General features: G+C 44.4%; 4 protein-coding genes across 4 annotated transcripts; 3 read left to right on the forward strand and 1 right to left on the reverse strand.

Annotated features, from left to right (window-relative positions):
• Positions 1–8,152: 8,152 nt before the first annotated feature.
• Positions 8,153–9,898, forward strand: LOC123107406 (uncharacterized). The gene is made up of 2 exons (XM_044529391.1): positions 8,153–8,275; positions 8,460–9,898. Exon 2 carries the CDS (start codon positions 8,815–8,817, stop codon positions 9,664–9,666), a length of 852 nt encoding a protein of 283 aa, XP_044385326.1. The 5' UTR covers positions 8,153–8,275; positions 8,460–8,814; the 3' UTR covers positions 9,667–9,898.
• A 10,619-nt stretch (positions 9,899–20,517) lies between these two features.
• LOC123104382 (PTI1-like tyrosine-protein kinase 3) lies at positions 20,518–25,703 on the forward strand. The gene is made up of 8 exons (XM_044526218.1): positions 20,518–20,713; positions 21,997–22,132; positions 22,808–23,043; positions 23,153–23,279; positions 23,412–23,685; positions 24,080–24,212; positions 24,986–25,072; positions 25,193–25,703. The coding sequence occupies exons 2-8, from the start codon at positions 22,045–22,047 to the stop codon at positions 25,340–25,342; spliced, it is 1,095 nt and encodes a 364-aa protein (XP_044382153.1). The 5' UTR covers positions 20,518–20,713; positions 21,997–22,044; the 3' UTR covers positions 25,343–25,703.
• Positions 25,704–26,046: 343 nt separating this feature from the next.
• Positions 26,047–29,359, forward strand: LOC123104384 (U11/U12 small nuclear ribonucleoprotein 35 kDa protein). Its single transcript, XM_044526219.1, has 8 exons — positions 26,047–26,348; positions 26,476–26,573; positions 26,682–26,733; positions 27,104–27,174; positions 27,270–27,360; positions 27,443–27,518; positions 27,646–27,724; positions 28,348–29,359. The coding sequence occupies exons 1-8, from the start codon at positions 26,201–26,203 to the stop codon at positions 29,068–29,070; spliced, it is 1,338 nt and encodes a 445-aa protein (XP_044382154.1). The 5' UTR covers positions 26,047–26,200; the 3' UTR covers positions 29,071–29,359.
• A 23,273-nt stretch (positions 29,360–52,632) lies between these two features.
• On the reverse strand, positions 52,633–54,497 carry LOC123107407 (uncharacterized). The gene is made up of 4 exons (XM_044529392.1): positions 54,280–54,497; positions 53,975–54,042; positions 53,245–53,859; positions 52,633–53,156 (listed from the first exon to the last, which is right to left on the reverse strand). Exons 1-4 carry the CDS (start codon positions 54,380–54,382, stop codon positions 52,875–52,877), a joined length of 1,068 nt encoding a protein of 355 aa, XP_044385327.1. The 5' UTR covers positions 54,383–54,497; the 3' UTR covers positions 52,633–52,874.
• Positions 54,498–71,642: the final 17,145 nt, after the last annotated feature.

A 71,642-nucleotide genomic window follows, 5' to 3' on the forward strand; every position in this document is an offset into this window, starting at 1 on the left:
CACCTTAGTTGGAGCGGAATCGATGAACAGGGCCCTTATGAAGGGTAAATAGAAGTTGACAAAATCACGTTGTGGTGATTCGTAGGTAAGAAAACGTTCTTGCTAGAACCCAATTGCAGCCACGTAAAAGATGCAACAACAATTAGAGGACGTCTAACTTGTTTTTGCAGCGATTGATCATGTGATGTGATATGGCCAGAAGTTGTGATGAATGATGAATTGTGATGTATGAGATCATGTTCTTTGTAATAGGATTCACGACTTGCATGTCGATGAGTATGACAACCGGCAGGAGCCATAGGAGTTGTCATTATTTTTTGTATGACCTGCGTGTCATTGAATAATGTCATGTAAACTACTTTACTTTATTGCTAAACGTTAGTCATAGAAGTAGAAGTAGTCGTTGGCGTGACAACTTCATGAAGACACGATGATGGAGATCATGATGATGGAGATCATGGTGTCAAGCCGGTGACAAGATGATCATGGAGCCCCGAAGATGAAGATCAATGGAGCTATATGATATTGGCCATATCATGTCACAACTATATAATTGCATGTGATGTTTATTATGTATTATGCATCTTGTTTACTTAGGACGACGGTAGTAAATAAGATGATCCCTTATAAAATTTCAAGAAGTGTTCTCCCCTAACTGTGCACCGTTGCTACAGTTCGTCGTTTCTAAGCACCACATGATGATCGAGTGTGATGGATTCTTACGTTCACATACAACGGGTGTAAGACAGATTTACACAGCGAAAACACTTAGGGTTAACTTGACGAGCCTAGCATGTGCAGACATGGCCTCGGAACACGGAGACCGAAAGGTCGAACACGAGTCGTATGGAAGATACGATCAACATGAAAATGTTCACCGACGATGACTAGTCCGTCTCACGTGATGATCGGACACGGACTAGTCGACTCGGATCGTGTAACACTTAGATGACTAAAGGGATGTCTAATCTAAGTGGGAGTTCATAATTTGATTAGAACTTTATTATCATGAACTTAGTCTAAAACCTTTGCAAATATGTCTTGTAGATCAATGGCCAACGCTAATGTCAACATGAACTTCAACGCGTTCCTAGAGAAAACCAAGCTGAAAGATGATGGCAGCAACTATACGGACTGGGTCCAGAACCTGAGGATCATCCTCATAGCTGCCAGGAAACAATATGTCCTAGAAGGACCGCTAGGTGACGCTCCCGTCCCAGAGAACCAAGACATTATGAATGCTTGGCAGTCTCGCGCTGATGATTACTCCCTCGTTCAGTGCGGCATGCTTTATAGCTTAGAACCGGGGCTCCAAAAGCGTTTTGAGCATCACGGAGCATATGAGATGTTCGAAGAGCTGAAACTAGTTTTTCAAGCTCATGCCCGGGTCGAGAGATATGATGTCTCCGACAAGTTCTACAGTTGTAAGATGGAGGAAAACAGTTCTGTCAGTGAGCACATCCTGAAGATGTCTGGGTTGCACAACCGTATGACCCAGCTGAACATTAACCTCCCAGATGAGGCGGTCATTGACAGAATCCTCCAGTCTCTCCCACCAAGCTACAAGAGCTTTGTGATGAACTACAACATGCAGGGAATGGAAAAGACCATTCCTGAAGTGTTCTCGATGCTGAAGTCAGCAGAGGCTGAAATCAAGAAAGAACATCAAGTGTTGATGGTCAATAAGACCACTAAGTTCAAGAAGGGCAAGGGTAAGAAGAACTTCAAGAAGGACGGCAAAGATGTTGCCGCGCCTGGTAAGCCAGTTACCGGGAAGAAGTCAAAGAATGGACCCAAGCCTGAGACTGAGTGCTTTTATTGCAAGGGGAAGGGTCACTGGAAGCGGAACTGCCCCAAATACTTAGCGGATAAGAAGGCTGGCAACACCAAAGGTATATTTGATATACATGTGATTGATGTGTACCTTACCAGTACTCGTAGTAACTCCTGGGTATTTGATACCGGTGCCGTTGCTCATATTTGTAACTCACAGCAGGAGCTGCGGAATAAACGGAGACTGGCGAAGGACGAGGTGACGATGCGCGTCGGGAATGGTTCCAGAGTCGATGTGATCGCCGTCGGCATGCTGCCTCTACATTTACCTACGGGATTAGTTTTGAACCTTAATAATTGTTATTTAGTGCCAAGTTTGAGCATGAACATTGTATCTGGATCTCGTTTAATACGAGATGGCTACTCATTTAAGTCTGAGAATAATGGTTGTTCGATTTATATGAGAGATATGTTTTATGGTCATGCTCCGATGGTCAATGGTTTATTCTTAATGAATCTTGAGCGTAATATTACACATGTTCATAGTGTAGATGCCAAAAGATTTAAAGTTGATAACGATAGTCCCACATACTTGTGGCACTGCCGCCTTGGTCACATTGGTGTCAAGCGCATGAAGAAGCTCCATGCTGATGGACTTTTAGAGTCTCTTGATTATGAATCGTTTGACACGTGCGAACCATGCCTCTTAGGCAAAATGACCAAGACTCCGTTCTCCGGAACAATGGAGCGAGCAACCAACTTGTTGGAAATCATACATACCGATGTGTGCGGTCCAATGAGCGTTGAGGCTCGCGGAGGATATCGTTATGTTCTCACTCTCACAGATGACTTGAGTAGATATGGGTATGTCTACTTAATGAAACACAAGTCTGAGACCTTTGAAAAGTTCAAGGAATTTCAGAATGAGGTGGAGAATCAACGTGACCGAAAGATAAAATTCTTACGATCAGATCGTGGAGGAGAATACTTAAGTCACGAATTTGGTACACACTTAAAGAAATGTGGAATCGTTTCACAGCTCACGCCGCCTGGAACACCTCAGCGAAACGGTGTGTCCGAACGTCGTAATCGCACTCTATTGGATATGGTGCGGTCTATGATGTCTCTTACCGATTTACCGCTATCATTTTGGGGATACGCTCTAGAGACAGCTACATTCACTTTAAATAGGGCACCGTCTAAATCCGTTGAGACGACACCGTATGAATTATGGTTTGGAAAGAAACCTAAGCTGTCGTTTCTAAAAGTTTGGGGATGCGAAGCTTATGTCAAGAAACTTCAACCTGAAAAGCTCGAACCCAAGTCGGAAAAATGCGTATTCATAGGATACCCTAAGGAAACTATAGGGTATACCTTCTACTTAAGATCCGAAGGCAAGATCTTTGTTGCCAAGAACGGATGCTTTCTGGAAAAAGAGTTTCTCTCGAAAGAAGTAAGTGGGAGGAAAGTAGAACTCGATGAAGTACTACCTCTTGAGCGGGATAGTGACGCAGCACAGGAAACCGTTCCTGTGATGCCCACACCAACTGAAGAGGAAAACCATGATAATGATCAAAGTACTTCGGATCAAGTTACTGCTGAACTTCGTAGGTCCACAAGGACACGTTCCGCACCAGAGTGGTACGGCAACCCTGTCCTGGAAATCATGTTGTTAGACAACAATGAACCTTCGAACTATGAAGAAGCAATGGCGGGCCCGGATTCCAACAAATGGCTTGAAGCCATGAAATCCGAGATAGAATCCATGTATGAAAACAAAGTATGGACTTTGACAGACTTGCCCGATGATCGGCGAGCGATAGAAAACAAATGGATCTTTAAGAAGAAGACGGACGCGGATGGTAATGTTACCATCTATAAAGCTCGACTTGTCGCTAAGGGTTATCGACAGGTTCAAGGGATTGACTACGACGAGACATTCTCTCCCGTAGCGAAGCTAAAGTCCGTCCGAATCATGTTAGCAATTGCCGCATACTATGATTATGAGATATGGCAGATGGACGTCAAAACAGCATTCCTTAACGGGCATCTTAAGGAAGAACTGTATATGATGCAGCCGGAAGGTTTTGTCGATCCTCGGAACGCTAACAAAGTATGCAAGCTCCAGCGATCCATTTATGGACTGGTGCAAGCATCTCGGAGTTGGAACATTCGCTTTGATGAGATGATCAAAGCGTTTGGGTTTATGCAGACTTATGGAGAAGCCTGCGTTTACAAGAAAGTGAGTGGGAGCTCTGTAGCATTTCTCATATTATATGTAGATGACATACTCCTGATGGGAAATAATATAGAATTTCTGGACAGCATTAAGGCCTACTTGAATAAGTGTTTTTCAATGAAGGACCTTGGAGAAGCTGCTTATATATTAGGCATCAAGATCTATAGAGATAGATCGAGACGCCTCATAGGTCTTTCACAAAGCACATACCTTGATAAGATTTTGAAGAGATTCAGAATGGATCAGTCCAAGAAGGGGTTCTTGCCTATGTTACAAGGTATGAGACTGAGCTCAGCTCAGTCACCGACCACGGCAAAAGATAAAGAAGAGATGAGTGTCATCCCCTATGCTTCAGCCATAGGATCTATTATGTATGCCATGCTGTGTACCAGACCCGATGTAAACCTTGCCGTAAGTTTGGTAGCAAGATACCAAAGTAATCCCGGCAAGGAACACTGGACAGCGGTCAAGAATATCCTGAAGTACCTGAAAAGGACAAAGGACATGTTTCTCGTTTATGGAGGAGACGAAGAGCTCGTCGTAAAGGGTTACGTCGACGCTAGCTTCGACTCAGATCTGGATGACTCTAAGTCACAAACCGGATACGTGTATATGTTGAATGGTGGAGCAGTAAGCTGGTGCAGCTGCAAGCAGAGCGTCGTGGCGGGATCTACGTGTGAAGCGGAGTACATGGCAGCCTCGGAGGCAGCACATGAAGCGATTTGGGTGAAGGAGTTCATCACCGACCTAGGAGTCATACCCAATGCGTCGGGGCCGATCAAACTCTTCTGTGACAACATTGGAGCTATTGCCCTCGCAAAGGAGCCCAGGTTTCACAAGAAGACCAGGCACATCAAGCGTCGTTTCAACTCCATCCGTGAAAATGTTCAAGATGGAGACATAGAGATTTGCAAAGTGCACACGGATCTGAATGTCGCAGATCCGCTGACTAAACCTCTCTCGCGTGCAAAACATGATCAACACCAGAACTCTATGGGTGTTCGATTCATCACAATGTAACTAGATTAGTGACTCTAGTGCAAGTGGGAGACTGTTGGAAATATGCCCTAGAGGCAATAATAAAAGTATTATTATATTTCATTGTTCATGATAATTGTCTTTTATTCATGCTATAACTGTATTATCCGGAAATCGTAATACACGTGTGAATACTTAGACCACACTATGTCCCTGGTAAGCCTCTAGTTGACCAGCTCGTTGTGATCAACAGATAGTCATGGTTTCCTGACTATGGACATTGGATGTCGTTGATAACGGGATCACATCATTAGGAGAATGATGTGATGGACAAGACCCAATCCTAAGCATAGCATAAAAGATCGTGTAGTTCGTTTTGCTAGAGCTTTGCAAGTGTCAAGTATCTCTTCCTTCGACCATGAGATCGTGTAACTCCCGGATACCGTAAGAGTGCCTTGGGTGTATCAAACGTCACAACGTAACTGGGTGACTATAAAGGTGCATTACAGGTATCTCCGAAAGTAGCTGTTGGGTTGACACGGATCGAGACTGGGATTTGTCACTCCGTATGACGGAGAGGTATCTCTGGGCCCACTCGGTAATGCATCATCATATTGAGCTCAATGTGACCAAGGTGTTGGACACGGGATCATGCATTACGGTACGAGTAAAGTGACTTGCCGGTAACGAGACTGAACAAGGTATTGGGATACCGACGATCGAGTCTCGGGCAAGTAACGTACCGATTGACAAAGGGAATTGCATACAGGGTTTGATCGAATCCTCGACATAGTGGTTCATCCGATGACAACATCGAGGAGCATGTGGGATCCATCATGGGTATCCAGATCCCGCTGATGGTTATTGACTGAGAGCGTCTCGGTCATGTCTGCATGTCTCCCGAACCCGTAGGGTCTACACACTTAAGGTTCGGTGACGCTAGGGTTATGAAGATATGTATATGCAGAAATCTGAATGTTGTTCGGAGTCCCGGATGAGATCCCGGACGTCACGAGGAGTTCCGGAATGGTCCGGAGGTAAAGAATTATATATAGGAAGTGCTATTTCGGGCATCGGGACAAGTTTCGGGGTTATCGGTATTGTACCGGGACCACCGGAAGGGTCCCGGGGGTCCACCGGGTGGGGCCACCTGTCCCGGGGGGCCACATGGGCTGTAGGGGGTGTGCCTTGGCCATCATGGGCCAAGGGCACCTGCCCCTATAGGCCCATGCGCCTAGGGTTTCCCCCTAGGAGGAGTCCTAGTGGTGGAAGGCACCCCTAGGTGCCTTGGGGGGGAGGGAAACCTCCCCTAGGCCGCCGCCCCCCCTAGTAGATCTCATCTACTAGGGCCGGTGCCCCCCCCCTGGCACCCCTATATATAGTGGGGGAGAGGAGGGACTTCACACACCAGCCCCTGGCGCCTCCACCTCCCCCCGTTACGTCTCTCCCTCGTAGTCTCGGCGAAGCCCTGCTGCTGTGACGCCCTGCATCCACCACCACGCCGTCGTGCTGCTGGATCTTCATCAACCTCTCCTTCCCCCTTGCTGGATCAAGAAGGAGGAGACGTCTCCCGTCCCGTACGTGTGTTGAACGCGGAGGTGCCGTCCGTTCGGCGCTGGTCATCGGTGATTTGGATCACGTCGAGTACGACTACATCATCACCTTGCAAGCTTCCGCACGCGATCTACAAGTGGTATGTAGATGCAAACTCTCTCCCTAGACTCGTTGCTTAGATGAACTCATAGATGGATCTTGGTGAAACCGTAGGAAAAATTTTAATTTTCTGCAACGTTCCCCAACACAAGTGTAGATACAAACTATGGCTGAACTATTTTAAGACGACTAAGCTTCAGGAACTATAGATATCTGGCCGTACACCAGTTTCTAATAAGTACAACAGAGTAAAGTGCGGAAAAAGGTTTTTTTTTACGTGTCTAGATGTAGGTCTTTAGTGTAGAATCAGGAAATAAAAGATTATTGGGGTAGTAGATCTAGTAATAACTTCCTGGCAAAAAAATTACAAGCATAAACTGCTACACTTTCCTTTATTTAAGTTGGCAATAAAAGATCAAAACTACATGAGGTAAAAAAATGCAACAATTGAAGTTTCGAAAACTAAACACTAAATAGCACTTGCTCACAAGATGCTTCTGGATACTCTGAAGTGGAACCACATGAACAAGCAATATAGAAACTTTGCATATTTTGGATCTGTAATAGATATCAAGAACCTTACAAGACCAGTGCCTGAAATATCAAATTCCAGATGAATACAAGAGCTATTCGAAGCCGGTTCCTGGAGTTCCTTCCGAACAACAACATTAGCCCTTAAAAATAAACAGCAAGACATTTGATCCTATATATACCTAAGAGAGTGATCACCACTACTTAGAATTATCCAACATGTGTGCTTTCACATCATCAAAATTTGTGTAGCGTTAGATTCACTAGCTTGATCCACTAGGATCCATCTAATCTATGCATGAGAATCCTCTACGATGCAACATGCCAACATGCATCAGTGCACTCTAAGTGAGTTTTAAATCACCTTGCATTTAGTTGTACCATGCCTAACTTTCATGTAAGATTTTTTTTTTTTTGCTTATGTAGAAATTTCTTACATAGTTTAAGTGGTGAAGACTGAATTAGTATTCTACACAATATTTAGAAACTATATATCCAGTTCTGCGGCAACAAACGAGGTATGGTCCGGTTTAGACAAACAACAACCTAAAGCATGGCATGACTTCAAATCAACAAAAGACGCATGCAACATGGATGAGGTGAAAATATTACACAGATTTAAGATATCTTCATGGTAAACAGGCTAAAATAATCAACAGGTATTCCATAGTAAATCAAATAAAGCTTAAAATAATTGTCCATAAATCTATGAATTGTATGGTACAAAGGCATATCATAGTACAGCATACTGCCCAAAAATAAATATCAACACGAAACCACATGTAAAAGAAATTTTAATAATTTAAACAATCCTTTTAAACATATACTGTATAAATGGAGTATTATGCTAGACTATGTTTGTCGCAAATATGTTTCATATTTTCTTTAATGTTTTACTCTCTCTCTTTTTTTTTTTTTTTTGCTTAATCAGGTGCGCCTAGATCCGTATCCAAAAATCCACACCGCCTTATTCACGCTCTAAAATATGACGATACCCAAACCCTTCCCCCGCCGCCCCCCTCAATTCCCATCTCTTCCTCGCCGGAACACCGCGAGTTGGTCCCCGGAGCACAGATCCGCCGCCCGAATCGGCCGTGCGAGGTGAGCCTCGGAGCACTTTGACCTCCTCTCTCTTCTTGTCCAAAGACGCCGGAACACGGTACCGCCGCCGCGGGGGGGTCGCAAAACCACCATAGCTCACTATCCTCCTCTGTCCGCCCCAGGGTAAGCCCTCTCGCCGGAATCCGTCAGGCTCCATCCTTACATTTCCTCGTTCCCTTTTCAGAGATCGAAATCGGATCTGACGGAGCCCCGGCAGCCAGTCGCCATGCCGGACAGCGGAGGCACAACCGTGCTCGACGACCTCCCGGAGTGGATCCTTGTGGAAGAGATTTTCGTCCGTTTGCCGCCCAGGGACATCGTCCGCTGCCGAGCCGTCCGCAGGTGGTGGCGAAGTGCCACCTCCACCGACAAGTTCATGCTGGACCACCACCGCCGCCAGCCCTTCCTCCCGATCCTCAGCCACGTCGTTGAACCGCAGAAAACCAGCCTCATGTTATCCTTTGACGCCGAAGCAGTCCAGCAACGGCTCTGCCCGGTCATCCGGACCTTATACTCCGGTATACTCGAGGCTACGTGTGATGGCCTCCTCATCGTCTCCCACGGAGCCACGGTGCATGAGTTCTTCAATCTGCAACCCGGTCACCTGCAAGTGTGCTCCCCTACGGACGCCTCGGAATCAACTGAACTATTACTACCAGATTGTCGGCTTCTATCGGCACCAACCATCCGGAGAGTACCGAGTCCTTTGGGTCTCTTGTCCGACATACAACACAAATCACAGAACTTTTTACTGTGTCATGTCGGTGGGATCCAATTATATAAGACAAATCGGACAAGGATGCATCCCGCCGTTACGTGAGCGGCTTCCCGGTTCGTCTGGCTATCCGCCAATCGACCACCATGGCAGCTTGCACTGGACAATTGTAAGATACGACCGCTGTGATGCCGGCTACATAATGGTATTCAAGACAGCAGATGAAACATTTCGGTTGATGTGTTGTCCTCCCCAGTTGCCCTCACAACAATTGCTGTTGGAGATAGATGGCACTCTTGCTTTGTGTGGCATCAGCAGTGATAGAGTCACCATAGATATTTGGGTGGTACAAGCCTATGATGATGAAGCCTGGTCCTTCAAGCATCGGATTAATTTATCAGGGATGGATGAATCACCATTTGTTGACTTGAAGGTTCCTAGAATGGCTGTGCTCAGTGATGGTGAGCTGCTGATCCAGTTTGCTCCTACGCATGTGGTTCGCTATGACATCGATGGCAGATTTGTAGAATATGTGAAAAGCGAAGAGGACCAAGACAAGAACTTGTGGCTTACCAGGCATCGCCTCCAGGAGAGCCTTATTCCCCTTCCATTATCCAACGAGATGCAAGAAGGAGGTGCTGCAAGTGTGGAGCCTCCATTCTTCATAGGGCTATAGCCTTGCTTCATCTGATGGTTTGCAGCCCGGTGTGAGAATTATTCTAGATAACTATTGTCATTGTTCTTAGTTCTTCCTTTTAAAAGTACTAGTACTAGTAGTAGAATGAAACACTTCGGATGATTCTGTATTCTCAAACTGCTTCTGTCCACATATTGTCACACCACATTTTTTCCTAGCAATTACACTGGCTGGTTGATCAACTGCCCTGAAATTGTACTAGTGTTGTGCAAATCGGAACACATACGGATTTTATCGATCCCTTCCCTTGTTTCCTTTTCCCGTTTCCAGAATAATTGGACAAACATGTGCTATGCTTACAGAGTTACAGTAAAAGAGCAAACGAAATTAGCAAATGATTCCCCACACTTCATTCTGTATCTTTGCATTAAAATTTTACTGTTGGAAAGGTCCTTACAAGATCTTCAAAATGTGTTTTTTGAGAAGCAGGTTCAGTGTGGGAAGAGCTTTAAGATATTTCCAAGGTATTTAGGGAACATGGTTTACATATAACAGAAGACAAAGACCAGAGTTTACTCAGCTGATAAATTATTTTTAGATTTTGTAGTGCTAGATCTTTAAGTAAATTTCATATTTTACCCTCTTTGGACTTCACGCGACTTCATTGCACAATGATAAGAACACCCACAGTTAAGAAAATATGAAAAGCTGGGTGCTGGGCCAAGCATATTTCACCCCTTACTTTGACCACCCTTGCAAATATTTCGTGTATAATAATACCGGGATCTACTTGCAGACACCATACGATGGATGCCATGTGCAAACTTCCTAAAATCTCAGGTGAACTATTAAACTTTTGAGGCATGACATTTATGCCCCGCGGCGACTGTTCTCTCGACGCTGGATGGTCTGTTATTTTCATGTTCTTCATCCATCATATTCTGTAAATTTGTAGTCACATTTACTGTTTGGATCAGCAGCTGCAACTCTTCTTTTATGAAGCTATGAGAAACCTTGGAAATATATGTGGCATGTCAAAGTTACTCACCGAATCATGGTTTTGCTTCTTCTCCTTTTTTCAAAGGATCATTGTTTTTCTTTGGTTGCTACATGTGGATAGGGATGCAGGGCGGTGCCCGAACCCGTACGGCACCGTATACAAATTAGAAAATGTTAGTTCTAGCTAGGCTGTGATGCTATTAGACTAAATTGTACTAATTCAGCACTTTGGTGGGTCTACGCGGAACGCCGCTCTGCACCCCTACCTGTGGATGATGTAATGGATCAACAAAACATCTTTTTTCTTTTTTACTTCAGCAGTAGCCAGATTTGTTAATTTGGAATAGTTAACGGAAAGTTGGGGCGAATGGTGATCAACTGAATAGACAATCTAATTATGATCAACTGTTAATTATGAGCAACTGAATAGACAATCTAATTCATATAGTGTTCGTCCTTTCTCTCTTTGGCCTACAGGTGTTGTATGCCGCCTATAATAAGTACAGGGAAAGATGGGGCGAATGGTGATTTCCTGAAACAGGAGGGAAGGAGACCTGAAACTAGAGCAACCTGTCTAATACAAACAGTGCCGTACTCGCATGGAATAACAAATTGGATCATAAAAATCAAAATAAACACACTCCAAATTTGTTAAACATAAAGTTGCTCACACCTCTCTAGGAAAAACAAATTTTCAAGTTTTGTTTTAAGGTGAACTTTTAAAGTTCGATGACCAAATATATTTAAAAAATACAAAATATTGTTTGAGGAAAAAATATCAATATCTATAATACAATATAAAAAATAATAAATTGAGAAAAAGCTCGATAGGCCAAACATGAGGCAAAGCACCGTTTTGATGAAGAGACCACCATCAGGGCCCTCTTCCTGGTCTTCCTCTCAGAGGAGGAGACTTGAGGGGCGGATCCTATTCCGCGTGGAATAGTGATCAAATGCAGATCCCATTTAGGTTTTTCATGAGATTTCTAAAAAAAAGGTTTTCTCAGAAGGTATTGTTCCCTAGACCGGGTTTTTTCTGATGGTTTTTCATTTGGTTTTCCTTGGGCTTTTTTTCTTTTCCTTTTTCGTGTTTATTTTCCTTTTTCTACTTTTAAAATTTATGAACATTTTTTAAATTTTGGGAACGTTTTTAAACATTTGAGAATAGTTTTTCGATTTAATGAACATTTTTAAATTTGTCATAATTTTAAAATTTTAAGAACATTCTTCATATTAATGAATACTTGTTTAAAATTTAGAACACTTTTTTATGTCCTAGAACATTTTTAAAATTCATGAATATTTTTGGAATCTAGGAACATTTTTAAATTCATATTTTTGAAACTTATTCATGCACTTGCGGTTATGTTATATCCCAAGAGCGATGCCCAAACGTTTTCCTTTCATTTGTTTGGTATTCTTTGTGTTGTTGCCAGTTTTTTCAAGTTCCTTTTTTTCATTTTTTGGTTATTCGTTTATCTGGTTCCCGTTTTTTTGTTTTTATATAAAAAAACTTTGTCCAAATATATTTCTTTATCTTTACCTCTTTACCTATTAATATTAATATTAATATTAATATTAATCTATATCTATATCTATACCTTATTTTTTACTAATAAAGCAGATATTGCTTCTGCCCGTACGTCACAAAAATCGCCCCCCGAAGTTGCTAGAAATTACCCGCTATGCCACCCGTAAGTGAAGAAAACGATTCGATTTTTCTGCCGTCGTTTCCAGAGTTTGTGTACAGTTAATATCCAATAACTAGCAGTGACGCAGTAGCAGCGCGGTGGCTCGATGCATTGTCTTCTGCCCTGTAGACCAGGGTTCGAAACCCAGCTTCTACCAATATTTTCCTCCACTTTTTTCTCATGACTTATTCCCACCTACTTTAGGCCTACATGGGCCAGCCAGCGGACTTAATACCCTGTTTTTTTTTCTTTTTTCTGGTCTTCTCTTTTCTCACTTCTGTTTTTGTTTTCTCCTTCTTTAAATCAATTTGAGATTTTCAAGTATTAAAAAGTTGCGAGTTTGAAAAAGCTGTTTGAGAAATTATAAAATGTGTGTGAATTCAAAAAAGTTCAGGAAATCATAAAATTTTCGTGGTTTCAAAAAATGTTACTGATTTTACAAAAATATTTGCAAATTATAAAAATAATTTGGAAAGAAATGTCGTTAAATAAAATCAAGTTCATGATCTTGATAAAATGATCGTGTATTCAAAACATATTTGTGAATCTGAGTCATCATGAAATCAAAAACTATTCATGCATTTCAATAAATGTTCGTCTAAAAAACAAATGTTTGTGAATTTAAAAAAATGTCTAAATTTAAAAAGAATGTTTGTCGATTCAAAAAACTCTTCCTATTCAGATGTATTTTATATCTAGGATTTGATTAATTTTGGAAATTCTTTATATGTCTTGGGGTTGGCGAGTAGTCCATGGTCGATGAGATTTGTTTTCAAAGTTCAAAACATTCCCTTGCGCGAGACAATGACAAGTGTGTCGTACAGTGAGAAGCCCATTTTTTACCACGTTGAATGCATTGCGATCACGTGGATATTGCATCCATCATCAACGAGAGTGAGAAGAAAGATAATTGGCAACATGGTGAGCCATCGTGTTAAAATAGAGGACATTCATATGTCGGATATTGATCAACGTGTAATTTTTTCTTCCGTTGCAACGCACGGGCATATTTGCTAGTATTAATAAACTACCGATCGCTTCTGGTCGTCCGTCAAAAAAATTGCCCCCGAAGGTCGCATTAATTACCCACTACGTCACCGGTAAGTTAGAAAAAACGATTTGCTGTGGCTGCATCCGCGTCGTGTCTGGTTAATATAAAGCAACACTCATGAATATATTAAATGTACGTGACTAGCTGGGTGGTTCGAGCTTGCGTCTTGCCTTGGGTAGACCAGGGTTCGAACCCTGCTCCCTTTTGTTTTTTCTTTCTTTTCTTTTGGCTGCACCACGTAATATTCAGTTAATAAGAAGAAATCCCCTCGCATAAAAACATATCATACATATGTGCTTCACTTAAATGTAGCAACTTGATGATGTTCTGAATTAACTTAAGGTAGTGTGCTTGCCTTTTTATGATATATGGTGTAATAAATTTGTCTCCTTTAGTATTTTTTGTACTAAATGAATATAGTTCTAGGTGTTCCCTAAGGGTTGTTTTTTTATTTCTGCTTCTTATATTGTGATAGGATAGGTGCGGCATATTCGTATTAAATCTGAAACATATGTGATCTTAAATTATTCAAATGGTGTAGGAATCCACAAAATACCATTCCCTGGTTTCGTAATTTTGATATTCCTAAAACCTATTAGGATTTATGATATTTTAGAAAAAGAGAGGATTTAGGATGCATATCCGAAGGAGATGTGCATCTACTGTGTTCTTCAGCGGTTCTGATAGAGTAATTTTTCTAAATTGATTTGAGATGTCGAATCTGCGTAATATTCAGTTAATAAGAAGAAATCCCCTCGCATAAAAACATATCATACATATGTGCTTCACTTAAATGTAGCAACTTGATGATGTTCTGAATTAACTTAAGGTAGTGTGCTTGCCTTTTTATGATATATGGTGTAATAAATTTGTCTCCTTTAGTATTTTTTGTACTAAATGAATATAGTTCTAGGTGTTCCCTAAGGGTTGTTTTTTTATTTCTGCTTCTTATATTGTGATAGGATAGGTGCGGCATATTCGTATTAAATCTGAAACATATGTGATCTTAAATTATTCAAATGGTGTAGGAATCCACAAAATACCATTCCCTGGTTTCGTAATTTTGATATTCCTAAAACCTATTAGGATTTATGATATTTTAGAAAAAGAGAGGATTTAGGATGCATATCCGAAGGAGATGTGCATCTACTGTGTTCTTCAGCGGTTCTGATAGAGTAATTTTTCTAAATTGATTTGAGATGTCGAATCTGCGTATACTTGTGGTTCGCTTCATGGTTCCCTGTAGAACTGAATGGAGAAAAAAAATATAATCAAACAGATTTAAGTTGCTAAATTATAATTAGTTGAAAAAAGGTATTATTTTGTCTATCCATGCTTATGCTTCTTTTTTTACCAGCAAAAGAAGTTGTGTTACAGGAAACTCCTTCCTCACATTGAGTGTGATAAAAGTAGCATGGATCTTATTTTGTAATGTAAAATTTCAGTTTTAGTAGGTTTGCATCTGTTCCAAAGGTATTGCTTTTCAGAGATAATTAATGATACAATTAAGAAAAATGCAAAAAAATCTCCCGTTGCAACGCACGGGCATTTTTTCTAGTAACATGTGATCTAATTTCAAAGACCTCAACATAAGAAATCCAACGGTGAATATGGTCCGAGATTTGGACGCACGGTTAAAGAGATAAAATATTTAAAATAAACAAACCTATGAAAAAAGAAAAAAGCCTCCAAGGTTGCAAACACATGTCGTGCGCTACTTGTCGGTCCTGAGAAGGCAGTGAACTTTGCAAAGGGGTAATCCTTAGTTGGTGATTTTGTCTTCCTTCGGATGCTAACAACGTACTAAAAGCAAAATATTGTAAGCTATTCATTCTTTAAAGCTTGATGGCTAGGGCTAACTCTTTCCTCCAGGCTTCGTTGGTGAGCCCGTGGATTTGTCTCCTCTTTGTCTGCCACTCCGGCAGCTGGTGACGGGGAGGGAAATGTCGGTGCCTTCTCTCAATTTAGTAGTTTGTGGTTTTAGTCATTGCAAGTGCGGCGCTCCAGCGGATGATGCCGCTTCTTCGTCGAGTTTATCTTTCTGACTTCGACCCCCCTCGGGTTCGTCCATCTAGATGTAGTCGACGGGGTTTTGGTGTAGACTCCTGATGTCTCCTTAGGACGGTGAGGTTAGGATTTCTCGTCGTGTGGCGAGATTTAGTGTCAGATGCTTCAGATCTATTCAAGGGTCCAACGACGACTATTGTGGTTCCAGGTGCTGGTCCTTAGAGGCACGTGTACGAAAACTTCCCGCCTGTCATCGACAAGGTCAAACGCGACTCTGATAAAGGAGCGGCTACGTCGGCTCGTTCTGATGGCGGCGGCAGTGGTTGTTCAGCGGTCTTGGAATCTCACTCTAATTTTTATTATGTTTGAAGTGATTTGTATTTTATACTTTCGTGAACTTCGATACTCCCTCCGATCCATATTAATTGACACACACTTAGTAAAAAGTTATACTAAATATGCGTCAATTAATATGAGGGGGGTAATAGATTTTTTTTTCTTTTGAAAAGAAAAACAGCGTGCAAACACACTTCCTAGCCATCCCAACTCCTCGAAAAGCACACCGCTGACCCAAAAAGCACAATCTTATCAGATGGAGGCACTATCTGCCCCGAGAGCTTTGCTAGAGTTACGGGGTGATACTTACTGATTATACTTACGGGCTGGTGGCGGCCTTATCTTATTGGATCACGTTGGGGCCCCAACCAGAAATCAGGGAGGAAGAGTTTAGCGTGGGCAGGACAGGTATGTCCGTACAGACGAGTCCGTAGCTGATAGTCCGTAAGTGTAGGATTTTTGCTGCCCCGAAATCAGTGGCCAAACCAAAGCCCCGCCAACTCCAACGCGTCCAAATCAGCCAGCATAGTATATCTGGCCAAACGGGCCGATTTTATCGGGCCGGCCCGGCAGCACGGCGGCACGGCACGCCCGGCAGCACGGCCCGGCACGGGCTAACCGTGTCGTGCCAGGCACGAGGCACGCACTGGGCCGTGCCTGGGCCGCGACCCTCAGCCCGCGTGCCAGCACGGCACGGCACGAATTCTAGCGGGCCGGCCTGTGGCACGGCACGGCACGCAGCCCGGCGGCACGGCACGATTGGCCCGCCTCGATCGTTGGGGGAGCGGGGCTGTGATCCTGGGCTCCTGGCGGCCTGGGACGGGGACAGCGGGGGGGCCGGCCGGCATCAGACGCGCAGCGCAGTCCTCGACTCCTCGTCTCCTCGATCGATGGGGGAGCGGGGGGGTTCGCTCGGCCGTTGGGAGGGGTTTAGAGGGAGGTTAGGATTGGTTTAGAGTGGTTTAGGATATGGTTTGGATATTTGTGTAAGAAAATTCATATATTTGAAAATTTGATCGTTAGAGGGTCAAATTTGTCCGAAAAATGACCATTTTTTTGCTATAAATAGGGCTGCCCAGCCCACATATTTCTCACACTCAAACATGGATGACCATGACAATACTAGCTTCCCACTCTCCGATTTCGGTCTTGGGGATATGGAGTATAGTCTCTACCCTAGTAGCACCGATCACACTACCATGCCCCCACCCGAGCAACATGCCTATACCATGCCCCCACCCGAGCAACCTGCCTATACCGATCATCACACTCTTGAACCCCATACCGATCCGAGTGCCGAAGCCGATGGTCACACCAATTCGAGTAGTGGGACGGGTTCGTCCACCACCGTTGGTGTAAAGCAAAGAGGTCGTCGTAGAACCTCCGCGGTGTGGGAATCATTCGATGAAGAAATCTCCGTGGTGGACGGTGTCCGGAGGGTGGTTGCAAGGTGCAAAAGGTGCAAGAAGGAGTATACCGGAGAAGCCAAGGGAGGAACCGGCCACCTGAAGAGGCATGTGGAAAGCCACGCCAAGGCGGATGGAAAGAGCGCGTCGGGCTCGGCAGCTGTGCAAACGCAGCTCTCCTTCAACCCTGACGGTACGGTACGCAATTTCACCTACGATGCTAATGTTCAGCGAGAAGGTCTATGCCGTCTTATTGCTTCTAATGATTTACCACTAGGTTTTGGTGAATCTGATGGTTTCATAGAATATATTCAAACTTGTCATAATCCTAATTATAGACCAGTTTCTAGACAAACTACAAGTAGGGATATTAAAAAGCTATACAAAACTGATAAAGAGAAAATAAAAGAAGAATTTTCTACGTGCACTTTTTCAGTGTCGTTAACATCTGATATCTGGACTGGTCGGGCAAAGCAAGACTACATTAGTGTGGTAACTCATTATGTTAACGAACATTGGCATCTACAAAAAAGAGTCATAGGATTTGAATTAATTGATGTAGCACATAGTGGTCCGAACATTGCTGAAGCTATACTAAAAGTTGTGAACGATTTTAATCTTGCCGACAAGGTTTTCTCAATAACTTTGGATAATGCTTCAGCAAACACGAGTGCAATGAATACTCTGACTCCTATATTCTCCATATATGCTGCATCCTTTTTAATGCATCAACGTTTGTGCTTGCCATATCATTAATCTTATTGCTAAAAGTGCGTTACATTTATGTGAACCACATGTTGAAGTCATACGCATTGCAATATCTTATTTTTCGCATTCAACTCAACGAATTACAAACTATAAGAGATATTGTCTTGCTATAGGGTGCGTTCCTCATAAGTATAATTCAGACATGCCTGTTAGATGGAACTCTACATATTTGATGCTTAAGGCAGTTATCCGAGACAGAGTTCAGTTGAATGGCTTTATTAATGCAAATTATGGGGTTGAACCTCTAATTAGCGAAGAAACTTGGCACGTTATTACAGCATTGACTGCATTTCTTGAGTTGTTCTATGATGCAACAGTTACTTTGTCTGGGGTTTATTACCCGACATCTCCTTTGATGGTGCATACCCTATTAGACATTGCTAGTCATCTAAAAGCATATGAAGGGGCAAGATCTTTGGTTCTTCATCCTCCTCAACCGCCGGAAGCTCTTCCACGTCAACATCTGTGCTTCAAGGTGGCGGGGAGTTAGCGAAGTACCTCAACAGTGACAAAGTCATGTACGATTTAGATAGTGAGGAAGACTTCAACTTACTACAGTGGTGGCAAGAACACAAGCTTACATTTCCGGTGCTCTCCATATTAGCACGTGATGTGTTATCGGTGCCTGTTTCTACGGTGTCATCGGAGTCAGCTTTCAGCCTTGCTGGAAGAATAATTGAGGAGAGAAGAACTAGTCTCGCCCCAGATATGGTGAGAACACTGATGTCCGTCAAAGATGGGGAGTTATCAAGAAGGAGAGCGCAACACACTGCAGAAAACACAGAACTACTTGCCATGTTTGAAGAAATGAACTTTGAAGAAGACCCGGAAGATTAGTCGAAGACTTGTAGTGTAGTCATTTTCTTATCATTTTGTAATTTTCTTTCCCTTTTGTAATTCTAGAGCATGGCTTTGTACTCTTTTACTTCCCAGGGATGGAAGGTTTTAATGAGGCAGCCACTAATAAAGCTCAACATTTATCCCAAATGATACATTATTACATTGTCTCAAACTGCATCTCATTTTACACACACAATACAAACATGGATGGGAGAGGCTCCAGAATCTGGGACTACTACGATGCTGAAGTAGTTACGGACGGTAGAAAATCTGAGCTAAAAGCACGGTGCAAAAGATGTGGTAAGTTGATGCGCATTGCCTGCCACGGTCCAGTAAACATCCTTACTAGGCACAGAGCAGTACACATCAAGAGAGACGAGTTGGCCGCGGCTGCCGGGCAAGGATGAACGATCCAAATTAGTTTAGTTCCAGTCTTGTAATTTTTTTAGTTCAATTCTAGTCTTGTAATCTTTTTATTTCTACTTCTTTTAATCTTTTAGTACTTCTAGAGCATAGCTTGTACTCTTTTACTTCTTTGGGATGGAAGGTTTTAATGAGGCAAGCGTTAATAAAACTCTAGATTTATCCCACATAATACTCTACATTTTTTTGCAATTTTCTATATTTTTTTGGGTATTTTTTCGACATTTTTTCGCATCTCGCTTAGACTAGTATTTGATAGTATAGTGCAGCGTGCAGTGTGTAATTGCAGCGATACAGCATTGTAGCAGCGTGCCAGGCGAGAGGCGACCACCAGCGACCAGGGTGCCAGGCGCATTGGTGGCCATGCAAATGTATGCCAGCGACCAGCAGCGATGCAGCCTTGCAGGTTGCAGCGTGCCAGGCTGCCAGCGCGCAGCCCGCAGGCCACTGCGATGAGAGCGCCAGGCCAGGCGGGCCAGCTAGCGCCAAGCGGGCCGGCGTGCCTGGGCGGGCCGCGTGCCGGCCCAGCTATGCCGCGTGCCGTGCCTGGGCTGCGCCCCCCCGCCCGTGGGCCGGCACGGCACAGCCCGGCTAGCATTCGTGCCGTCACGGGCCGGGCCGTGCCAGGCACGTTTAGCGCGGGCCGGGCCGGGCCGTGCCGGGCCGGCCCGTTTGGCCAGCTATACAGCATAGTAAGCGCCGGGTCGGTCAGTCCGGGCGTATAGAGCCAGTTGGAGGAGCCTGACCGAATCACGATTTTGTGACCGGTCAGGCCCGTCCACCTCCACCTGGACGATGCTCTAGCCATCCCAACTCCTCGAAAAGTACACCGCTGACCCAACGACACAGTCCTATCAACACGGAGCCGCTATCCTGCCCCGAAGTCAGTCGCCAAACCAAAGCCCCCGCCAACTCCCACGTACGCTCCGTCCAAATCAGCCAGCACGGCGGGCGAACGCGTAGCACACCACGCCCGGGGCCGGGTCTAGGCCGCTAAAAGGACACGCACGGATGCTTGCGGCTGCAGCAACGAGCAAGCAACGCATCATCTTCATCTGCACTAGCCGCCTAGCCGGCTAGCAGAAGCCAACCAAACCGAACCGAAAGTGCAGCAGGAAAGGGGCGCGGCGGCGCGGCACACGGTGCGGATATCACACGATCATGGCGGTGACGGGTGCGCGGGTTGGTGGAGGCAGTTATGCGTCGGGTAAACGCGGGCGCGCACGGCACGGCACGGCACGGCTGGACCAGCCAGAAACAGCGGCCCCGCGTCCCCGCTGTCGCGCGACGACGGCTGTCGCCTCGTCGTCTCCTCCTGCCTGCTACGCCACGCCAACGACGCTCGGAATCGGAATTAAACCCCTCCCCCACCCCCACCCCCACCACCACGAACAGTTCGTAGTTCGTCTCTCTTCCTCCGCCCCCCCAGCTGCCGCCAGCCCGCCGTCCGCCCCTCCTCTCCCCCCCGCCTCGCCGCCGGAGCGCCGGAGGCCGACCCCGATCGCGGATCGCGGGCCCGCCGCACGTCACCAGCCCAGCCGCCCTCCCGGGTTGACCCCTCGCAGGTGACGCTCCTGCTCCTCCCCTCTTCCTCCCTTCCTTCCGCGCGGCGAGTTTGTGTAGTGGGAGAGACCTGCCGCTGTATGTGTGCATATGCTTCGCTAGATTTTTCTTTAACGGTACGGCGGAGTTGTGCTGTGTTAGAATTGAGATGGTCGGTCGGGCCGCGTCCCGAGTAGAAGCGAGGTGGCGGGGTTCTGGGGATTCGAGGGGCAGGAGGAGGCAGCGGATGGCGCTCGATTTTGGCCTGAATTTGGTGTGTGGGCGCACCAAGGGGATTTTAGCCGTGCGGCGCGCATTGGGGGACCGGACGACCGGCGGCGGGGTCAGCGGGGGAAGGGGGCTTCGCGCGCGACTGAGCCTACCGCCTTCACCTGCTGCTGCTTGTCATGGTTGATTGGGGGGCGTCGTCATTTCACTCTCGTCGCTTTGGTGCCCAACTTGGTCTGGTTCAGGGAGGTCTCGTCGTCTCCAATTTCCGCTTTCAGTTCAGACTTCCACTCTTGGATTGTAGTAATTGAGGTTCTGCACCACTGGTTCATCATCAGCTTATGTTAGAAACCGAAATGACAACGCAGACAATGTGCACTTGTAGTTTGGCCATCAGCATAAGGTTGCGCATAAACTGAAACAAACAGTCCAACAGAAATACCACGAGATTGCCTTGCCTGCGCCGGTCTGTCTAAGCTTGGCTTGCTCTGCTTTGTTCTAGCATGTCCAACTTGGTGCCATCAAGCTACCCTGTTTCTCTTCGCCTCCATTTTCTGCTTTCAGTTCAGACGTCCAGAGCTGGATACTAACTGAGGTTTCTGCAGCAAGCACTGTTTCACCATCAGCTTATGGTAGAAACTGAAACTGAAAATGACAACGCATGAACGTGCACTCGTGGTTTGGCAATCGGCATGAGATTGCACATAGAGTCAACAGTGAAACAAAAAAGAGCATGGCCCATGTCATTAGTGAGTTTAGGACATGGATATATAAAAGCTTGCAGCTCATCACGTGTTCGTATCGAAAACCGTGGAAAGAACCAAAGGCACAACACGGCGCTGAGTGTTTACTTGTGGGACTGATTGTCAAAACTTGGTGCCAGCCTCTTCTCCATTTCCCAGTCAGTGCATATGTAAAACTTTGACCTATCATGAATTGCCTACAATTTATGTAGGAGTAATAGTTTTTGTCACTCGGATACTTTCATGCTGGCTATGAGTGTCCTGATTGAGATTGCTACTCTTGTAAGCATTTGTATTGATGCCAGAATGTTCTTGTATTTCCCCATTTTTCTTAGGAACCAGAGGCAGATAGATAGGAAGAAGTAAAATAGAAGGAGGTCATTATGCGTCGGTGGTTTTGTTGCAGCCAGTTTCATGCTTCATATCGTGAACATGAACATGAATTTCCTTCCAGCCCGGATGAGAAAGAAGGTACCCCTCCTCCTTTTTGCCTTCTGCTGTCTCGTAATTAATCAGCTTATATTCAAGTTTATTGATTTGAGGCCTATGTTCGATACTCATAATACCACCTGGAAATGGGTTTGAAACTCTTGTGCAAACTCAAGTTTTAGTTGCTGGATTTGAATGTAGTTGTTTTGGGTTCTCCAGAATCATCTTGTTCGCTTTCAGTTTATTTAATGTATCCATGATATCAGGATGTGCTTTGGAACATCACATAGTGTTTCCTCAACAATAAATTCTTCTAGTAACTTAACATCCATGTTGAAAAAAAATTGCAGTATCTCCACCCAGCATGTATTGATAATCTTTTGCTATTGAGTAGCAGAACAAGTTAGCATGAGCACCAAAATGGATATAGGATTTTAACGTTACAAGTGAGGGAAACATGGATAAGAAGGTGAAACCATGCTCTTTCACTTCAAGTTAGTGCATTGTCAGCATAGTCATCTGTCAACACCGTTTCAGATTATCTTACCTATCAGCTGAACCCTGTAATGTACGGACTAGGTATTTATTTCATTATAAATGAATGTTTATCAGAAGGGATTGTGTTGTGCATCTGATTGCTTTCTAGTTATCCTCTGTTTTCCTGTTGTGCTTTTGTTATTGGGGCCTAATGTTGTTTGTAAAACACATGGTTAACAGGAAATGGTTTTGATTCCAAAAGTGATCCAACAAAGGCACCTCCTCCCATTGAAATACCTGAATTGTCACTTGATGAACTGAAAGAAAAGACCGACAACTTTGGGTCAAAAGCTTTGATTGGTGAAGGATCGTACGGGAGAGTGTATTATGCTATTCTAGACAGCGGAAAACATCTTGCTGTTAAAAAGCTTGATACCTCAGCAGACCCTGAGCCTGATAACGAATTTCTGACACAGGTACTGAGTAATAACCATCTTTTGCTAGTTATGATAGCTTTATCTGCTAGTACTTTTTGTATGACTACAATCCTCAATTCTTGAACTTATTTTCCTCTTTTGGTTGTAGCTCTCGATTGTGTCGAGATTAAAGCATGAAAATTTTGTGGAAATGCTTGGCTACTGTGTGGAAGGAAATCAACGTCTGGTGGCCTATGAATTTGCTACGATGGGTTCTCTACATGATATTTTGCATGGTATGCTTGCTATGTTATGCAATCTGTTAGCCTGTGTCTTCATGAGGTCCTCATGATCAAAACAGTTCATGTGGCATGGTGGTCTGATCTACTCTGACGTCTTTTCTGCTTTTTTATTTTTACATACAAAAGGAAGAAAAGGTGTCCCTGGTGCACAGCCTGGCCCAGCACTTGACTGGATGCAGCGAGTCAAAATTGCTATAGATGCTGCTAAAGGGCTAGCATATCTTCATGAGAAGGTTCAACCTTCGATAGTCCATCGAGACATACGGTCTAGCAATGTACTTCTATTTGAGGACTACAGAGCGAAAGTTGCAGATTTCAATCTTTCAAACCAGTCTCCTGATATGGCTGCTCGTTTGCATTCCACCCGTGTCCTTGGAACCTTCGGTTATCATGCTCCTGAGTAATTACTAAACTTGAATACTTGCACATTAAATATATTTGCACTTTTTTTGTTTCAAGATTTTGAGATATCCCCACATAATTATTATTATAAGATACTCCCTCTGTCCCAGAATATAAGAACGTTTTTGACACTATGCTAATGTTAAAAATGTTCTTATATTTTGGGATGGAGGGAGTACCTGTTTATTCCATTTTATGTTAGGCACCAATGATAGGATTGTAGCATTAGTCAGACGACCTTCATTATAGCTAAACAAGTTGAATGAATAGCTGTAGTTCCACCAGTTCTTTAGTTTTTTATATGCAGATCTGCCACTGCACTACCTTTTGTTAATTATTACTGTATATTCTTTCTTGCTTTGTTTAAGAAGTGCCCTTCCTTGACAATGCAGGTATGCCATGACTGGCCAGCTAACTCAGAAAAGTGATGTATATAGCTTTGGAGTTGTTCTTTTAGAGCTTCTAACAGGAAGGAAACCAGTAGATCATACAATGCCTAGAGGCCAGCAGAGTCTGGTTACATGGGTACGTATTTGGTTCCTAACAATCTGACAGTACTATATTTTGCCAACTAAAACTTAATGGTACAGAGAACTGCTTAATTTATAATATTGTTCTACATAATACAATGAGAGCATGCGTTAGCAACAAGAGTAGGGCATTAACAACGACGTAGTCAACGGTTTGAACTTCAGAGATGCTCATACTATAGTGCAATATCATGTAAACAAGCATAGAAAATGGGAGGAATTTGAATCAAAAATTACTGTTCTTGATCTATGTCCTCCGGTTCAGAGTGCTTACTATATTTAGTGCTGCTTTGTGTTCCTGTACTATCGATTTACATAACGAAACTATTCTAAGTTGTCTGATTGGAGTAGGGCGTTTTGGAGCTCGGCCTCCATGGAGGCCGGATTTTTTGAAAATTTCAAAATTCGCATTTTTCAATTTCAAAAAAATCTGAAAAAAATCATACAAGTAAACAAGGATGCTATGTGTAAGTATGTAAAATTTGAGGATGAAATACCCTAAAATGCGATCTGTGCAAAAAAGACAAATTCATGGACTTTGAGGATGAATAGTGCTCCTACTAAAAAGCCTCAGATTTGTTCTTTTTGTGTAGCACTCATTTTAAGGTGTTTCGTCCTGAAAATTTACACACACATGCTTTATGTCTCTAAGTATGTGTGTATTTTTTTTCAAAAAAATTTGAAACGTGAAAATTTGAATTTTGATCAAGTCAAACTGGTCTGATTTGGACATTTCTGATTGGTTCCTGCTACTTTCTGTGGACACAGGCAACACCTCGTTTGACTGAGGATACAGTGAAGCAATGTATCGACCCAAGGTTGAAGGGCGAGTGTCCCCCAAAAGGCGTTGCCAAGGTCTGCCTCTCTTCTTCCCTCCCTTAAATGTTGCATGCTCCCTCTCTTACATGGTCATTAGCTAAGAAACAGCTCGAGACAAATTTGAACACTGAATGTTTCATCTGCTGTGGAATGCAGCTTGCGGCGGTGGCAGCCCTCTGCGTGCAGTACGAATCGGAGTTCAGACCCAGCATGAGCATCGTCGTCAAGGCGCTGTCCCCCCTTCTTCAGCAGAAACCTCAAGCTCCACCAGCCGCCGCTCCTAACACAACGACTTCAAACGCCTGACCTGTCCAGCTCAACAAGGATGTATGTAAAAAAAATGAGTGCTAAGACGCATGTCCTGGCGTGTGCGTTGTTTTGCTTTTACCGAGAGTACCGTTGCTAAGTTCAAGAACGGGGCTGTGTGGTTCTGCCGAGTGATGTGCTCTTGCTGCATTGGTTGGCGATCACCATAATAAGCTCTGTTCTGGGTCGTATATATATGCTGTGACTTGGGAACTTGGGAAGGTTGTAGTTGGTCCGCGGCTTGATGTTTCTGGGTTTGCCATTGTGATTTTGAGCTGACACCCATTGATTTGTATAATCTGCTGAACTCGAAGTTGGTGTGAGAAGTGAGAAATGGTAACATTATTGTCCATTTTTGTTACCTGCTTGCCTGATCAAAATTATGTGAGACTTGGTACTACTACTGCTTGTTGGCCTCTTGGGTAGGCAATTTTCCGCAGAAGTTGCGGAGAATTTTATGCTTTTGTATCGATCTCGTGTAGATGGATTGAATTTATCCGTGCACCTGTGATGCCTTGTAATGCCGGTGTCTGGTGAGATGATAGTGCAATACATGCGTAAATTGAATTTGGCAGCTTGTACTGTTGGACTCGCCAAAATAAGAAGTTCGTTCTTCGCAGAAAAAAAAATCGTTTGGAGTTCGAACTGCTGGCCTACTGCCTACTTTGGTCTGGTTGCCACGCTGTGAACACCACACCGCTGCACCGACCGAGCCAACCTGCCGATCCGGTCCAGTCCGGCCCATCTCTTCCCCTGGCCCTCCTGCGCAGCCGCGGCCCCCAGCTCGCCCTCTCTCTCTCTCTCCCACTGGCGGCGCAGGTTGGTCGGCAGGTAGCGGTCGGCGGCGTCAGCGGCGAGATGAGAGTCAGCGTCGGCGGGAGCGCAGGCGCGGTGTTCTACGCGGACAAGTACCACCCGATCCAGGCGGGCAGCATCGACGGCACGGACGTCGCCCCCCACGACAACGCCGTCCTCCGCGCCCTCCTCTGCTCCACCGCCGGCCTCTGTGCGTCCTCTCCGCCCCGCTCCCCCTCCTCTCCCCCCGTTCCGCTCTTCACCCATTCGCGCATCAACGCTGCGCGGCTCACTCACTCTGTATCTGTTGTTTCCCCCCTGCCCCCCTCTTTCTCTAGATGATCCATTCGGGGACCCCAAGGCCGCCGGCGACCCCTACTGCACGGTCTTCGTCGGCCACCTCTCCCGCCTCACCGACGACGACACGGTCCGGAAGGTGCGCGTCTCTCTCGTCTCTTTTGCTGCTGGTGTGTTGGGTTTGATGCTGTGACCTCCCTGTCTGACGGTCGGAGCTGCTGTTTCGTCTGTTCCCTGTGTGGAGCAGGCCATGGGCAGGTACGGGAAAGTGAAGAGCATGCGGCTGGTGCGGGATATTGGTGAGTTGAGCATTTTGTTCCTCGATTTTTTTCAGTGTTAGTCGAGAGCGAACCTTGCTTTTGCAGAGCATGTTACCGTTCCAGTGAAAATAGCATCAGTAACTTCATCTCGATTGCAATTGCAGTGAGCACAGCGTTGAACAATGCGCTAAGAATGGGGAGTTTTCTATTCTTAATAATCTTAGAAATATAGCATGAGTTTTCAGTTTTTCAGATCAACTACTAGCTATGTCGCAGCATTGCTTCAGTTGTTCTTGCCAGTAGACAATAAACATCATTGCTTCATTTTGTGGCTTTAGTTTGTACTGATCATGCTATGTATTTGCCTTCTGCAACTCTAGTTTGTATTGATCATACTATTTATTTGCAGTTACTGGTGCTTCCCGTGGTTATGCGTTTGTAGAGTATGAAACAGACAAAGAGATGCGCCGTGCCTATGAGGTATTGGCTGCACAATGTTTTCAGGTTCCTTTGCCTGTTTGTTTGCTACTACTGTCTTCTAGGTATATGTGAAATCTAAAGGAAAACTATTCCAGGATGCACACCATTCCATTATTGATGGCAGTGAAGTGATCGTAGACTACTATAGGCAGCAACTTATGCCTGGATGGATACCAAGGAGGCTAGGTATGTGACCCTGCTGAAGTGTAATATAGAAGGCAGAATACTTGAGATCATCTTCATGCTACTTTGAATTGTCATTTTATAGGAGGAGGACTTGGAGGGAAGAAAGAGTCTGGCCAGCTTCGGTTTGGAGGTCGAGAGAGGCCATTTCGTGCTCCCTTGTATGAACCCAAGCATATCTATTAATACATTTCAATATTTCTTACTAGAAGAGCCTTGACACTTGGGCGAATTGCATTTTGGAGTTTTTGGGCATGCAGTAACAATGTGCACTTCTATAAAACACAGGCGGCCGATTCCTTATGATGAACTCAAAAAGCTCGGGATCCCACCACCACCTGAGGGACGGTATATGACACGTTTTGAGGTATTTTTTTTACTTTGCCACTCTTACCTTGTACTCCCTCCGTTCCGAATTACTCGTCGCAGAAATGGATGTATCTAGATGTATTTTAGTTCTAGATACATCCATTTCTGCGACGAGTAATTTGGAACGGAGGGAGTACTTCTGAAGGGGGATGTTGTTTAATTTTACGAGGTATTACCACTAAAATGTTCTAAGATTAACCCTGTTAGAAATGTGAACATGTCAATTTAATCTTTAAATGGTAAAAGATGCAAAGAGCAAATTCATGATATTTCCAGAGAAAACATTTATGCATAAAAATTACAAAGAGAGAGTAAAACTGTTATTATCTTGAAATATTAAGAAGAAAGGGGTAATACTTCTTGTATGTACTTTTAGCCCACATATTCACCCATTGTTGTCATTATTGAACCTACATGAGGACATAAGGAGAACTGGAAAGTTAACCATTGCATTTGTTTGTTCTCACAAAGCAGACTGGATTTTTATTCACTCTGCTGTGCTATGATATGCCTTACATTTACATTCATGTGTGCTGTAATTGGGGTATGGTTTAGTTATTCCATGCCTGCTTACTGCCATGGAGTGGAGTGGAATAACGCTGTCAACTCCCACCATCACAGGTTCCCCCACCACCTAGACGAAAAGGAGGCAATGTTGACAGGGAAGAGTCGCCACCTCCTAGGAGAATATCCAAGGACAGGGCTGATAGCACCTACAGAAGGCAGAGAAGTCCAACTGAAGACGAAAGCAGCCCACGCAGGCGCAAAAGCAGCCATGACCACAGGGAAGAATCGCAAAGGAGGATGAGGTCATCTAGGGAGGCAAGCACCTACAGCAGGCAGAGAAGCCCAACTGGAGACGGCGGTGACCATCACAAGCAAAAAGGCCACCGAGAGCAGGGCGATATCAGCAGCTATGATAGGCATGTAAGCCCAGCCGAAGACGACGGCGGTCATCACCGCAAGCGAAGAAGAAGCCGAGAGCCTGGAGATATCAGGAGGAGCCACAGTAGGCGGAGAAGCCCAACTGAAGACGATGCCGGTCGCCGCAAGCGAAGAAAAAGCCGAGAGCTTGGAGATACCAGCAGCCACAGCAGGCATAGAAGCCGAGCCGAATACGACGGCCGCGGTCATCACAAGCGGAGGAAGAGCCGAGAGCCAGGAGAGGTGTCGCCTGGCACGGAGGATGGCAGTGCCAGAAGAGGTGGAACCTCTGCTGAAGCAGACCACAGCCCTCGTCATCGATCTCATCGGGAGCAGAGGCATCATGGCGGCAGCAGCCGTTCCCGCCACGGCGACCGTGCTCGCTCCAGGAGATCCGAGAGCCGAGATTATAGTCAGTAGATGTCTGTCATTTCCGCGGTGTGAGAAACAAATGGATCCCTCGCCTATGTGCTGCTCGCTTGATTTGATGAGGTTCGTCGCCGCCATGTGTAGGCTCTGTTCCGTTGCCGGGTGTTTGTCTTGCCAGGCGACACCGCCCGCCGTATGTGTTGGATCCACGGTTCCTGAGCAGCTGGGATAGTTCTAATTCTAGCTCTGGTAATTCAGATTGGATCCCTGGCTGTAAGTATAGCTTGCAATTTTATGAAACGATCTTGGTATAGACGTTGCTTGAATAATTTTGATTTGATGACCCTGACTACAGTGTGGTACTAGCATTTGTTCCGATTAAGGCTCCGCTTGGAATGGGTGTAAACTTTTACACCTGTATTTATTTTACACATGTAAAATACCGGTCACAGCTAATTTTCTGCTTGGAAACAAAACGACCAGTCCAGGTCTGTATTCTAAACCAGCCGGATACAAGCGAAAACGCTAATCCAAGCGGGCCCTAACAGATCTTGGTATCGATACATAGGCATCGTCTGAATAAAATTTATATCTCCGGACGATGCTGTCCAAGCGCCAAGCTAAATCAGCACTTCAGTCCGGTCTCTAGCAGCAAACTTTCAGGTTGCTTACTCTCGGAAGGCAAAACTGAAGTGTGTCTAAACCGATCAAGGGATATGTGAAATTGGATGTTGAAGCCGCTTTTGACTCTGATTCTCTTCAAGGTGTAATTGGTGCAATACTGAGAGATGATAGAGGTACCCTCATAGCAACAATGAATGAGAAACTTGATGTTTGTGTGGATGCTTTTATGGCAGAACCTATGGCGCTGGGATTTGGTTTGAATCTAGCTCAATCTGTCAGCCGTAACCGAATGATAATCAACTCTGATAACGCGGATGTAATCACAACTATGCATGAAGGAGGTTCGTTTGCTGGTCTTGCGGGTTGCGGCAGCTGTCTTTGAAGACTGTTATCACATGTCCACGGATTTTTCTCATGTAATCTATGAACATTGTCCTGGAGAAGCTAATGTAATAGCCCATGAATTAACCTTCATGGCAACAGTGATGTAACTATTGTGACCAATGAATAATGAGGGATTTGAATGTAAGAAAAAGAGAACAATGTTGTGTGTGCCACAATTTTTTTGCCACACAATTGACTCATTCTCTCTCCATCCCTAAAAAAGGTCACTCAGACGTCAGGAGCTATCCTTTTTTTAGCTTGGAACACTACAGTTCCACTCATTACTCAGGCACAGCGAGATCACTGGCCACCAAGAAGCTTACATCCGCTGGCACTCAACAAAGAGAAACAAGTAACAAGGTAGGGTTCTTACCAAATCCCAAAGAGAGGTGATGGCTTGATGATCTATGATGAGATCCTTCTCCCAAGATGCAGGTCTTGTGATATAGAGAGATCCTTCTCCCAAGATGGAGGTCTTGTTCCTCTAGAAAGAGGTACAAGGAGCAAAGATCTCTCAATTTAGTCTAGTATAATTTGCTGACCCTATTTCTGAGCTAGGAGAGGAGAACTTATAGTCTAGGGGCGAGAGAGGAATACAAGGGTCATGGCCCTACACTCCGCGCACAGGCATGCCGTTAGTACCGGGGTGGTGCAAGTAGTACCGGGGTGGTGCAGGTAGTACCGCGGTGAGGGCCAATAGTAACGGCCACATGGTGGTTGTTTGGGTTGGAGCACTCGACCAGTAGTTCCAGTGTCAGGGCCGTAAGTATTGCTAATTCGAGGATAGGTGGTAGTTCCGTGCTAGCGCTAGTGAAGTGCCGCTTGCAAGTCAGAGGGTTCCGGGGTCGGCCAGTAGTGAAGTGGTAGAAGGCGCGAAAGTTTCGATGGCACCGAGGCAAGTAGTACGGGCCAGGGGAGCGACCGTACTACTTTGCGGCAGGTGTGGTAGTACCGCTCGGAGGGTTGATAGTACCACCTGCTTCAGGACTTGGCTCCTTCTCTTCTTCTTCTCGGTATTCCTCTTCCTCCATGGCTTGGCCTTGCTCCCTAGCTTCTCCATGGTCGCTCCCGTGTACTTGAGTATTCACAACGTCTTCGCTTTAGGTAAGTAGTATGTCTCAAGTGAAGTGAAAGCTAGTTCAAAGAGGAGCGAGTTAACCTCTTCTTGTATGGCGCTTGCACGTGCTCTAATCATTGGTCCATATGGAGATTGGGGTGTTGGTGTAGAATCCATGGGGATGACCATTGGTTCCAAAATCGAGTTTTGCGCCCCGACCTTCGATCTAGAACTTTTTTCATGATGAATAGTACTCCCCCTCCCCGACTGGCACTACTGCCCCCACCCACCCAGTACTTCCGACCCCCACAAATGGTACTTCCATTTCACACCAGGACCAGTACTATCGCCCCTGATAATTTCATCCTCGGTTGATTCACCGTTTTGGCCATAACTTCTTCATTTGCACTCCGATTTTAGCGCTCTTGGGCTCGTTTTGAAGCTACCGATGTGCCCGAGGCTCTCGCATAGGTATCCACATCATTTGAGAAAACAATTTTTCATCGACACCGGAACCCCCCCACCCACCATCAGGCTTGTGCCACCAATTCATCACCAACGCTTTCCGGAGTGACCATTGGGTACCATCTACATAAAAACCACCAAGGGAAGATTGTAGCTCTCCATCGACTACATAAAATAACTACGCTCAACATCGATGACGACTATCCATCCTTTGACACCAAAAACCAGAAGCAAGGTTGGTTACCTCCGACTACGTGAAAGGTTAAGTGTGACGAAGGTATCCATTCCATCACAATCTTTTTCCTTCCTTGCCATTAACTTTGATAGCCCCACCATTCTTTGTGTACACCTTCATACCTATTGAGACTAGCTATCCAAGTATTGTTGGGCTTCGTGAAAATTTGAGCACCTTAGTGATAGCGATAACATCATTGGTGTGACATATCTTATGATACATGCCTTGCATATTTGGTTGAGGCTCAATAAGAATAGTGGAAAGGAAGAGAAAGTGCAAAAAAAAACAAGAAAAAGAAAGATCAAAGCTTATAAGCAAAGAGTTGAGCATCAAAAGATATACTTATACATAGGATATTTGGAAAGGAAACGTTATGCTTGCATGTATAGGTTGGTGCCAAGCACTACAAGAAATATGTCAACTTGTGACCACCACTATTGGTCACTGAATGGTCACAAATTTCCATTTGTGACCTTTTTGTGACAAAAAACATAAGGTCAAAAGCTGGCCGTCATAAACTGACTATAGCGACCTTTCTTCTGGAATGGTCGAAGACGTTTACGACCAAAATAAGCCTATTGTTCTGTTTTGGTCACTAGCAACCTCCCCAGGCCACGTAGGCATCCAGCGTGGCAAGCTGATGTGGCACAAGATTCAGCCCGGTCCGATTCGGCGTTTTACATGGGTCGAGCCCATTAATTCAGCCCATTTATTATTTGGCCAAACCCAATAAATCAGCCTATTTTTTATTTGCTTTCCTGGTAATTTTGGTCAGCCACATGGGCCAAGCCCAACAATTCAGTCTTTTATTTTGCTATGACGTGGGCTTTTGGGCTCTAGAGTTTTAGATTTTATCTTTTTCAAGAGAAGGTCCACTAGTCTAATGGGTCACAATTGTCAGGTTCTAATAAGTAGGTCCCGGTTGTCAGGATTATATTCCTCATATTTCAGCGCTCCGATAAATAAATAACCAATGTTTACACAATGCTTCAAATAGAGCACAACAAAATATCATGAAAACATAGTTCACGTCATGAATATAATCAAACAGAGCCAAACTTGGCACATTACAGTCAAACATGGTTCACATCAGAACTAGTTCACATCAGGTAACACAACTAAAAAATCAGAAAAAAAAACTAGCTATCTAAGTATAACTAGCTCCAATAAGCTAGAACTCTATGTTTCTCCCAACTTCTTCGTCCTGGAGCTCACGAAACATGAATGAAGGACAGCATCTGCAAGTTATCAAACAAAATTGTTAGGAACAAAATAAAGGCAAATCTAACAGCACATTAACTTGTAGGCAGTCTGTGTGCATAAATAAGAGTAAAACAAGAAAAATGAGGCAAAATCAGTGAATACTAGTAACTAACAGCAGCGAGTAAAAACTACTCCAATCACATCAGGTTTACAATCCTATTAAATGCGACATTTTTATCATTTAAGCATGGAATGAGATTCAGAAGTACAGACTTGCTACACTATACAGGGGTAATTCAAGACAAATTAACATAAGAAGTTGACAAAATAAACATAAACAGGTGCAAATCAGTTAATTGAACATTCTGAACATCCAGTAAAAGAAGTAATTCAAGACAAGTTAATTTGTTGTCACAATAGAATTCTCCTACACGCTCTGCATCCGCAAGGAAAGTTCAATATCCTTCCCTTGGTAGTACTCAAATCAGCCCAAGACCAAGATAATTTTTAACAAAACTATAGAAGTTACTCCATGCTTTAACAAAAATACATAAGCTGCACATTCAGGTTGTGATACTCCCAACTTATGCAATTTGACTCACAGAACAAGAAACCACAACATAACTGATATTGAACATTCCATGCAAGCATAGTTGCACATGCAAATTCAACTGTCTAGTTAAATGCTCTACATTTCTTCTAAATGCAATTTACAGACATCATCCATTATCTTGAATTACTATTCCATTACCAACATATTTTTCATGATAAGGTGGCAACGACAACCACAGGTGGCATCACAAAGCATGTGTAACAAGAAATTTCCAGTTAATAGGTGGTATTAACGCTCACAAGTAGCTTGTTTCAACTATATGCATTGGATCTAGATAGCGACGGAACTATCCATGTCAAATATAACAAGTTTATGAATCAATAGTCTAACTAGAGACAGATGCGATAAAAATGTCATATATATTGCAGAAATATCATTTGGCATGCTCAATCAGCTGACTTTAAGTAACTTGATCAACTACAACAGCTAGTTCTGAGCAATCGATAGTAACCAGGTGCAAGGGACAAATGAATATGAGCTTGGTTAGGACTGAACAAATAACACAGGGGCATAATACCAATCCTACACACTTCACTTCTATGCTGGTAGGAATAGGATAGCAGTACAAGGTAACCCTGCAAACTTTGCTTCAGAGAAGCAGCTACTCACTTTGGACTGACAGAAACAATGCGTCAAACCCACTAAACAAATGCTGAGATGCAATGTCCCAAGCAGCAGCTCCATTCACCTGCAGCAAAACATAACAAAAAGAAGTTCAGAATATCATCTACCAGAACCGTACATCATGCAAGGACGGGCGATCTCCTATGAGCAACCGTTTATTTTCTGAGATCGTAACTAGAAGCTTCAACTTACAGCAAAACAGAGACATGGGATGGATACACGCTCATAAAGCTACTATACTCTTGGATTCATGGGGCATCATGAAATTACATAGAATACAGTGAGTCCTAGGCATTCAGGTTGCACTAACAAAATCTGATGGGCTATCAACACCCAGATACATCTACCAGTGGCAGTTGATCCCCAGGCATACATCTACATGTGAACATCTTGCACAAACTATCATCATTCTACCAGTGGCAGTTGATCCCCAGGCATACATCTACATGGAGTATTTGATGGTCAATCACTATACCAGAGTGAAGTAAACAGTAACAGAAATCAACTTTGCCGCCTGGTGCAAGAGGTGAGGAGTACAAATGGAAGTGGGGAGTGAATCTGAGCGTATGCATGCAGACTCAAAAGTCTGGATCTGAAAATAGATATGCAGATTAACCAAGCCTGGATTTTAACGTATGCATACTCATCAAATTCCTAACCAAAGTAGCATAGCACAACATGGACATGGACATGGCCATGGCAATAAGGCCGGCACCCGGAGCAAAGGGGAGGAAGAAGAGAAGATGGGGATCTCACCTCACCTGTGTTGGTTGCCGACGAGTCCGAAGCACACCGTCGCCGCCACCGGTGAGGGAAGACCAGCAGTCAAGGCCGGGAGCGCCGGTGGTCGAGCCGCGTGCGGCCGCGACGATGTCGGCCGATGAGAGCCGCGGAGAGGCTCTTCTCCTGGCGCATGACGATGGGGAAGGAGTGGACCTCGAGCGCCTCCATCGTGGCCCAGATCGAAGCCCTTGACGACGGCGGATCTGGCAGCACTGCGGCCGTGGCGGATCTGGGAGCACCATGGCCGTCGCTCGGTCCGGGACCTAGGTTAGGAGGAGAAGGTGAGGGGATGGGGTGGTGTGGGTGGAGGGGGCGGCGCCAGTGCAGGAGAGGGTGGAGCACGTCAGGGAGGTGGAAGGGGAACAAGGTCGCGGGTGGGTGGGTGGGTGCGGGCGGTGGCGATGGGAGAATGAATCGAGAGAGAGAGAGAGAGGGCGGAAGGGGGCAGGTTGAGCGCTAGGGTTACACAACCCCAACCCACAGGTTTGGGCAAGAAAGCCGACCGCGATGCCATGGCCGTGCCTGGACTGGATCGGGATCGATTTGGTGGGTGGGATCGGGAGGGAAGGGGAGGGGATGGGAGAGGGGATCGCGCGCCGCAGGAGGAGGCTGGGGATGGGGAGGAAAGGAGGCCAGGGACAGGGAGGAGGTGGCGGCAGCGACGAGACGAGGACGAGGACGAGGGAGGAGGAGTACGATGGGAGGAGACAGGCGGCGGCGGGGGAAAAGGGAGCGGGAGCAGCAGCGGCGACGGGGATAAGTGAGCTAGGGTTTTCGTGGGTGGATGAGGATGAGAGGGAGGGGGAGAGCGACGAGGGGGGTGGGCTGCCGTTGGATCCGGGCGCATCCGACGGTGCTAATCCATGATCCGCGTGAGATGATTTTGGACCAATCAAAACGCAGTACCCCTTTGATGATTTTAAGACCATTTAAATTGGTCATAATCGATTGAAAATAAGATGTTAAAACATGTCTGCTATTTGACGGCCTAGAAAATTTATAAAAACAAATAGAAATCAAAAAACTTTGCATTGTGTCACGAAGTATGACCTACTTTTCAGTAAAAATAACAAACTTTGAATAATGCAAATATCATAAAAAAGTGTTCTCAGAAATAAGTTTTCTGTAAGAGAATTATTTTTCGAGTGCCCAAAATAATTTTTTTATGAAGAACCTAGCAAATATTTGTTGCAAATTTGGGCCACATCAATTTTATAAAATCTTAGGTCATATTTAATGCCCAGTTGACCAAATGTTGCCTAAAGAAGTTTTTATTTTCTTTGGACGAAAAATTTATTTTCCATTTTTCGAGTGCCCAAAATGAGTTTTTTTGTGAACGACCTACCATATATTTGTTACAAAATTGTACCTAATCAATTTTCTAAAATACTAGGACATATTTAATGCACAATTGACCAAATGGTTGGGTGTAAAAAGTTTTGATCCACCTCTCATGAAAAAGACAAATTTCCACCAATTCAGCTGGAAGCGGGTCAAATTTGAACTGTAACTACCTCGTAGTTTGCTCTTTATTTTTTCCATAAATCATTTCTAGGTACATAAGTATCTATTTAATCATAGAAACACCAAAAAAATTCCAGGATTCAACCACTAGCTAAGAACGGTCAAGCCCGCCGTTTTGACCACATTTTGAAACGGGCATAGAAAATTCAAAAAAAATCAAAAAATTGGAAAGCATTCGCATTGCGTCATCATATGTGACCAAGTTACTAGGAAAAATAATAAACTTGTAATACAACAATTATTTTAAAAAAGTATTCTCGGAAACGAGCTATCAAGTGTGAAGATTCATGGTTTTCAAGCCAAATGATCAATCTTATGGCGACATTCATGACATAGTTTGTTCAAATGATCTCATATTTTGCACAAGGGTGCATATTGGAATGGCAAACAATGTTGCCTAAAGAAGTTTTCATTTTCTTTGGACGAAAAAACCATTTTCCATTTTTCGAGTGCCCAAAAGGAGGGTTTTTTGTGAAGGACCTCCCAAATAATTATTGCAAAATTGGACCAAATCATTTTTCTAAAATACTAGGCCATATTTAATGCACAATTGAAAGAATGGTTGGGGTGTAAAAAGTTTTGATCCACCTCTCGTGAAAAAGACAAATTTTCGCCAATTGAGTTGGAAGGGGATCAAATTTGAACTGCAGCTGCCTCATAGTTTGCTATTTATTTTTTACAAAAATCATTTCTAGGTACATAAGTATCTATTTAATCAGAGAAACACCAAAAAAAATCCAAGATTCAACCACTAGCTAGGAACGGTCATTCCCGCCATTTTGACCGCATTTTGAAACGGGCATAAAAAATTCAAAAAAAAATCAAAAAATTGGGAAACCTTCGCATTGTGTCATCATATGTGGCCAAGTTCCTAGGAAAAATAACAAACTTGTAATACGGCAATTATTATAAAAAAGTGTTCTCAGAAACGAGCTATCATGTGTGGAGATCAATGGCTTTCAAGCCAAATGATCAATCTTATGGCCACATTCATGGCATAGTTTGTTCAAATGATCTCATATTGTGCACAAGAGTGCATATTGGAATGGCAAACAATGTTGTCTAAGGAAGTTTTCATTTTCGTTGGACGAAAAAACCATTTTCCATTTTTCGAGTGCCCGAAAGGAGGTTTTTTGTGAAGGAACTACCAAATAATTGTTGCAAAATTGGACCAAATCATTTTTATAAAATACTAGGCCATATTTAATGCACAATTGACAAAATGGTTGGGTGTAAAAAAATTTGATCCACCTCTCGTGAAAAAGACAAATTTCCGCCGATTCAGTTGGAAGCGGGTCAAATTTGAACTGCAGCTGCCTCATAGTTTGCTATTTATTTTTTCCAAAAATCATTTCTAGTTACATAAGGACCTATTTAATCATAAATACATGGTTTGGTGGCGATACGTCGAGGTTTGGGCGGCGGCCGAGGGCCCCAACTCTAGAGCGCGTAAACTCGCATGCCCGCCGCGTGGTCACCGCGCGACCGTGACGTTGCCATGTGTTATGCACGGCCTAGGCATGTCTAGTAGGTTGGGCACTCCCCAGGTTGGTGCTAGGAAGAAAATTACAACATAAGATTCTCACAAGGAGACCGATCGATGCTCAAACATGAATTAACAGCCAAGTGTTTGATTAGCGGTACGGGAAATGTACATGGCTAATGGGCGTGAGTTTTGGCTGAGGATGATCAGTTACTAAGAAGACCGTCTTCACAAATTTTCAGCTCAAAAGGAGGAGCCTAAGTGGTACTTGCTTTGCGAACTACCACACTGGACATAACTACGAATGTTGAAGCTCGGCTCAAAATAATGAACGGATTGAGCTGGCATTAGGTAGGAAAGCATTGTAGAAAATTGATACCATTTGGACATGCCAAAGTAGTACTTCCTTCACAATGCTCTTCTATGGACAGAAACTTGGGAAAACTAGTGCGAGAGTTGGATGAATGAAATGAGCTAAAAATTGGTGTAGGTAAGTTACATAGGTATGGTCCTGCGCTGGTAAATTTTCAGATCATTTGGGTAAGCCTAGCTAGTACTTACTTCACAAAGCTTCTCTCGAGGTAGAAACTTTGAAAATTTCCCGAGAAAGATTTACTAGGAAAATTGAGCTGAATATTATCATGTGGCAATGATTTGGGTATGGAAGAGTGCCCGAAAAGTTTGAGGGTAATAGGAGGGGTCTAGATAACACTTGCTTTGCAACGTGCCAATTTGGCCATAAAATATAAATTGAACCTGGGCTCACATAGATGATTTGACTGAGCTGCAATTTGGAGGAGGGTGATAATTTGGGCATATGAAGGAACTGTATAAATTTCATGTCATTTTGATATATAAAAAAGGTACTTCCTTCACAATGCTTTTAGGTGGACAAAAACTTTGGAAATTTGCCGAGGAAGATTTGCTAGGCAAGTGGAGCTGAATTTTGTCATGCGGTAATGATTTGGATAGGAAAGAGTGCCCAAAATTCCGAGGGCAATCAAGAATATATAAATAGCACTTCCTTCATAAAGTGCTGTGGTGAACAGAATAGGAAAATGAATATTGTTGAATTAGTTTTGAACTAGGCAAGGAAGGATTTTTACATATTTGATGAAGATATGACCCAAAGAATTTATGAATTTTTTTTGGGTATTTTGGGAATGACAGAAATATAGGTTGCTTCACAACCTAGGGCAAAAACTGCCACATGGACATGACACATAGGCAAAACTGATGAGGTGGCGCCTAGTCATAGCAACCCACCACAATTTACAAGGTTATGACCATCTATATTGGTCATGATCAGCTAGAAATAAGGCAGCAGACCAGTGCTATCTGCTTTATGACCATTTCGTGTAAGGAAATTACGACCTTTCTGACCAAAATGGTCGTTATAGTTTAGGTTTTGGAGCCCCCGAACAACTTTTGACCAATTGGTCTGAAATGGTCATAGATCTATGACCAATTCTTCCAGGGTCACTAACAGAAGGTCACAAGTTGACATATTTCTTGTAGTGAAGTAGCGAATCGTGCCCACTAGCGTCTTGTGACGCCCGGATAATTAGGCTACAGTAATCCCACATTAATGATGCCACGTCACCACGATTACTGTTGTTAATCTCGTGTTAGTTCAAAATCGATTCGAAATTCAAACTTAAAATAAAGTCAAATGGTAAAGATTTTCAAATATTAAAATTAAAATGTTGGGGTGTTGCCAAATAATGCATAGGTAATTATTGTGGAGAAACCACAATTTTATAAAACGTTTAAAGGCTTTAAAGTAATTAAATTGTAGCTATGAGAATTAATTAAATGCCCTTTTAAAAATAATAATAATGCAAACTATTTTAATTAGGTGTCATACTTATTGGGGCAGTAGAATAAATTATAACATTAATTTAGGAGTTGTATTTATATTTTCTAAAACAACAATTAAAAGAATAAAATAGGAAAGAAAAATAAATAAAAAGAAAAAGAAAAACAAAACTAACAAAAAAAGGGAAAGAGAAACCCCCCTGCCCCCCGGGCTTCGGCCCAGCAGGCTACAGGCCCAGCCGGCCGACCCCCCCCCCCCACTCCACTTAACCCCCACCCCGATCAAACCCTAGGGCAACCACCCCCACTTCCCCCATCGATCCAGATCTGGATAAGGATCACCCCGTCGCCCGCACGACCCCCCCACTCCTCCTGACCAAAACCCCCAACCTCTCTCGCTCTCTAGCATCGCCAAGCACCACGTGCCCGGCCCCTTGCCGCGTCGAAGACCCACCTCGCCGGCGAGCCCGCGCCCAAGGATGGCCGCCTCTGCCCCTTACCTCTACTTCGCTTCACCGGCGCCCCGTTACCTGATGCCGACCACCCCGCCTCGCGACCGGACGTTGCCGCCACCGGAGCTCCTCGCCTCGGAGTGCTCCCTCGCCGGTCTGCTTCGTCTACGTCGACGCCGACGTCTCCGACCACCACCCCGACCCCCGCTGCCACGAACCCTGCACCCCGCCGTGAGCCTCGCTCCCTCCCTCTCCCTGCGCCCGCCGCGCTCACTGCGACCCGGGGCCATCCCGACCGCGCCTGCACCTCCCAACCGCTGCGTGTCGCCCGCCTGCGCTGCTGCCACCGTTCGTCGGCCGCGCCCAGCGCATGGCCTCGCTCCTCGGTCCCTGCAGCCACCCTCGTCGTCCTCGCCTTGCTGCTCCAGCCCCGGGCCGCCGATGCCTGTCGCCGACGCCCGCCGACTTGACTCGCCCGCCGCTCGCCTCCTGCGCCAGTGCCCACGGCCTGCTGCTTGCTCCGGTCCGCCTGACCTTGCCGGCGGTGACCCGCATCCGCCCCACGGCCACCCTGCCGGCCACCGCGCCATCGCCCTGGCCGGTGCCCCGCCGCAGCCTCGGTTGCCTCGCTCCGCGGCGCCCGTGCCCAACGCCCGCTATGGCCCCTGAGTCTATGACATGGGGGCCCCACGCCCCAGGACGTTAAAAAATATAAAAAACTAATTAATTAATTAATTTACTCAATTAATCCTGTTAATTAACTTAATTAAGTCTGTTAAATTAACCTAATCACTTATCAAACTAACTAATCGTGTTTAGTTAAACTCTATCAATGACAAAGGGGCCCACATACACTATTCACTTTGGACTAGTCAAAATGTTGACTGGGTCAACCCAGCCCCTGGCCCCACATGTCATATGTATATACACATTGCTGGGTACACTCATGTGTACCCATAGCAGTTTGTCTTTTGATTATTTCGAATTACATTAAATCCAGAAATTCCAGAATTTGTTTAAATCTTCGAAAAATCATATAAAATAAACTGTAACTCGGATGGAAAAACTTTGTACATGGAAGTTGCTTACAACGACGAGACGATTCCGGATACGCATCCCATTCGTCCGCCACACATCCCTAACCTATCGAACACGCAACTTTCCCCCTCCGGTTCATCTGTCCGAAAATGCGAAACACCGGGAATACTTTCCCGGATGTTTCCCCCTTCACCTGTACCACCTCGTACCGTGTTAGTGGCACACCTAGCATCACGCCTTGTCATGTCATGCATTTGTTTGCGATACATTTATTGTTTCTTCCCCTCTTCTCTCGCTAGACATCGAGACCGACGCCGCTCCTACCCAGTACGACTACGGTGTTGACGACCCCTCTCTCTTGCCAGAGCAACCAGGCAAGCCCCCCCCCCTTTGATCACCAGATATCGCCTACTCTTCTCTATACTACTTGCATTAGAGTAGTGTAGCATGTTACTGCTTTCCGTTATTCCTATCCTGATGCATAGCCTGTCCTTGCTACTACTGTTGTTACCATTACCTGCTATCCTACTACTTAGTATAGGATGCTAGTGTTCCATCAGTGGCCCTACACTTTTGTCCGTCTGCCATGCTATACTACTGGGCCGTGATCACTTCGGGAGGTGATCATGGGCATATACTATATACTTTACATTGTTACATTACCGGTGATACTGTTTGGAGATGGGGGCTGAAGGGGCAGGTGGCTCCATCCTGGTAGAGGTGGGCCTGGGTTCCCGACGGCCCAAGACTGTTACTTTGTGGCGGAGCGACAGGGCAGGTTGAGACCACCTAGGAGAGAGGTGGGCCTGGCCCTGGTTGGTGTTCACGGATACTTAACATGTTTAACGAGATCTTGGTATTTGATCTGAGTCTGGCTACTGGCCTATACGCACTAACCATCTACGCGGGGACAGTTATGGGCACTCGACGTCGTGGTATCAGCCGAAGCCTTCGTGATGTCAGCGACTGAGTGGCGCGCGCCGGATTGGACCGTAAGCCTGCTCTTGTATTAAGGGGGCTAGTTCTGCTTCCGGCCGCGTTCGCAACGTGCAGGTGTGCAAAGGGCGATGGGCCCAGACCCCTGCGCCATAGGATTTAGACCGGCGTGCTGACCTCTCTGTTGTGCCTAGGTAGGGCTGCGACGTGTTGATCTTACGAGGCCGGGCATGACCCAGAAAAGTGTGTCCGGCCAAATGGGATCGAGTGTGTTGGGTTATGTGGTGCACCCCTGCAAGGAAGTTAATCTATTCGAATAGCCGTGATCTTCGGTAACAAGACGACTTGGAGTTGTACCTTGACCTTATGACAACTAGAACCGGATAGTTAATAAAATACACCCTTCAAAGTGCCAGATACAACCGGTGGTCGCTCTCTCACAGGGCGACGAGGGGAGGATCATCGGTTAGGATTATGCTATGCGATGCTACTTGGAGGACTTCAGTCTACTCTCTTCTACATGCTGCAAGACGGAGGCTGCCAGAAGCGTAGTCTTCGACATGACTAGCTATCCCCCTCTTATTCCGGCATTCTGCAGTTCAGTCCACATATGATACCCTTATTCCATTTGATACCCATGCATATGTAGTGTAGCTCCTTGCTTGCGAGTACTTTGGATGAGTACTCACGGTTGCTTTCTTCCCCCTTTTCCCCCTTTCCTTTCTTTCTGGTTGTCGCAACCAGATGCTGGAGTCCAGGAGCCAGACGCCACCGTTGATGACGACTACTACTACTCAGGAGGTGCCTACTACTACGTGCAGCCCGCTGACGGCGACCAGGAGTAGTTTAGGAGGATCCCAGGCAGGAGGCATGCGCCTCTTTCGATCTGTATCCTAGTTTGTGCTAGCCTTCTTAAGGCAAACTTGTTTAATTTATGTCTGTACTCAGATATTGTTGCTTCCGCTGACTCGTCTATGATCGAGCTCTTGTATTCGAGCCCTCGAGGCCCCTGGCTTGTAATATGATGCTTGTATGACTTATTTTATTTGTAGAGTTGTGTTGTGATATCTTCCTGTGAGTCCCTGATCTTGATCGTACACATTTGCGTGTATGATTAGTATACGATTAAATCGGGGGCGTCACAAGTTGGTATCAGAGCCGACTGCCTGTAGGAATCCCCCTTCCACACTCCTTGGCCAAAGTCGAGTCTAGACATTGCAAAACTTTTACTAACATGGTTGTGTGCCTTACGGGCCCACGTCGCCATCTGGGTGGTATTAGGATCTTTTACTCCTCGATCCTTACTCTGGGACTCTGAGCTCTCTTCTATTCGGGTTAAATGATTTTACTAAACCTGACTCTAGGTTCTCGTAACTACTTTCTCCCGGAGAGCCCCTTATCACAGATGATCGCATGCTGCACCAGAAGATTCCGAATATACTCTCCAATGTTCTCTTGAGACTTTGTGCCCGCCGCCTTTGCAATTCCCTACCACCGAATTATCCCTATGGATAAATAGATACACCAGTCGTCCTTACTTTTATTCCTAGCTGATCTTGTTATTGCAAGATACCCTGAAATTCTCTCTATTGTCCCGAGAATACTTTGTGCCTACCGCCTTGCAGTTCTTTGCCACCTGAATACCCCTATGGATAATTCTCGCACTTATCGAGTATCCGCTCACCCCCCAGTTGTTCATGTGTTTCACTAAGGTCTTCGAAATAATATTCGATCTTCCGAAAATCCTTAGCAGCTTATTGCCCTTGAAATTCTTGCTTGCTTGCATTATGGTTAATCCCATAAATCTCTAATCATTATTGGCATCCCTTGTCATTGTCATTTTGGGTCTTTGATCCAATATGGTTGTGAATGCTTGCAATCCTCAGGATTTATCCTTCCGGCTCAGACATCATTTTAAACATGAGCTGGTTCTCGACCAATCGGATTGCCATCGATTGTACCCTAAGCATACGTAACTTATCCATCCTTAATCAAAGTGTTTGCTTCTGATCCCTTGGTCGGAAATCATAATTCTTTTGCATTTGAGCTTTGAATTAGTCAGTTGTTTCTATAGTCTGATCTCCTTGCATTGTTTCTTCCTCTGGTTGAGTACCGATGCTCACATCAGATCCTTCGAGGACCACCGGATCCTTTGTTGGATTTTATCCGATAGCGTCCTTCATATTCAATCCCTTTGGAAGTTCTTTCTCCATTGGTAAATCCTATCCTCTGATTGACCAACCATGCTCTGCTTTCGAGCTTGTGGTGTTTACTATTGAAGCTTGTGGTATATGTTTCCACGATACCCTGACGGGTTGAACCTATGCCTTCCTTAATATGTGTGAACTCGAAAGTTTTCACGAGTCATACTCATCTGGTATTTCACCAGATAAAACTTTCAACACTAATGCCTTTATCAAAGCGAAAAGTGAATGGAAGGTTATACATTGAAGAAGTGGGAGTCGATCTTGAACCTTGCGTTCATGCCCAGGGACACGATGTATAACTTATCATGGAAGCTGCTCGTAAAAATAATTACCCCCTTGTTATAAGTTCATCTTGTAACCGTGGTTCGATCCTTTATGATCGTGGATTCGGACCATATTTTCTCCTTAAATACCATTTCTCAGACAAGTTGAAGTACTTATCTTGTGCAGATCATTGCACTTGTCCAACCTTTACTTTGATCTACCGTCGAGTATTACACTATGATATCTTGATAATGTCATGGTACTACATAACTTCTTATGGGTTCTTCATCAAATGTTATTTCTCCCCTAATCCAATTTTTCTTGGGTTCTGGGTTGTCATCAACCGAGAACACCGATTAGTGAATCGAATCACCCCTGTGATTCAGTACTCCTAGTACCTTGTGGTTGAGAAGTTTAATACTCCATCACGTAATTCCTAGTCTGATCGACTATATCATTTTGTGCTAAATTATAAACTGTGCTACCTGGTCCTTCCCGGAGCACAATTTTCGATGATGAGATAACCTTATGCTGATCTTCCTCGTCGTATCATTTCGCCTTGAACAACAAGATCGATTTCGAGTTTGGGTCGTACCCATGGTTTCAATAACTTTTCGCTTCATCATTCTGTTGACTTGATGTCATCGCCGATCGGTTACATCTTCTTGAAACCTCTCGACAAATGTGTCGTGATCATCATCAACTTTCTGAGGTCTTCCAAGATATCAATTGAATTCATGATGAAAAATAACATTCTTACCCTCAATGGTTGGTGTTATCATTGACCCCTTTATTGCCTTCCGTTCAACACAAACTTGTTCGTGTTTTGTGTTATACCTAGAGATCCGTGCTATCCAGCAATTATTCTTCCTTACCTTGGAGTATTACCATCTTTTATGTCAAGAATGTCGTGAGGATTGCTCCACCTCTTAAGAATTCTTGGTATATTGATGCTTCTCACCATCACCATTCTTTCTTGGTCTCCGTGTTGTTTCTAACCGGAATACCGACAAATGGTCTGTGATGTGTAAATTCTAAACTTCTAGCAACCCTATTGCTTTCAAGTTAATGGTCGATATTTCATTCTTAGACTATTGGTTGTTGGATCACCTTTCTGACATCGATCATGCTACCTAAGGCCATACTTTGGGAACCCTTTCCAACTAGTGTTTTATTGTGTATGTTTTTCCTTGAGCATACATCATTATATCATTTGATCCGACAAATGTTATCTCCTTGTTCACATAACGGTGGAAATCCATCTTTTGGATACCTCGTTGAATTATTGCTGAGTCCATCAGCCACCTCCTCATCCTCTCCTTGGCTTAATGATGAATCCCTTCGTGTATCCAGAGTCTGACCTTTGATTGAAGACCATGCCAATGCTATCTCGAAGCATGTCTATGGTATTCCAATTTTCAACAAGAACATTGAAGCTAATGCTAAATGTTTCCTGCTCAATTATCCGAACACCGTTGTATGTGTAAAGTCATGAAATTACTCTCCCCTTACCTAAGTGGTTTTCTACCTTCTATCCGGTCTTGGATATCATACCCTGCTTGTTCTTGGGAAGGGTATACCCCTGAAATATGTGTTTAAACATGTTTTCCTTTCCATTGTTCGGTTTAATCTGAAGATCACATTTTTCCTTTCCATTGTTCTGTTTAACCTGATGATCACATTTTCCTTTCCATTGGTTTGTTTGACCTTTCTTGTGATCTATATAATCTAAGCAGCAATAATTCACTGCTTATGTAAACACCTCATTGTACAACTCTGCCAGTGAGACCCTGTTTCTACTGTTGATGACATTTCGGTAACCGCCGATGGATGAGAACCTTGCCTCTTGGCCCGCCTCGTTCAACGAGCAGGAAAATGGTTCTCTTCATCCCTCGCCCTTGGAACCGACGTTGATGCCGACATAACTGACAGGCTGATCCCTGACATGCCTTGCTTACATGATCACGCAAGATGTCTCCGCCCTTCATACTTTTAACCCACATGGTGGGCCCATAACCCACAGTTCCACATGATCGAAACCTGACTCTCCTATACACCTTGTTGACACTTTTATCCCTTGCTCTTGGTTTCATAGGTAATTCGCGAGCCACCTTCCTAGTGATCTATTCTGGTATCAAACGCAATACTTATTCTCGTTGCTCTGAACCCCTTTTCACACTCCGTTTCAGGCATCGAACGATTGCCTACCCATTTGAAATTTTGGTACCATCGTATATTGCACTCAGCGAATTCACTGAAATACAACTCGTGGGGTACCTTATGTATTTCCCATTGAGTTCACCGTCAGATGCCCAGCTTTGTGGAGATGCGTCCTTCCAGAATTTTTCCCCTTGGTCGCGTTCGTAGGACGATGGAGATCCCGAAGAAAGGATGACGACTTGATCATGATAAGCTGGAGCAGAGAAATAAAGACTTCAACGTAATGGATCGACCTCTTCGAGAAGAGCAATCAAGATCGAGAAGACCCGTTAGAAATCCGTAACCAGATCTTTCCCTCTTACTCCCCCTCTTAAATCTCGGGATGAGATTTCTTGTAGTGGAGGAGAATTGTGACGTCTGGATAATTAGGCTACAGTAATCCCACGTTAATGCCACGTCACCACGATTACTGTTGTTAATCTCGTGTTAGTTCAAAACCGATTCGAAATTCAAACTTAAAATAAAGTCAAATGGTAAAGATTTTCAAATATTAAAACTAAAATGTTGGGGTGTTGCCAAATAATGCATAGGTAATTATTGTGGAGAAACCACAATTTTATAAAACGTTTAAAGGCTCTAAAGTAATTAAAACGCAGCTATGAGAATTAATTAAATGCCCTTTTAAAAATAATAATAATGCAAACTATTTTAATTAGGTGTCATACTTATTGGGGCAGTAGAATAAATTATAACATTAATTTAGGAGTTGTATTTATATTTTCTAAAACAACAATTAAAAGAATAAAATAGGAAAGAAAAATAAATAAAAAGAAAAAGAAAAACAAAACTAACAAAAAAAGGGAAAGAGAAACCCCCTGCCCCCCGGGCTTCGGCCCAGCAGGCTACAGGCCCAGCCGGCCGACCCCCCCCCCCACTCCACTTAACCCCCACCCCGATCAAACCCTAGGGCAACCACCCCCACTTCCCCCATCGATCCAGATCTGGATAAGGATCACCCCGTCGCCCGCACGACCCCCCACTCCTCCTGACCAAAACCCCCAACCTCTCTCGCTCTCTAGCATCGCCAAGCACCACGTGCCCGGCCCCTTGCCGCGTCGAAGACCCACCTCGCCGGCGAGCCCGCGCCCAAGGATGGCCGCCTCTGCCCCTTACCTCTACTTCGCTTCACCGGCGCCCCGTTACCTGATGCCGACCACCCCGCCTCGCGACCGGACGTTGCCGCCACCGGAGCTCCTCGCCTCGGAGTGCTCCCTCGCCGGTCTGCTTCGTCTACGTCGACGCCGACGTCTCCGACCACCACCCCGACCCCCGCTGCCACGAACCCTGCACCCCGCCGTGAGCCTCGCTCCCTCCCTCTCCCTGCGCCCGCCGCGCTCACTGCGACCCGGGGCCATCCCGACCGCGCCTGCACCTCCCAACCGCTGCGTGTCGCCCGCCTGCGCTGCTGCCACCGTTCGTCGGCCGCGCCCAGCGCATGGCCTCGCTCCTCGGTCCCTGCAGCCACCCTCGTCGTCCTCGCCTTGCCGCTCCAGCCTCGGGCCGCCGATGCCTGCCGCGGACGCCCGCCGACTTGACTCGCCCGCCGCTCGCCTCCTGCGCCAGTGCCCACGGCCTGCTACTTGCTTCGGTCCACCTGACCTTGCCGGCGGCGACCCGCATCCGCCCCGCGGCCACCCTGCCGGCCACCGCGCCATCGCCGTGGCCGGTGCCCCGCCGCAGCCCCGGTTGCCTCGCTCCACGGCGCCCGTGCCCAACGCCCGCTATGCCCCCTGAGTCTATGACATGGGGGCCCCACACCCCAGGACGTTAAAAAAATATAAAAAACTAATTAATTAATTAATTTACTCAATTAATCCTGTTAATTAACTTAATTAAGTCTGTTAAATTAACCTAATCACTTATCAAACTAACTAATCGTGTTTAGTTAAACTCTATCAATGACAAAGGGGCCCACATACACTATTCACTTTGGACTAGTCAAAATGTTGACTGGGTCAACCCAGCCCCTGGCCCCACATGTCATATGTATATACACATTGCTGGGTACACTCATGTGTACCCATAGCAGTTTGTCTTTTGATTATTTCGAATTACATTAAATCCAGAAATTCCAGAATTTGTTTAAATCTTCGAAAAATCATATAAAATAAACTGTAACTCGGATGGAAAAATTTTGTACATGAAAGTTGCTCAGAACGACGAGACGATTCCGGATACGCATCCCATTTGTCCGCCACACATCCCTAACCTATCGAACACGCAACTTTCCCCCTCCGGTTCATCTGTCCGAAAACGCGAAACACCGGGAATACTTTCCCGGATGTTTCCCCCTTCACCGGTACCACCTCGTACCGCGTTAGTGGCACACCTAGCATCACGCCTTGTCATGTTATGCATTTGTTTGCGATATATTTATTGTTTCTTCCCCCTCTTCTCTCGCTAGACATCGAGACCGACACCGCTGCTACCCAGTACGACTACAATGTTGACGACCCCTCTCTCTTGCCAGAGCAACCAGGCAAGCCCCCCCTTTGATCACCAGATATCGCCTACTCTTCTCTATACTACTTGCATTAGAGTAGTGTAGCATGTTACTGCTTTCCGTTATTCCTATCCTGAGGCATAGCCTGTCCTTGCTACTACTGTTGTTACCATTACCTGCTATCCTACTGCTTAGTATAGGATGCTAGTGTTCCATCAGTGGCCCTACACTCTTGTCCGTCTGTCATGCTATACTACTGGGCCGTGATCACTTCGGGAGGTGATCATGGGCATATACTATATACTTTACATTGTTACATTACCGGTGATACTGTTTGGAGATGGGGGCTGAAGGGGCAGGTGGCTCCATCCCGGTAGAGGTGGGCCTGGGTTCCCGACGGCCCCCGACTGTTACTTTGTGGTGGAGCGACAGGGCAGGTTGAGACCACCTAGGAGAGAGGTGGGCCTGGCCCTGGTCGGTGTTCGTGGATACTTAACACGTTTAACGAGATCTTGGTATTTGATCTGAGTCTGGCTACTGGCCTATACGCACTAACCATCTACGCGGGGACAGTTATGGGCACTCGACGTCGTGGTATCAGCCGAAGCCTTCGTGACGTCAGCGACTGAGTGGCGCGCGCCGGATTGGACCGTAAGCCTGCTCTTGTATTAAGGGGGCTAGTTCTGCTTCCGGCCGCGTTCGCAACGTGCAGGTGTGCAAAGGGCGATGGGCCCAGACCCCTGCGCCATAGGATTTAGACCGGCGTGCTGACCTCTCTGTTGTGCCTAGGTAGGGCTGCGACGTGTTGATCTTATGAGGCCGGGCATGACCCAGAAAAGTGTGTCCGGCCAAATGGGATCGAGCGTGTTGGGTTATGTGGTGCACCCCTGCAGGGAAGTTAATCTATTCGAATAGCCGTGATCTTCGGTAACAGGACGACTTGGAGTTGTACCTTGACCTTATGACAACTAGAACCGGATACTTAATAAAATACACCCTTCAAAGTGCCAGATACAACCGGTGGTCGCTCTCTCACAGGGCGACGAGGGGAGGATCATCGGTTAGGATTATGCTATGCGATGCTACTTGGATGACTTCAGTCTACTCTCTTCTACATGCTGCAAGACGGAGGCTGCCAGAAGCGTAGTCTTCGACAGGACTAGCTATCCCCCTCTTATTCCGGCATTCTGCAGTTCAGTCCACATATGATACCCTTATTCCATTTGATACCCATGCATATGTAGTGTAGCTCCTTGCTTGCGAGTACTTTGGATGAGTACTCACGGTTGCTTTCTTCCCCCTTTTCCCCCTTTCCTTTCTTTCTGGTTGTCGCAACCAGATGCTGGAGTCCAGGAGCCAGACGCCACCGTTGATGACGACTACTACTACTCAGGAGGTGCCTACTACTACGTGCAGCCCGCTGACGGCGACCAGGAGTAGTTTAGGAGGATCCCAGGCAGGAGGCATGCGCCTCTTTCGATCTGTATCCCAGTTTGTGCTAGCCTTCTTAAGGCAAACTTGTTTAATTTATGTCTGTACTCAGATATTGTTGCTTCCGCTGACTCGTCTATGATCGAGCTCTTGTATTCGAGCCCTCGAGGCCCCTGGCTTGTAATATGATGCTTGTATGACTTATTTTATTTGTAGAGTTGTGTTGTGATATCGTCCCGTGAGTCCTTGATCTTGATCGTACACATTTGCGTGTATGATTAGTATACGATTAAATCGGGGGCGTCACACGTCTCTCCTAGTGTTTGAGCAACATGAGCTTAGTCTTTGTTAGGCAATTTTGTATTGCCCATTACTCCTATAAAGGATGCTAGAGTACTCGTCTCCTGAGGGCGTCTACTGGCAAGAGTGCCCTCCGCACCGTCCACTGCGCGGCGGTGTGCCGCAAGTGCCTCCCTGAGGCTCTCCGCGCCGTCCATTGCGCAGTGGTGTGCCACGGGTGCCTCTCTAGGGCTCTTTATGCCACCTGATCTGTCCGGGCGGCATACCCTCGGTGATGTGCCTCGGGGGCCCATGACGGGTGCCCGCGGGGGCGCCCCGGGCCATTGTCATGTTGTGGGTTCGGTTGCGCCCGCGTGCGACGACCCACGCATGATGGGGAGGACGGACCCACCTGTCAGCGTCCATCGCCCCCACCCCCCACTCCCCACGGGGCTCCATCGGTCGCGCCAGCAGGGGCATATATCACGCCCGCGGGTGATGGCTTGCACGTGGTCACCTTCTACCGGGCAGATTTGCCTGCACTAGTCGGAGATTGTGTGGCCTTCGCGTTGCTGGCTCACGCACGGGCCCTGCCTATCAGTACTCTTGGTCCCACCCGTGTACGGGAGGGTGCAGCCTCATTCACGGCATGTCGGGTTGTTTCCTCCGCGCGAGCCGTCTTGGGTTGTGGGCAACAGACCCGAGAGGTCAAGGCGTCTTGTCTTGTGCGAATCAGGGTGTTTTTTTTTGGTTAAGGAGGTTGCATTTCCTATAAGTTTGTATTTTCATGCGGCATGCCGAACACGTTGCACACCGGCAGCGTGACGTTCCGCTTTGCCGACCCGGCCATTGTCACATGCTTAGGGTACGCGATACAACATTTATATTTCCCTTGTTGCATATACAACATTTATATTTATATCTCCCTTGTTGGTGCAAACACGAATCTCTTTGAGATGTTAATTATGCAATTCAGTCTTTTTTACTTATGAGCCAATTGCTATGCGATTCAGAAGTCCAAAGTTAAGCATAGGTCATGTCAAAAATTTCTAATGGCTAGGTTTGAATTCATCGGGATGGGCATATGGGTTGTGAAATGGTCATATGTAATTTTGTCATCGTCGTAGGTTGAATTCTTCCTAATTTTGTACAAAGCAACAAAGTAACACTCAACCCTCTGCAGTTTGTTGCCAAAATTATAAATTCCTCCCGTTTTTAGGCATGCACAAATGCAAAGGTGCGCAAACACCATTTATACTTCGCCTTCACGGAGAGCAACTTCCTGGTTCGTGAACTAGAACAGTTCAGAATCCTCATAAAAAGAATGACATAGACATGATAGAGAGACAGAAGGTGAGATCACATCTTCATATTCTACACGTTGAGGCTATCACAATGCATTGTCACAAAGCATTCTATAAAAGCACAACACAATCTTCAGTCTCCATGGATAAAAGCACAACACAATCTTCGGTCTTCATGGATAGAAGCTACTCCCTTCGTCCCATAATGTAAGACATTTGTTGACACTACATAGCAAGCTAGCACAATACATTTTTAGGTTCCACGTACAGATAGCCAGCGCAACAGATTGTCATACGAATCTAACAATTAGGGAAATAGAAAAGTTGATAGAAAGTAGCATGCGCATCCAAGCGAAACACAAGTAGAAGGAGCAACGTCCGTATTAATCTTGGGCCACAACGACGATGCAATGCATTGCACTCTAATTTAAGAGGTCCTTGAGATGGCAACGGATCAATGGAGGCACGTCAGGTGGCGTAGCTGCCGTCTAGCCTGCGCACCTCCACCTTGAGCACATGGTGATCGCCGCCGCCGTCCCCGGGGAGGGCTCGGAAGAAGCAGGTCTCGCCCACGCGGAGGCGGTTGTCGACGCGGAACTGCTGCCACCCGTACCGGAGGGACGTGCGGGGCCTGCCGGTAGACGTAAGGCCGTGCTTCAGGCTGACGGCCCACGAGTCGCCCCCCATCCGCAGCAGCACCTTCTTCTTCTCCGTGTACCGGTGCACAATGCCGAACTCCATCGGCACGTTCTGCGTCCGTCGGAGGCGGAGACGGAAGGAGTTGGTCAGAAGAACGGAACTGCGCGTGGGATCGAGTAGAGAGTGAAGAGACGCTCACCAGGTACTGCCCATTCTGCTTGACAAAGTGGCATTTCTTGAGCTCGACGACGAACTGCGGCGCCGGCGCGTCGACGACGGTGTTGATGTCCATTTCCTCCGACTCGGAGCTGCTGCTGCTGCCGCCGCCGACGGTGTTGGTGTCCATTTCCTCCGACTCTGAGCTGCTGCTGCTGCCGCTTGACAAAGTAATTGGTGTTTTACCAACATGGGTCCTCGGCCGCAGCCTTCTCCCCCATGCCCCCTGCTCTCTGTCTTGTTCTGCCCCGTCGCTGCTTCCTTCGCCCTTGCCTGTCAATGGCTGCTCCCTTTCACTGGGGGTGACTTGAGCTTGAGCTTCAGCTTCAACCTGATCAGGCAGCATCTCATCAGAGCTTGATGTCTTGCGGCACCTCCTGCTCGACGACCCCTCGCATCCATGGCCACGACCAGGCGCAGGTGCAGAGTGATTTGCAGAGTCTGCGCCGCCGCTGTGTCCCTGGGTGACCATCCCTTGGTCAACTTGCAGAGATGCGTCTACCTGCAGGTGCCAGCGTTCGTTGATCCCTTGGAACAGGAAAGCGTCCCGGACGGCCATGGAGTCGGCGAGGTGGAACCACGACCTTCCGTGCTCGATCTGCTCAAGAGTCAAGACAGCAGCAGCAGCAACATTGATCAGCGCGCGGCCATGTTAAAGTTGACGGATCAGCCAAATTCCTTGATGAATTGGATGGATAGTGATGCGTCCATACCTTGATGGATTGGACGGCGATCTGGCCAAGGTGGGGGAAACATGCGGCGTGCTCATGGCTCACTCTGCCTGGTAACCCGAACAAGGAAATTAAATCAAGATTGGGGTTTTTCCCCGCAAACAAAAGTGAAATAAATGAAGATTGGGGTTTTGTCCGAATTGATTTTGACTCGATTTGAAACCAAGAGAAAGAAGCAAAATGCAAGATCTGTTCTAGATGCAGGAGGACTTGTTCATCGCATCTTGAAGCGAGACATACAGCCAGGTAGACAAGCAAAGAAGAGCTCAAAGAAAAGGGGTACGTACGCTTGAGGTCGGCGACGGTGGTGGAGGAGGCGGGGAAGGAGACGGCGAGGCGGGTGCCGAGGCTCATCTCGAGGAACACCGTCGCGACGTCGCCGGCGGCCATGGATCCCCCTCCTCCTTTCCCGAAATGGCAGTTCCTCTTCCCTTCCTTTGGCTAGCTCTCCGTGCGCGCGCGTGAGTGAGCGAGCGAGTGAGCGAGTGAGCGAGTGGGAGAGGGAGGAGGCCGATGAGTGAGGAAGGGAAGTGAAGGGCACGTGCCGGCTCTGCTCTTGTACACTTTGCATGCCAGCTCAAACATGCTCTCAAAATTCGCTTCAGAACCCCTTCTATTCATCAACCGGTGAAAATTATCACCCAAACCAATTTTTTTGTTTAATTTCAGAGATCATCTCTGTCTTCTGCAGCTCTGTGTTTGTAAAAGTTAGCTCAAGAAGATGCACCAAATATATACAAAATCAGTCTACAAAGCGCAAACATTTTTATTTATTCAGAGAACAACTGCGCCTGTATATTGAGCTAGGAAGCAACACGAAAAAGGTCATGCATCTGCGATTTCCATGCCCATAGCAGCAGAAGTACAGAACATCACATCTCTCTTTTCCAGTTCCTGTTCTGTTCTTCTACTACATTTTTGGTTTGCTTCAGTGAGAATTTTTTTGCTACTGGTGAGGATTTCTAAGACTAGTTTCTACAACACTTTATCGCGTGGCATCCTTGTCAGTTCTGGGAAGCAAAGTTGTGGCATGATGAGCTCAAGATCGTTACACTCACTTTGGCAGTCCACAGCTGCTGCATCGTGCTACGGATGTTGGTTTCAGGCTATGGACTGTTACAGCATTTGACTACACACTTTTGATCGACTACTCTGCAAGAATTCAGCATCAATTCCTGATTGCTGTTAATTAATCATCATAATATCTGTAAACTTAATAAGATTTGTCGATCGATGGATCGACGTGTGAACTGTGGATGGCATGAACTGGCTGGTTACTGAATACTGATTGTTGGCACCAAGGTGTTTGAGACGGCGCCGCGGACGGTCGAGGAGGCGCCAGAGCAGCTGACGAACGTCGACCGCGACTTGAGGAACCAGAAGTACACATTTGTTGCAGACTTGCACCCGCGCTTGCATTTGCTCCATGGAGCACTTCTTGTGTACTACGTACTCCTGATTGGTTGCAACTCAACTGAATTTGACTGAACTTGTGTGGACTTGTTGTGTTATGAACCCACATTCAGTCAATTCCTATGCTTTGAACATTATTTGTGGCTGATGTGCTCGTCCGAGTGACCCGGAGTTCACACCGCCAATCAACTATGCACATTACTCTTCTGGCATTTGTAACTACCACCCAAAGCGATAAAAATTACTACCAAAAGTATAGAAAGCCATCAATCAATAGTACTGTACGTATGCTCTTGTCTGTTTCTCTGCTTGTTCTGAATTTGTTCTACGATTCTGAATATTTAGCTGAAACTGTTACGAGTGTTGAGTACATTGATTATTAGGAAAGATGAAATAGATTAGGATTTGTTCTGGCTTGTCTTGTACTTCAAATAAATCACTGTACTCATATATATGCCCACGAGGCTCAAGCAATACAACAACTATTCCACCAAACCTATCTCTCCCTTCTAACATGGTATCAGTTTCCGGGTTCTAAACCCAAGCCGCCCTTCGCTTCCCCACCGCGCGCCGCCCCCGGGGCGGTCGGCCTTCATGACCGTCACCGGGGCCGCGCCGCCCGTATCTAGGGTTCGTCCGCCGGTCCTGTCGACCAGCTGCTCTAGAGAGTCTTTTTCCCGATCATTTGATTCTCTCTCGCCGGTCGCTTTGATCGGCGTCTACTTTTTGATTCTCGATCCATTTGATCGGTTTGCGTCACCCACTGCCGCCATTGACCCCCGCGCGCCTCTACTCCGTCACCGTCGCGATCGGCCGGCTCCTTCACCGATCCGGCGGCCTTGCGCGATAGGCGGCACCTTACGGCCATCGTCTACGCGTGATACGTCTCCAACGTATCTATAATTTTTTATTGTTCCATACTATTATATTATCAACTTTGGATGTTTATGGGCTTTATTATACACTTTTATATCATTTTTGGTACTAACCTATTAACCCAGAGCCCAGTGCCAGTTTCTGTTTTTACCTTGTTTTAGGGTTTCAAAGAAAAGGAAAATCAAACGGAGTCCAATTGACCTGAAACTTCACGGAACTCATTTTTGGAAGAAAAGAAGCCCAGAAGACTTGGAGTGCACGGCAGGGGATCTATGAGGAGGCCACAAGGCAGGGGGCGCGCCCACCCCCCTAGGCGCGCCCTCCACCCTCGTGGTCCCCTCGTGGCCCCCCTGACGTACTTCTTCCGCCTATATATCTCCATATACCCTAAAAACATCAGAGAACACAATAGATCGGGAGTTCCGCCGCCAGAAGCCTCCGTAGCCACTGAAAGCCAATCTAGACCCGTTCCGGCACCCTGCCGGAGGGGGAATCCTTCTCCGGTGGCCATCTTCATCATCCCGATGCTCTCCATGACGAGGAGGGAGTAGTTCTCCCTCGGGGCTGAGGGTATGTACCAGTAGCTATGTGTTTGATCTCTCTCTCTCTCATGTTCTTGAGATGATACGATCTTGATGTATCGCGAGCTTTGCTATTATAGTTGGATCCTATGATGTTTTCTCCCCCCTCTACTCTCTTATAATGGATTGAGTTTCCCCTTTGAAGTTATCTTATCGGACTGAGTCTTTATAGATTTGAGAACACTTGATGTATGTCTTGCCGTGCGTATCTGTGGTGACAATGGGATACCACGTGATTCACTTGATGTATGTTTTGGTGATCAACTTGCGGGTTCCGCCCATGAACCTATGCATAGGGGTTGGCACATGTTTTCATCGTGATTCTCTGGTAGGAACTTTGGGGCACTCTTTGAGGTTCTATGTGTTGGTTGAATAGATGAATCTGAGATTGTGTGACGCATATCGTATAATCATACCCACGGATACTTGAGGTGACATTGGAGTATCTAGGTGACATTAAGGTTTTGGTTGATTTGTGTCTTAAGGTGTTATTCTAGTACGAACTCTAGGGCTGTTTGTGACACTTATAGGAATAGCCCAACGGATTGATTGGAAAGAATAACTTTGAGGTGGTTTCGTACCCTACCATAATCTTTTCGTTCGTTCACCGCTATTAGTGACTTTGGAGTGACTCTTTGTTGCATGTTGAGGGATAGTTTTATGATCCAATTATGTTAGTATTGTTGAGAGGACTTACACTAGTGAAAGTATGAACCCTAGGCCTTGTTTCCTAGCATTGCAATACCGTTTACGCTCACTTTTATCACTTGTTACCTTGCTGTTTTTATAATTTCAGATTGCAAATACCTTTATCTACTGTCCATATACCACTTGTATCATCATCTCTTCACCGAACTAGTGCACCTATACAATTTACCATTGTATTGGGTGTATTGGGGACACAAGAGACTCTTTGTTATTTGGTTGCAGGGTTACTTGAGAGAGACCATCTTTATCCTACGCCTCCTACGGATTGATAAACCTTAGGTCATCCACTTGAGGGAAATTTACTACTGTCCTACAAACCTCTACACTTGGAGGTCTAACAACGTCTACAAGAAGAAGGTTGTGTAGTAGACATCAAGCTCTTTTCTGGCGCCGTTTCCGGGGAGGTGAGTGCTTGAAGGTATATCTTTAGATCTTGCAGTCGAGTCTTTTAGTTTCTTGTTTTATCACTAGTTTAGTTTATAAAAGAAAACTAAAAAAATGGAATTGAGTTTGTCCCATACGCTTCACCTTTTTAATATCTTTCGTAAGTATGATGGAAAGGATAATTGTGCTCAAGTGCTAGAAGAAGAAATCTATAAAATGTTTGGCACTAAATATTTGAATGATGAGCATGATTGCAATGTTGTTAGTATGAATTCCTTGAATATCCATGATGCTAATGATATGCAAAGCCACAAGCTTGGGGAAGCTATGTTTGATGAAGATGATATTTTTTGTCCCCCAAATTTTGATGAGCAAATTTATTATGATGAAAGCATGCCTCCTACCTATGATGATTATTGTGATTACACGTATGCTTTAAAGAATAATGATAACCATGAAACTTGTCATCTTGATCTTAATTTTCAAACACATGATAGTTATTTTGTTGAGTTTGCTCCCACTATTATTCATGAGAAGAAATTTGCTTATGTGGAGAGTAGTAAATATTCTATGCTTGTAGATCATGAAAAGAATGCTTTAGATGCTAGTTATATTGTTGAATTCATTCATGATGCTACTGAAAATTATTATGAGGGAGGAACATATGCTTGTAAGAATTGCAATAATATCAAGTTTCCTCTCTATGTGCTTAAAGTTTTAAAGTTATGCTTGTTTTACCTTCCTATGCAAGTTGATTCTTATTCCCACAAGTTGTTTGCTCACAAAATCCCTATGTATAGGAAGTGGGTTAGACTTAAATATGCTAGTCATATTCTTCATGATGCTCTTTATGTATCAATTCTTATCCTTTATGTGAGTATCATTGAAATCATCATGCCTAGCTAGGGGCGTTAAACGATAGCGCTTGTTGGGAGGCAACCCAACTTTATTTTTATTCCTTGCTTTTTGTTCCTGTTTAGTAATAAATAATTCATCTATACTCTGCTTAGATGTGGTTTTATGCTTTTAATTAGTGTTTGTACCAAGTAGAACCTTTGGGAAGACTCGGGGAAAGTCTTGTTGATCATGCTGTAAAAAACAGAAACTTTAGCGCTCACGAGAATTGCTGCCATGTTTATTTGGAAAGTTCTATTTAGTTAATTATTTTTGCAGATGATTAATAGATAAATTCCTCATGTCCAACAATTTATTTGAGAATTTTATGAGTTCCATAAGTATATGTTTGATTCAGATTACTACAGACTGTTCTGTTTTTGACAGATTCTGTTTTTCGTGTGTTGTTTGTTTATTTTGATGAATCTATGGCTAGTAAAATAGTTTATAAACCATAGAGAAGTTGGAATACAGTAGGTTTAACACCAATATAAATAAAGAATGAGTTCATTACAGTACCTTGAAGTGGTGATTTATTTTCTTATACTAACGGAGCTTACGAGTTTTCTGTTAAGTTTTGTGTTGTGAAGTTTTCAAGTTTTGGGTAAGGATTCGGTGGACTATGAAATAAGGAGTGGCAAGAGCCTAAGCTTGGGGATTCCCAAGGCACCCCAAGGTAATATTTAAGGAAAACCAAAAGCCTAAGCTTGGGGATGCCCCGGAAGGCATCCCCTCTTTCGTCTTCGTTCATCGATAACTTTACTTGGAGCTATATTTTTATTCACCACATGATATGTGTTTTGCTTGGAGCATCAATTTATTTTGTTAGGATTTGCTTGCTGTTATTTAGAACAATTTTTTGCATCTTTTATTTCAATAAAAGTGGCATTGATAGTCTTTACTATGCCTATGTTACAAGTCTTCATGTTGCTGTTTGAAAACAGAAAGTTTACCGTTGTTGCAATAATTCCCTAGTAAAGTCAGAATGTGATAAAATGTTAAAACGTTTTGCATATTAAGCTCTGATAAATTTACTACAGTGGGAATTTTCTTTCATAATGTTTGGAGTTAGGGAAGTATGGATGTTGCTGCATTCTTTACAGACTATCCTGTTAATGCAGATTGCTGTTATGTTTGCATTGTTTGCATATGTTTGCTTCTTTAATGATTCTATTTGAGGATAGGACTATTAAATATGCAGAGACATTTAGTATGCAATGTCGAATAATAATTTTAGTGATTTTCTACAGTAGAGTATGATAAGGTTTTGGCAATGGTTTATACTAACTTATCTCACGAGTCCTTGTTGAGTTTTGTGTGAATGAAGCTTTTGAGATTTAGGGAGACGGTGATATGAGAGGAATTAAGGAGATACAAAAGCTCAAGCTTGGGGATGCCCAAGGCATCCCAAGATAATATTTGAAGAAGTCTCAAGCGTCTAAGCTTGGGGATGCCCCGGTTGGCATCCCACCTTTCTTCTTCAACAAATATATGTTAGTATTGGTTGATCCTAAGTTTTTGCTTCTTCACATGATGTTTGCTATTCTTAGAATGTCATTTTTGTTTTGCTTTGCTTGCTGTTTGAATACAATACCAAGATCTGAAATTATTAAATGTTAGAGAGTCTTCACATAGTTGCATAATTATTCGACTACTCATTGATCTTCACTTATATCTTTCGGAGTAGTTTGTCATTTGCTCTAGTGCTTCACTTATATCTTTTAGAGCACGGTGGTAGATTTGTTTTATAGAAACTATTGATCTCTCATGCTTCACTTAGATTATTTTGAGAGTCTTAAATAGCATGGTAATTTTCTTAAATAATCCTAATATGCTAGGCATCCAAGAATAGTAAAAACTTTCATATATAGTATTGAATACTAAGAGAAGTTTGATGCTTGATGATTGTTTTGAGATATGGAGATGGTGATATTAGAGTCATGCTAGTGGAGTAGTTGTGAATTTGAGAAATACTTGTGTTGAAGTTTGTGATTCCCGTAGCATGCACGTATGGTGAACCGTTATGTGATGAAGTCGGAGTATGATTTATTTATTGATTGTCTTCCTTATGAGTGGCAGTCGGGGACAAGCGATGGTCTTTTCCTACCAATCTATCCCCCTAGGAGCATGCGCGTAATACTTTGCTTTGATAACTTGTAGATTTTTGCAATAAGTATATGAGTTCTTTATGACTAATGTTGAGTCCATGGATTATACGCACTCTCACCCTTCCACCTTTGCTAGCCTCTCTAATACCGCGCACCTTTCGCCGGTACCATAAACCCACCATATACCTTCCTTAAAACAGCCACCATACCTACCTATTATGGCATTTCCATAGCCATTCCGAGATATATTGCCATGCAACTTTTCATCGTTCCGTTATTATGACACACTTCATCATTGTCATATTGCTTTGCATGATCATGTAGTTGACATAGTATTTGTGGCAAAGCCACCGTTCATAATTCTTTCATACTTGTCACTCATGCATCATTGCATTTCCCGGTACCCGCTGGAGGCACTCACATAGAGTCATATTTTGTTCTAAGTATCGAAGTTGTAATTGTTGAGTTGTAAGAAAAATAAAAGTGTGATGATCATCATTATTAGAGCATTGTCCCAGTGAGGAAAGGATGATGGAGACCATGATTCCCCCACAAGTCGGGATGAGACTCCGGACAAAAAAAATATAAAATAAAAGAGGCCAAAGAAGCCCAAATAAAAAAGAGAGAAAAAAAGATGCCATAAAAAGGGAGAAAAGGCCCCAAAAAATGAGAGAAAAAGAGAGAAGGGACAATGTTACTATCCTTTTACCACACTTGTGGTTCAAAGTAGCACCATGATCTTCATGATAGAGAGTCTCCTATGTTGTCACTTTCATATACTAGTGAGAATCTTTCATTATAGAACTTGGCTTGTATATTCCAATGATGGGCTTCCTCAAAATGCCCTAGGTCTTCATGAGCAAGCAAGTTGGATGCACACCCACTTAGTTTCCTTTTTGATCTTTCATATACTTATAGCTCTAGTGCATCCGTTGCATGGCAATCCCTACTCACTCACATTGATATCTATTGGTGGGCATCTCCATAGCCCGTTGATACGCCTAGTTGATGTGAGACTATCTTCTTCCTTTTTGTCTTCTCCACAACCACCCTTCTATTCCACCTATAGTGTTATATCCATGGCTCACGCTCATGTATTGCGTGAAGATTGAAAAAGTTTGAGAACATCAAAAGTATGAAACAATTGCTTGGCTTGTCATCGGGGTTGTGCATGATTTAAATATTTTGTGTGGTGAAGATGGAGCATAACCAGACTATATGATTTTGTGGGGATTACTTTCTTTAGCCATGTTATTTTGAGAAGAAATAATTGCTTGGTTAGTATGCTTGAAATATTATTGTTTTTATGTCAATATGAACTTTTGTCTTGAATCTTACAGATCTGAATATTCATGCCACAATTAAAAAGAATTACATTGAAATTATGCCAAGTAGCATTCCACATCTAAAATTCTGTTTTTATCATTTACCTACTCGAGGACGAGCAGGAATTAAGCTTGGGGATGCTAATACGTCTCCAATGTATCTATAATTTTTGATTGTTCCATGCTATTATATTATCAACTTTGGATGTTTATGGGCTTTATTATACACTTTTATATCATTTTTGGGACTAACCTATTAACCCAGAGCCCAGTGCCAGTTTCTGTTTTTACCTTGTTTTAGGGTTTCGAAGTAAAGGAAAATCAAACGGAGTCCAATTGACCTGAAACTTCACAGAACTCATTTTTGGAAGGAAAGAAGCCCAGAAGACTTGGAGTGCACGTCAGGGGATCTATGAGGAGGCCACAAGGCAGGGGGCGCGCCCTCCACCCTCATGGCCCCCCTGACGTACTTCTTCCGCCTATATATCTCCATATACCCTAAAAACATCAGAGAACACAATAGATCGGGAGTTCCACCGCCAGAAGCCTTCGTAGCCACCGAAAGCCAATCTAGACCCGTTCCGGCACCCTGTCGGAGGGGGAATCCTTCTCCGGTGGCCATCTTCATCATCCCGGTGCTCTCCATGACAAGGAGGGAGTAGTTCTCCTTCGGGGCTGAGGGTATGTACCAGTAGCTATGTGTTTGATCTCTCTCTCTCGTGTTCTTAAGATGATACGATCTTGATGTATCGCGAGCTTTGCTATTATAGTTGGATCCTATGATGTTTTCTCCCCCCTCTACTCTCTTGTAATGGATTGAGTTTCCCCTTTGAAGTTATCTTATCGGATTGAGTCTTTATAGATTTGAGAACACTTGATGTATGTCTTGCCGTGCGTATCTGTGGTGACAATGGGATACCACGTGATTCACTTGATGTAGTTTTTGGTGATCAACTTGCGGGTTCCGCCCATGAACCTATGCATAGGGGTTGGCACACGTTTTCGTCGTGATTCTCTGGTAGGAACTTTGGGGCACTCTTTGAGGTTCTATGTGTTGGTTGAATAGATGAATCTGAGATTGTGTGACGCATATCGTATAATCATACCCACGGATACTTGAGGTGACATTGGAGTATCTAGGTGACATTAGGGTTTTGGTTGATGTGTGTCTTAAGGTGTTATTCTAGTATGAACTCTAGGGCTGTTTGTGACACTTATAGGAATAGCCCAACAGATTGATTGGAAAGAATAACTTTGAGGTGGTTTCATACCCTACCATAATCTCTTCGTTCGTTCTCCGCTATTAGTGAATTTGGAGTGACTCTTTGTTGCATGCTGAGGGATAGTTATATGATCCAACTATGTTATTATTGTTGAGGGAACTTGCACTAGTGAAAGTATGAACCCTAGGCCTTATTTCCTATCATTGCAATACCGTTTACGCTCACTTTTATCATTAGTTACCTTGCTGTTTTTATAATTTCAGATTACAAATACCTTTATATACTATCCATATACCACTTGTATCATCATCTATTCGCCGAACTAGTGCACCTATACAATTTACCATTGTATTGGGTGTGTTGGGGACACAAGAGACTCTTTGTTATTTGGTTGCAGGGTTGCTTGAGAGAGACCATCTTCATCCTACGCCTCCTACGGATTGATAAACCTTAGGTCATCCACTTGAGGGAAATTTGCTACTGTCCTACAAACCTCTGCACTTGGAGGCCCAACAACGTCTACAAGAAAAAGGTTGTGTAGTAGACATCAGCGCCCCGGCCCGCCCATCGATCTACGCCGACCGTGTCCGCCCTCTCTGACCGGGACACCTGCATCGCCTCCACCGAAGGCCTCGTGCCATGCGGCGGCCAATCATATCCGTCGCTCGCGCACCGGTCTGCCAATCGATTCACGTCACCCGCCTCCGCGGCGTCTGCACGGTGGCCCCGCGGGTTGCCTCGCCGGCCTCATTCCTGCTACGTCGGGCCGGCCGCGTCAGGCCCGTTGGCTGCCTCGAGCTCGGGCGCCGCTGCTCTGTTGGTCGCTTGGGCCTTGGTGCCTGCGCCGGCGTGATAACCCACAAGTATAGGGGGTCGCAACAGCTTTCGAAGGTAGAGTATTAAACCCAAATTTATTGATTCGACACAAGGAGAGCCAAAGAATATTCCCAAGTATTAGCAGCTGAGTTGTCAATTCAACCACACCTGGAAACTTAGTATCTGCAGCAAAGTGTTTAGTAGCAAAGTAATATGATAGTGGTGGTAGCAGCAACAAAAGTAAAGACAACAAAAGTAATGTTTTTGGTATTTTGTAGTGATTGTAACAGTAGCAGCGGGAAAGTAAATAAGTGAGAACCAGTATATAGAAAACTCGTAGGCACCGGATCAGTGATGGATAATTATGCCGGATGCGGTTCATCATGTAACAGTCATAACATAGGGTGACACAGAACTAGCTCCACTTCATCAATGTAATGTAGGCATGTATTCTGTATATAGTCATACGTGCTTATGGAAAAGAACTTGCATGACATCTTTTGTCCTACCCTCCCATGGCAGCGGGGTCCTATTGGAAACTAAGGGATATTAAGGCCTCCTTTTAATAGAGAACCGGAACAAAGCATTACCACATAGTGAATACATGAACTCCTCAAACTATGGTCATCACCGGGAGTGCTCCCGATTATTGTCACTTCGCGGTTGCCGGATCATAACACATAGTAGGTAACTATGGACTTGCAAGATAGGATCAAGAACTCACATATATTCAGGAAAACATAATAGGTTCAGATCTGAAATCATGGCACTCGGGCCCAAGTGACAAGCATTAAGCATAGCAAAGTCATAGCAACATCAATCTCAGAACATAATGGATACTAGGGATCAAACCCTAACAAAACTAACTCGATTACATGATAAATCTCATCCAACCCATCACCGCCCAGCAAGCCTACGATGGAATTACTCACGCACGGCGGTGAGCATCATGAAATTGGTGATGGAGGATGGTTGATGATGACGACAACGACGAATCCCCCTCTCCGGAGCCCAGAATGGACTCCAGATCAGCCCTCCCGAGAGGTTTTAGGGCTTGGCGGCGGCTCCATATCGTAAAACGCGATGATTTCTTCTCTCTGATTTTTTTCTCATTAAAACTCAATATATGAAGGTGGAGTTGGAGTCGGAGATGCAACAGGGGGCCCATGAGGTAGGGGGCGCGCCCTAGGGGGGGCGCACCCCCCACCCTCGTGAGAAGGGTGTGGGCCCCCTGGTCTTCATCTTTGGCGAGGATGTTTTATTGTTTTTTCTAAGATGTTCCGTGGAGTTTCAGGACATTCCGAGAATATTTGTTTTCTGCACATAAAACAACACCATGGTAATTCTGCTGAAAACAGCGTCAGTCCGGGTTAGTTCCATTCAAATCATACAAGTTAGAGTCCAAAACAAGGGCAAAAGTGTTTGGAAAAGTAGATACGACGGAGACGTATCAACTCCCCCAAGCTTAAACCCTTGCTTGTCCTCAAGCAATTCAGTTGACAAACTAAAAGAAAGAAAGAAAAACTTTTACAAACTCTGTTTGCTCTTGTTGTTGTAACTATGTCAAGCCAGCATTCAAGTTTTCAGCATAGATCATAACTAACCATATTTGCAATAATTCTCAGGTCTCATAATTACTCATATCAATACATAATCAACTAGCAAGTCATAATAATAAATCTCGGATGACAACACTTTCTCAAAACAATCATAATATGATATAACAAGATGGTATCTCGCTAGCCCTTTCTGAGACCGCAAAACATAAATGCAGAGCACCTTTAAAGATCAAGGACTGACTAGACATTGTAATTCATGGTAAAAGAGATCCAACCATAGTCATACCCAATATAAATTAATAGTGATGAATGCAAATGACGGCTGTGCTCTCCAGCTAGTGCTTTTTAATAAGAGGGTGATGACTCAACATAAAAGTAAATGGATAGGCCCTTCGGAGAGGGAAGAAGAGATTTGTAGAGGTGCCAGAGCTCGGTTTTGAAATAGAGATAAATTGTATTTTGAGCGGTATACTTTCATTGTCAACGTAACAACTAAGAGATGGCGATATCTTCCATGCTAAACACATTATAGGCGGTTCCCAAACAGAATGGTAAAGTTTATACTCCCCCTCCACCAATAAGCATCAATCCATGGCTTGCTCGAAACAACGAGTGCCTCCAACATACATCAGGTCCCAGGGGAGTTTTGTTTGCAATTAATTTTGATTTAGTTTGCATAAAGCATGGGACTGAGCATCCCGGTGACCAGCCATTTTCTCGTGAGTGAGGAGCGGAGTCCACTCCTCTTGAGAATAACCCGCCTAACACGGAAGATAAGGACAACCTTTGTTGATACATGAGCTATTCGAGCATACAAAACAGAATGTTTATTTGAAGGTTTAGAGTTTGGCACATACAAATTTACTTGGAACGGCAGGTAGATACCACATATAGGAAGGTATGGTGGACTCATCTGGAATAACTTTGGGGTTTAAGGGATTGGATGCACAAGCAGTATTCCCGCTTAGTACAAGTGAAGGCTAGCAAAAGACTGGGAAGCGACCAACTAGAGAGCGACAACAGCCATGTACATGCATTAAAATTAATAAACATTGGATGCAAGCATGAGTAGGATATAATCCACCATGAACATAAATATCATGAAGGCTATGTTGATTTGTTTCAACTACATGCGTGAACATGTGCCAAGTCAAGTCACTTAAATCATTCAAAAGAGGATACCACCCCATCATACCACATCATAATCATCTCAATAGCATGTTGGCACACAAGGTAAATCATTATAGCTCATAGCTAATCAAGCATGGCACAAGCAAATCTCGTCTTTAATTATTATTGCAAACATGTTTATTCATAATAAGCTGAATCAAGAACGACAGGCTCATCATATTTACAAAAACAAAAGAGGTTGAGTTCATACCAGCTTTTCTCATCTCAGTCAGTCCATCATATATCATCATAATTGCCTTTCACTTGCACGACCGAACGGTGTGAATAATAATAAGAGTGCACGTGCATTGGACTAAGCTGGAATCTGCGAGCATTCAATAAACATGAGAAGACAAGGCAATATGGGTTCTTGGTTAAATCAACAATAATGCATATAAGAGCCACTTCAACAATTTAACTATGGTCTTCTCCTACTGACCCCCAAAGAAACGAAATAAAACTATTTACACGGGAAAGATCCCAACAAGCAAAAGAAGGACGGGAAATATTTTTGGGTTTTCTTTTTAATTATTACTACTACAGCAGAAAAATAAACTACTACTAATTTTTTTGGTTTTTCTTAAGGTTTAACAAACACACAAGAAGAAAGCGGGAAAAAGAAAATAAACTAGCATGTATATTACAGTGAAAAAGTATGAGCACCGACATTTAGCAATGAGTGTGTGTGAACATAAATGTAATGTCGGTGAGAAATACGTACTCCCCCAAGCTTAGGCTTTTGGCCTAAGTTGGTCTATGGCCACAGCTGGCCTGGCGGATATCCATAATAATAGTTGTTGGGGTCGTACTGTGATGAAGAAGAAGACTCTGACTGCCACTGGCTGACAGTCATCTCTGGATCCCAAGAATAAACAGATTGTCGTGGAGGCTCATCTTGTGGTTCCTGTTCTGGCTCCTCGACTGGTGCAGGGTTCCGGTGGGCGTGAATAGCCGTCAATGAAACAAGGTACGTGCCTGCAGTCAAATCAAACAAAGAAGGAGCAGGCAAGGTAATAGTCTTAGGATGATGTTTATTAAAGAACAATTGATATTTAAGCTCCCCTGCCCTATTCTTAACAATAAAATCATGTGCCACCATACTTTTATGATCTAGATAAACACGGGGCAACACCTTTTCTTCCTTCTCAGCATGCCTAATAGGTATGTTAAAATGTGCAGCTAGGCGTGTGGCATAGATGCCTCCAAAGATGGGGCCCTTAGTACGGTTCATATTTAACCGTCTAGCAATAATACCGCCCAAACTAAAAGTGTTATCACTGTATAAACCTTGGAGCAGAATAATTAAATCAGGGATACTAATGTTTCCAGAATTTCCGCGTCCAATTAAACAGCGACTAGCAAATAATGCAAAGTAACGCAAAACAGGGAAATGTATGCTAGTGATTCGTGCGTTGGAAACCTTCCTGGTTTCTCCTACAGTGATATTATCAATAAACCCAGCCACATCATCATGATGTGGTTCTTCTGTCTTGCCCCCAAAAGGGACTAAACAAATCCGACAGAAATCATAAAGTGACATCTCCTTATGCTCATCATATAAATGAAACTCCACCGTAGGTGGTGAGTTCCTAGAATGAAAATGAAAGTTTTGCACAAAGGTATTTGTGAGTAAGAGATACTGATCGCATTGGTCATGGAGGAAAGCGGTGAGGCCTGCATTGTGAGCCAATTCATAAAAATCTTCATAGATACCGGCTGCTCTCAAGAAATCATCAGAAGGCCATTCACACGCCCGAATCTCCATGGTGCGTGGCAAATTATACTTAGGCTTCGGTGCCTTTTCCTTCGAGCTTTGGCTCGATGAGACCCTCAATAATCTCCTCATCATTTTCTGAAAAATTCTGAAATTTTTAGTAACTTCAAAATAAAAGTGAACCAACTTCAATAATGTTGATAGTAACTACTCCTACAAGTGCCTAGAGCCTATATCAAGCATTAGAACTACTTGGAACCATATAAATTTGACATGCAAGCTCAAGAACATGGTCACCTATGCAGCACAAATTTGCAAAGAATAAAGCACTAGAACAAAAACTAATTGGACCAATGGAGGAGTCACATACCAAGGAACAATCTCCCTAAGCAATTTTACGAGAGGTTCTTTGAGCAAGGAGATCGAAAATCGCAGCAAAAGTGGCTGGAACTCGTGCTTGAGTTGGTTTTTCGGGTTTGTGTGAGATAGAGGAAGAAGATGGGTGCTGGGATAAGTGGAGGAGGGCCACTGTGGGCCCACGAGGCAGGGGGCGCGCCCACCACCCTCGTGGCCAGGTGGCAGCTCCTCCCGCGGCAATTTTTGCACAGTAAATCCTCAAATATTCCCGAAAAATCATATTAAATTGGCATGGCATTCTGAGGACTTTTATTTTCGGGATATTTTTATATTGCAAAGATAAGTCAGGAAACAGACAAAAAATACTATTTTTACTTTATTTAATATAAGTAACAGAAAGTAAAAGTGGGGTACAGAAGGTTGTGCTTCTAGTTTCATCCATCTCATGTTCATCAAAAAGAATCCACTAACAAGGTTGATCAAGTCTTGTTAACAAACACATTCCGATAATCATGAAACCGGAGAAATTTCGAATAACACTAAGTGACCTCAACGGGGATATGCACATCCCCAATAACAAGAATATCATATTTCTTTTTGACATTAGGAAGAGGAAATTCAAAACCTCCAAATATAATCGATGGAATTTTTCCAATAGAGTTGATACTATGAACTTGAGGTTGTTTCCTCGGAAAGTGTACCATATGCTCACTACCATTAACATGAAAAGTGGCATTGCCTTTGTTGCAATCAATAACAGCCCCTGCAGTATTAAGAAAAGGTATTCCAAGAATAATAGACATACTATCATCCTCGGGAATATCAAGAATAACAAAGTCCGTTAAAATAGTAACGTTTGCAAACCACAACAGGCGCATCCTCACAAATACCGACAGGTATAGCAGTTGATTTATCAACCATTTGCAAAGATATTTCAGTAGGTGTCAGCTTATTCAAGTCAAGTCTACGATATAAAGAGAGAGGCATAACACTAACACCGGCTCCAAGATCACATAAAGCAGTTTTAATATAATTTCTTTCAATGGAGCAAGGTATAGTAGGTACTCCGGGGTCTCCAAGTTTCTTTGGTATTCCACCCTTAAAAGTGTAATTAGCAAGCATGGTGGAAATTTCAGCTTCCGGTATCTTTTTTTTATTAGTAATGATATCCTTCATATATTTAGCATAAGGATTTGTTTTGAGCACAACAGTTAATCTCATACGCAAAAAGATAGGCCTAATCATTTCAGCAAAGTGCTCAAAATCCTCATCATCCTTTTCCTTGGATGGTTTCAGAGGAAAAGGCATGGGTTTCTGAACCCAAGGTTCCCTTTCTTTACCATGTTTCCTAGCAACAAAGTCTCTTTTATCATAACGTTGATTCTTTGATTGTGGGTTATCAAGATCAACAGCAGGTTCAATTTCTACATCATTATCATTACTAGGTTGAGCATCATCATGAACATTATTATTAATATTTCTACTAGGTTCATGTTCATTACCAGATTGTGTTTCAGCATCAAACATAGATATATCATTTGGATTATCAGGTGGTTCAGCAATAGGCTCACTAGAAGTTTGCACAGTTCTATCATTTTTCTTTTTCTTCTTTTTGGAAGAACTAGGAACATCAATATTATTTCTCTGAGAATCTTGCTCGATTCTCTTAGGGTGGCCTTCAGGATACAAAGGTTCCAGAGTCATTCTACCAGTTCTAGTAGCCACTCTAACAGCATAATCATTTTTCTTACTATTCATTTCAGTAAGCACTTCTTTTTGAGCTTTAAGTACTTGTTCTACTTGAGTGGTAACCATAGAAGCATGTTTGCTAACAAGTTTAAGTTCACCTTTAATATCAGCCATATAATCACCCAAGCGTCTAATCATATAAGCATTTTCTTTTAATTTTCTACCAAAATAAGCATTGAAGTCGTCTTGCTTATACATAAAGTTATCAAACTCGTCCAAGCATTGACTAGCAATTTTAGTAGGAGGGACTTCAGCTTTATCATATCTATAGAGAGAATTTACCTTTACTACCTGTGTCGGGATATCGGGATCAGGAGGTTCTTCAGTAAATAAAGAATTGAGATCATAAGTTTCTTCAACAGGCGGTATATTAAGACCATGTATTTCTTCAATAGGAGGTAAATTCTTAACGTCTTTAGCTTTAATACCTTTTTCTTTCATAGATTTCTTTGCCTCTTGCATATCTTCAGGACTGAGAAATAAAACACCTCTCTTCTTCGGAGTTGGTTTAGGATTAAGATCATTAATTGGAGCAGGAGCTGGCTCAGGAGGTGCCCAATTATTTTCATTTGTCAACATATTATTCAATAGAATTTCAGCTTCATCTGGTGTTCTTTCCCTGAAAAGAGAACCAGCACAACTATCCAAGTAATCTCTGGAAGCATCAGTTAGCCCATTATAAAAGATATCAAGTATTTCAGGTTTCTTAAGAGGATGATCAGGCAAAGCATTAAGTAACTTGAGAAGCCTCCCCCAAGCTTGTGGGAGACTCT

Source organism: Triticum aestivum, chromosome 5A (assembly GCF_018294505.1).
Source record: "Triticum aestivum cultivar Chinese Spring chromosome 5A, IWGSC CS RefSeq v2.1, whole genome shotgun sequence".
In the NCBI taxonomy this organism is placed as follows: Eukaryota; Viridiplantae; Streptophyta; class Magnoliopsida; order Poales; family Poaceae; genus Triticum; species Triticum aestivum.

What these genes read in the sequence shown, in the direction of transcription:
- LOC123107406 (XM_044529391.1), top strand. Translation starts at nt 8,815, where the DNA reads ATGGCCTCCTCATCGTCTCCCACGGAGCCACGGTGCATGAGTTCTTCA.
- LOC123104384 (XM_044526219.1), top strand. Translation starts at nt 26,201, where the DNA reads ATGAGAGTCAGCGTCGGCGGGAGCGCAGGCGCGGTGTTCTACGCGGAC. An exon ending in CTGCTCCACCGCCGGCCTCT is followed by an intron (nt 26,349 to 26,475) that starts GTGCGTCCTCTC and finishes CTCTTTCTCTAG; the next exon opens with ATGATCCATTCGGGGACCCC. An exon ending in GCGGCTGGTGCGGGATATTG is followed by an intron (nt 26,734 to 27,103) that starts GTGAGTTGAGCA and finishes ATTTATTTGCAG; the next exon opens with TTACTGGTGCTTCCCGTGGT.
- LOC123107407 (XM_044529392.1), bottom strand. Translation starts at nt 54,382, where the DNA reads ATGGCCGCCGGCGACGTCGCGACGGTGTTCCTCGAGATGAGCCTCGGC. An exon ending in TCGCCGTCCAATCCATCAAG is followed by an intron (nt 53,860 to 53,974) that starts GTATGGACGCAT and finishes ACTCTTGAGCAG; the next exon opens with ATCGAGCACGGAAGGTCGTG. An exon ending in AGCAGAATGGGCAGTACCTG is followed by an intron (nt 53,157 to 53,244) that starts GTGAGCGTCTCT and finishes CGACGGACGCAG; the next exon opens with AACGTGCCGATGGAGTTCGG.
- LOC123104382 (XM_044526218.1), top strand. Translation starts at nt 22,045, where the DNA reads ATGCGTCGGTGGTTTTGTTGCAGCCAGTTTCATGCTTCATATCGTGAA. An exon ending in CAGCCCGGATGAGAAAGAAG is followed by an intron (nt 22,133 to 22,807) that starts GTACCCCTCCTC and finishes CATGGTTAACAG; the next exon opens with GAAATGGTTTTGATTCCAAA. An exon ending in AGCAGAGTCTGGTTACATGG is followed by an intron (nt 24,213 to 24,985) that starts GTACGTATTTGG and finishes CTGTGGACACAG; the next exon opens with GCAACACCTCGTTTGACTGA.